We start from the raw sequence: 72,089 nt of genomic DNA, 5'->3' as shown, positions 1-72,089 counted from the left end.
CCATCAGTGCCGCCTATCAGTGCCGCCTATCAGTGCCACTTCATTGGTGCCCATCAGTGCCGCCTTATCAGTGCCCATCAGTGTAGCCCCATCAGTGCCCATCAGTGAAGAGAAAACGTACTTATTTACAACGTTTTGAAACTGAAACAAAAAAAAACATTTTGTTTTTTCAAAATTTTCGGTATTTTTTTATTTGTAGCGCAAAAAATAAAAACCGTAGAGGTGATCAAATACCACCAAAAGAAAGCTCTATTTGTGGGAAAAAAATTATAAAAATTTCATTTGGGTACAGTGTAGCATGACCGCGCAATTGTCATTCAAAGTGAAAGCTGAAAGCTCAAAATTGGTCTGGGCAGGAAGGTGTTTAAGTGCCCTGTATTGAAGTGGCTAAGGAAGCTACTTAGATGAGTACCAAGGGATCTTCAACATTAGAATAAAAGTCTGGCTCAATTGAAACATCTTCAACATTATAGAAGAAGTCCAGTTGAATGTAATTGAATAGTTGAAAAGTTTAGCTGCTCATCTAAGCTTCCACTGGTCAAATGAATGTATGAAATTAAGGTTACCTGTGTGGTTATAAATACTGGGATATGTCCCTGACACTATAAAATGAGGAAACGACTTGGCTAAGTACCAACATGCTTTTGACCTTATAGAATAAGTCTGGCTCAATGTAAATAAATAGTTGAAGACATTTAGCTGCTCATCTAAGCTTCCTCAGGTCAAATGAGTATGAGAAATTAAGGTTACTTACCTGTATGATTATAAATTCTGGGGTATGCTCCCAGCATTAAGAACTGAAAAAGATGAGTGTTGAAATGTCTTCAACATTATAGCTAAAAAGTCCAACTGAATGTAGATAAAGAATAATAGCTATTGACCACAACCTGGACACCTAGGAACTAGCAAAGACAAAGTTGAAACTGATGAACACATATAACATATTACAGCTGGCTTCTTATTTAGGATAAAAACAAAAAAACAAAACACAGATAAAACAATACAAACAAAGACATAACAAAAAAACAAACAGAACAAAGTTAAGCTGTCATAGTACCATTTTTTAGTCTAAAGCCCCATACACAGTCACACTATGAGATTTTCTGCTGCGTTTTTCCTTCGGATTTACCAAAACCATGTAGTGCATACACATTAAAACTCCTAAGGTTTGACCTCATATTATATGGTTTTGGTAAATCTGAAGGAAAAACTCAGCAGAAAATCTCATAGTGTGTATGGGGCTTCAGAATTGCTTCCAGCATAGGAGGATAGATAGGACTCTGAGTAGAATAAATACAAATATTATCTATATGAATTTGGTCAGGGTTTCAGTAAAGTCTTTTAGCTCATCCATAGTGAATTCGTGTAAGTTGTACAATTTGAGTGACACACGAATGACTTCCACACTCAGCACCATGTGAGATTCAGAGCTGTGGCCTCAAAGAGTTGTGCACGTCCAGGGCTTAGGCAGGGCTCGTAAAATCTCTACAACACGTTGTATATCTTGGCGGGGGTGACCTAGCACTGCACCTGCTTGTCGGTGATTTGGGAGAGATCAGTGGGTGGGTGTAGGGAGCAGCCAGGAAATAGGGCATTAACAATAAAAATGCTGCAAAGGTGAAAGAAACGTTGTAAATATTTAGGGAACTAACTAGAAAGCAGCATGGTATCTTGTAGACGCATCTCACTAGGTTTAGGTGGGTTTTATGTCCTCCTAATCTGGTGTGGCTTAGAAGATGGTTATGAATGAGAGTGGATTTCTTATTAACACATTCTGAAATGCATCTAGGTAAATTCATCTGACAGATCTCTATGAATATATTAACAGCTCCAACCAGAGACAAGCTAAAAATACAGGTGACTGCTTCGGTTGTCATCAGGGCTGGACTGGGACAGAAATTCGGCCCTGGACTTCATCCAGAACGGCCCACTTACATTTTGAGTGTCCCATCACCAGCCACTTACAACAAAGTGTCCCATCAGCACCCCCGTACATCAGAGTGTCCCATCACCAGCCCCCTTACATCAGAGTGTCCCATCAGCACCCCCTTACATCAGAGTGTCCCATCAGCACCCCCTTACATCAGAGTGTCCCATCAGCACCCCCTTACATCAGCGTGTCCCATCAGCACCCCCTTACATCAGAGTGTTCCATCAGCACCCCCTTACATCAGAGTGTCCCATCACCAGCCCCTTTACATCAGAGTGTCCCATCACCAGCCCCCTTACATCAAAGTGTCCCATCACCAGCCCCTTACATCAAAGTGTCCCATCACCAGCTCCCTTACATCAGAGTGTCCCATCACCAGCCCCTTTACATCAGAGTGTCCCATCACCAGCCCCCTTACATCAGAGTGTCCCATCAGCACCCCCTTACATCAGAGTGTCCCATCACCAGCCCCTTACATCAGAGTGTCCCATCACCACCCCCTTACATCAGAGTGTCCCATCACCAGCCCCCTTACATCAAAGTGTCCCATCACCAGCCCCTTACATCAGAGTGTCCCATCACCAGCCCCTTACATCAGAGTGGCCCACTGAGCCATCGGCCCACCGGGAAACTCCCTGTAGTCCCTATGGCCAGTACATGCCTGGTTGTCATTAGCATGTGACAAGAGAGCAGAGCAGTTAGATTGCTATCACATGGGGCTCTACAGTGATCATAAATCTTGGCTGGATCGTTATCCATATGTATGGATCCTAACTGCAGTGACATTGCTGGCCATGGTCCTTCAGGCTCTGCCAGTAGTCCTTACAGTACAGTTATCATGGTTACCTAGCTAAAAGGCTCAGTTCACAAAGCCTTGAAATAAAATAAATATATTTATTTTCAGGCATCTGCCATTTTTCATTTCTGTGGACTCAGCTGTCATTTAAAAGGGATCCTTGTCCTTTGTGAATTGCACCCAAAGGTGATCATGCTTTACAAAGAGAGTGGGGTTACTAAAACTGAACTTGCAGCCACTATGCAGAGTAACCAATCTGCAGCTAAATGAAAGTTTTAAAATTAAATCTAGAAGCTGAATGGTTGTCATGCACAGCTTTTCCAGTCTTAGTAAATCCCCCCCTATATAGTCTCCCTTAGATCTAGCATCAACTATGTACAGAAAGTGACTGTCTGATCTTATGCTAACTTAATGGACTGTTAGGTTTGACCTGGTGTTACATAGTTTTGTTAATTCTAAATAAGATTGTAGAGAGATTGGACAAACAAAGATTGTAAAGTGTATGGCTAGCTCAATACTCACAATAATTTAGATTTTGCTGAAACTTTTTGAACCTGTTACAGTCTCAGTGCTTTTAAAATAAAACTGTACAATGTTTTATATGTAAATTTATACCTGGTATATTAGAAGTGGATTTCTTTAAAGTCTTGGTTACTAAACCCTTAAAGTATTATCAAACCCCCCAAAAAATGCTACTTTAAAGCCTAACTTCAGGAAACCTGACATTTATGCCTTGCAGTGTGGCTCACTGCAAAGGTCTATTTCTGGTTTGGTCTAGGGCATGGGTGCTCAACCTTTGGCCCTCCAGCTGTTGAGGAACTACAAGTCACATCATGCCTTTGCATTTGGGAGTCTTGCTTGTAACTGTCAGCATTGCAATGCCTCATGGGACTTGTAGTTCTGGAGTAGCTGGAGGGCCACAGGTTGAGCACCCATGGTCTAGGGGAACATAAAAGTGCTTTTACTTACCTGATCCTCCACTCCCCACCAGGCTGTGCTCCTCCTTGCTCTGGCAGAGGACTGTCCCTTAGTTTCCCCACCTCCAAAGTATGGCTATGGAGCCTGCATTAGTCTTGATGATCTCAGGACTTTAGACTGCTAGAAGGGGGGGGGGGGGGTCTAGCAGTCTAAAGTCCTGAGGTTATCAAGACTAATGCAGGGTCCATAACCATACCTTGGAGGTGGGCAAACCAAGGATCAGTCCACTGCCAGAGCAAGGGGGATCACAGCCTGGTGAGGAATGGAGGATCAGGTAAGTAAAAACACTTTTATGTCTAGCAGCACTATGGGGCAGAGGGTTGTGTAAGTAAATCTACTTGAATTTGTCCCTTAGACCTACACCAGCTACTAACCCTTGCAGTACAGGGATAGTTAGGGATGATTTTCAAGTTTCCCTGAGTTGGGCTTAATCTGGCCACACACTATACCACCTGATTGTACAATTTCTGTACAATCTTACCAAAGCTATGTAATATGAGAGCAAACCTAAACAATCCATTGCAATTCTTTTTTTATAAAATCAGTTATGCCCTTGCAGGACACAGTTCATGGTAGATCTAAAGAAGGTTGTACAACTAGATTGCATAGAGTATGGTCACCTTGCTTCATTGGGATGTCATCTATTGAATTAAATATATGTTCATTTATGAAGAATAGAAATGCAAAAAAAGCATATATCTGAACATGTTTAGGGTGTGGTAAAGGTTTCTGCACACCCAGTGACCCTTTGCAGCTTCCAGCAGCCAGACTTGATGCTGGTTGGATCCTGAGCTTCAAACAGCTCCATTAATATACAGTGCAGCAGATAACTCATGATTAATCCTTATAAGAGCACATCCGCTCTCTGCAGACAATGCCAACATTTATCTCCTATAATACACCATTTCTCTGTGTCAAATAACGAATCATCGATTATTGGGCAAATCAAATGTACACTTTGTTTAAGGACAGCTGTGTTGATGTAGTGTCTGCTCTGCAATTTTATCTTGGCAGCTTACATCCTTATTCATCTATATACATTAAAGGGTGTGTATTAACATGTATAGACATTTCCATGGAAGAAGCAGAAGAGTGGGGGAGTGACAGCTTCTTGTGTTTCTATCCAATAACGCAAAGTAGCTAGATCTTATAGGAAGCCCTTGGTTTAGAATCAGTTGGTTTAGATTTTTTTATTTAAAAAAAAAAAAAAAAGAAGGATTTTCTGGAGCAGATCCATTGTATAGGTGCTGTACGATTGTATGCTGTGTGTGATTGGTATTGTCAGGCATCTAGCCAGTCCAGGGCTGGGAGCTTTCTTCTTTTTGTCAGTGGTGCTGGGGAAGGCTGCTTCTGCTATAGTTGATATTCCAGGTTCAGCCTTTTTCTCCGCTCCCATTCTATAAGCTCAGCCAGGGGGAGTGTCGCCTAAGGCCAAACATATGCTTCTTTCCATTGCACTAATCCACCTTCAGCGCCGAGGAATAATTGCTCGAGTGTCCATAGATTCACAGCGCATTGTCCCTTGCTGGCTCCCATCAGCCAGGCACACGCCATTTCAATCAAGTCTATTCAGGATACTGTCTCTTTTTATCAAAGCCCAGACCCTGCAAATGATGTGAACGTTTAACAAACTGCACCATGTTGTACCAGCATCGCTTGGCACAAGGAAAAGCCCTTCTAATATTACAGAGGATGGCACTGTACACTGTTATATCAGACATGGGGTGGGGGAGAGAAGAATGGCATTGCTGTGGACTAATGATGGGCAATAATTGCTGGAATAATAAGCTAAAGGGCAGGGGATGTCATTATTAAGGGGCATGCTATGAAAATAAACGAAAACTTTACCTTTAGACTAACTTTGGACTGCTGTAAGCTTCTGTTTGCTTAGGACATTGCTAAGCAGCATTTCGGTGAATATTGTAGATGCTTACATGTCTGTATTTTCTTTTCCTTTCTTTCTCCCTACTTTCACTTATTCCTTTTCTCTTTCTTTCCTCCCACCTTGCTTCTTTTCTTTCTTCCCTCTTGCATTTCTTCTTTCCTTCCCTCTTTTCTTTTTACTTATTTTCTCCCTTCCTTTCTTCCTTCTTTCTTTCATGTCCCTCCTTCATTCCTCACCATTTCGCCCTTCCTTCTTTGCCTCCTTTCTTTCCCTTTCCCCATTTTCCTTCTTTTTTCCTTGCCTCCTTCACTGCTCCCCCTTTCCTCCTTCATTATTTTCTTCCTTCCCCCTTTATTCATTCTTTCCTCCTTTGGTCCTGTTTTTCCTCCCTATTTTCTTTTTTATTTTCCCCATTTTTTCCCTGTTTTTCTCCCTCTTTCCTTTTTTCTTTCTTCCCTCCTTCATTCCTTCTTCCCTACGTCTTTCCTCCCTCAATCCTCCCCCCCATCCTCTCTTCCCCTTCCTTCGTCCTCTCTGCTTTCTTCCTTCTTTTCCCATCTTTCGATATGCATTCAACTTTCCTATATGCATTTCCTGCCTTCCTTCCTATCCCATATGCATTTCTCCTTCCTTCCTTCCTTCCTTCCCTCTTTTCCTTTTACTTTCTTCTCTCCTCCATTCTTGCTTTCCTCCCTCTATCCTTCTTTCTTTCTCCCCTCCTCATTTCTCCCCCCCCCTCTTTTCTTTTTCCTTTCTTCTCTACTTCATTCTTGTTTTTCTCCCTCTTTCCTTTTTTCTTTCTTCCCTCCTTCATTCCTTCTTTCCTGCCTCTGTCCTCCCTCAATCCTTCTTTCCTCCCCCATACTTTCTTCACCCTCCTTCATTCTCTCTGCTTTCTTCCTTCTTTCCCCATCTTTCGATATGCATTCAATTTTCCTATATGCATTTCCTGCCTTCCTGCCTTCCTCCTTCCTATTTCATAAGCATTTGTCATTCCTTCCTTCCTTCCTTCCCTCTCCCCCCCTCTTTTCTTTTTCCTTTCTTCTCTCCTTCATTCTTGTTTTTCTCCCTCTTTCCTTTTTTCTTTCTTCCCTCCCTTCTTTCTTCCCTCCTTCATCCCTCCTTCATTCATTCTTTCCTCCTTCTTTCCTTTTTTTTCTTTCTTCCCTCTTTTATGTATTACCCCTTTCCTTCCCAAATCTTTCTTTCCTCCCCTGTCCTTTCCCCCTCCCTTCCTTCTCTCTGCTTTCTTTCTTCTTTCCCCATTTCCTTCATTTTTTCTTTCTTCTCTCTTTTCTTTTCTTTTTTTTCCTTCCCTCTTATTTCTTTATTAATTTCCCTTTCATCCTTCAATCCTTCCTTCCTTTCATGTGCGCCCTCATAACATCTCAAATCACCATGTTTCATTCGATGCTGAGTCTGGAAAGAAAATAAATTCTCCCCTTTTCTATTGAGTTATCCTGCAAATCCATCTGAGAGTGTGCACATCACGATGACATATGTATATTATTGTATGTGTGTCCGTGTATGTTGGGTATAATCCAGTTTTCTGCCTTTTCCTCTAGTAGTTTAATGCAGCACTAGACATATTAAGTGGAAGCCAGTAAATACATAAAATATGTCTTATGCAATCAGGAAAGAAAAATGCTCTTTTGGCAGCAATGTCCCTTCTTCTTCTAACAATGATTCGCAGTGTAGGCTGAATGAAGAATGCTCATTTTATTCCAGAACAGAAATCTCTGATGAAATCTGGACATTGTATGCAAATCGGTGGCATCATCAGGTGGGACAACACAGCGGCAATCTATGGGAAATCGATGGACTCCTAAGCTTCATTTATGGGTCATGTTTTGAAATAGAATATGGATTTATTTTACAATCCTAATTATACCCAGAAGGGGGGCACTAATTCTAACAAAACGTGCTTGTCTTTATTTTCTCAGAGTAGATCATAAGTTACAAATATTTTTGCTTTAGATCGGATTCATTTATTTTCCTAGCAAGAAATATCTGCTTATATGTTTGCAGTTTCTTGTAATTAACATTGATACGATCATGGGTCTTTCTGAACGTATGTTCTATATTAAAACACACAAGAAAGTAATACATACAATGACATAATTAACCTTCTCTAGCATGAAGAAGCATAACATTGATACCGAAATAATAAAGCTGGCCATACACTTTACAATCTGGTTCCGTTAGATTTTCCAAAACTAAGTACATATAAGGACACCATGAGGTTCTTGCACTACATACTTGATGATAAATCTAAAAAAGATCGTACAACCAGATTGTATAGTGTAGTTTTGTACACTACAAGAGTATTTCGATCTGCCTTATTCATGAAACCTGGAGAAAAAAGTAGAACAGTTTCTCCCAGAAACCAATCAAGTTCAATTTTTCATCTAAAAAGCTATGGGCATTATTTCCCTTCTGTCTTTGCTTTGGCTTTTGTAGTAAATCAGCCCCAGAGTTGATCTGCTAAAGGAGTCATTTTCCCCTCTAGGCTTTTCACATCAAATGCCCAATCCGGTTCAATAGAAATGTCCTGTCTTTACAATTCCCAGTACTGGATTGGGTGTATCAGCATGAACACACAGCATAAGACAGAAATGGCTTAGTTAACCCCTTTAATCCTTAACCCTTTCATGAAAAGGAAATGCAATTAGGGATTGATAGATCTGTTGTCTGTGACCTGGTTTTGTTGATAGAACTGTTCTGTAAGCTCATGACACTTTCCTATATACATGTGAAAATTCAGTGCTTGTGATTTGTATTGCGATCACACTGCCATTTGTGACGTCATCAGTTAGACAGGAATGGGTTATGCCTTATAATAATCAGAGAGTAAGAGTGTAATGCATGTACCTCTGCAGTAAGTGATGTTATATACACGGAAACAATCATCACTTTTATTTGCAACAATTGTGGATTTTCAGGCTGTAACAACCAATCAAAAATTCGTTTTTTTATCCTATATATAAAACAGCTGCTGACAGCTGATTCTAGTGTTACAGCAAACCAATGATCTTTACCTGCTTACATAAATGGCTTGAAAAGGGTTACTACTATCTATGCATGTTAAAGTATCTACTGTTACTATTGTTTCACCTTATAGTTATCACTGCAGGCACATATAAGCAATACAATCACAATGTTTAGTTCCATATATTCTGTATATCTTTAATAAAGCACTTTGGAAATATGTCATTTGTGTTTTAGAAACTGCTGCCCCTATTAATATTATATTTATTATTATACAGGATTTATAAAGCATTTTTACAAAATAAAAGGGGATAGCACAGTTACAATAAAACCCAATGTAAGAAGGTACAGAGGGCCCTGCTCCTGGGAGCTTACACTCTAAAGGAAGGGTCGAGTAATTCAAAAGGGTAATAATGGTAAGTTGATGGAAAAAGTAAAATACATTTTACTAGGTGGAAGAGGGATAGGCAGGTAATTTCCCTACAATTTAAATATTTTCTATTTTGATATTATACAAAAACAGCAATAAAAAACATATAATTAAATAAACCCCATTGTCTCTTCCAAGACTCTTGGGCCATTTTAAACTATACATTTGAAGCAAGAGTAAAAACATTAAAAGAAAGTACCCTTCTGTTTCACTAACTTTAATAAAAAACATTATAGCAACTTTACAAAGAATAATGGGGGGGGGGGGGGGGGGGATTGGGACTTTAAATGAAGCACACAGTCTGTGCCTCATCATTATATATATATATATATATATATATATATATATATATAAAAACATTTAAGACATGTTTTTTTTTTTCTGCAAAGCTGTTTAATGCTGCATGACATTGTGTCAGCTCAATTTACAATGATGAGTTTCCTGCACTGTTCTATTTCCTCCTCTGTTATCCAGACAAAACCTGGACACAGAGGGCTCACGAGAAGACAAAAAAAAAGTCATCCCTCAATCCATGGATGTTATTCATAAACTCAGTGATTGCTCAATAAGCAGGACATTAGTTTGTGGGCTGGCAATCCTATGATGTGCAGGGGTCATACCGCAGCTGTGGCTAGCTCACTTCTCTAATGAAGGCTGTTGATAGACTCCTACTTGCCATCAGAGTTTAGCTGTAGGCAAGCAATAGCCACAGGCAATGGCACTGCCACCCAATGATAAAGGACTTACCCAATATGTTAGAAAACACAGCAGCTTGTAGATCAGAGCTAATCATTGTTCAGCCACAACATTGCATTCACCACCTCCTTCCCTTTAATCTGGAACGTTTAAAGTCAATCTCTGCTTTTAAATCCAATTTCTCACATTATTTTTGCTCTCTAGTAGAAAAATGGAAAAAAAAATCTAAAAGTCCCAGACAAACCAAGACAATAATACAAAATCTATAAAATAAGACAGAAGAGACACATTAATACATATAGACGTAAATAATAATGTGAGTTAACAATGATGAATGGTGAATTTCTAATGTCAGGGATGGGGTGCAAGGGCTGAGGGAATTTCATTAATATGTCCTTTTAAATCACATTATACTTTAAAGTAAATCTGTCACACATGAGGCAAGATCATGATATAGTAGAGCAGGCTTGAATATTGTAGAAATTGCTTTTACTTCCCAAACTGTAAATTGCCAAGTAAGCAGCAGTAGAAAATATTTGGCTTAAATTAATTTTTAAGTAAAAATTTTAAACTTTTAAAGAGGGCGGTGACTATACATACTTGAATGTCTTCTCAAAGAACCTGAGGGCCCAAGGGCTGTTATAATAAGTAAGATATATGTAAATTATGACACTTCTTTATAGTGCTGGGAACTGGCCAGTCCCCTCCCACTTTCCATGAATATTTTTTATTCTTTATTTAAATGGAGTAGAGCTCCCAGGCACATACAACCACCAACACCAACATTGTTCATAGATTTCAGGATTACCCATCATTTTCTATTGACTCATCACTATGATGCCTAGAAAGATTCAAGAGTTGGAAGGGGCAAGCTAGTGTTGGTAAGTGTTGGAATTTGCACATTTGCATGCCCTGTAATTTGCTGTACAGTAGGTGATTAATAGATGTTTAAAAATACCAGCATGTCTCTGAATACCAGTTTTGTAATCAATTTGTATTTTTTTTATTTATTATTGACTGATGTACTTAAAGCTGAACTCCAGGTATGATTGTCATTGCATATTTACAGTGGTCAAGCTTGGACCAAGGTAAGTATGCATATAGCCCCATACACACTATCAGATTATCTGCTGAGTTTTTCCTTCAGATTTACCAAAACCATATAATATGAGGACAAACTTTAGGAGTTTTAATGTGTATGCAATCAGGCAGGCCCTTCTACTACATGGTTTTGGTAAATCTGAAGGAAAAACTCAGCAGATAATCTGATAGTATGTATGGGGCTTAACTCATACCTGTGGAAGCTGACAATCACTGAAGTGGTCATTGTTTCCATAGTGATTGATTTAAATGAATACAAGGCAATCTCTGATTGGAAGAGGTAAAGCTCATGGGTAGTGACATCATGATCTCCACCTTATCCAATCATAGATTGCAGCAATCACTGTGGAAACAATGACCACTTCAGTGATTGTCAGCTTCCACAGGTATGAGTTAAGCCCCATACACACTATCAGATTATCTGCTGAGTTTTTCCTTCAGATTTACCAAAACCATGTAGTAGAAGGGCCTGCCTGATTGCATACACATTAAAACTCCTAAGGTTTGTCCTCATATTATATGGTTTTGGTCAATCTGAAGGAAAAACTCAGCAGATAATCTGATAGTGTGTATGGGGCTTAACTCATACCTGTGGAAGCTGACAATCACTGAAGTGGTCATTGTTTCCACAGTGATTGCTGCAATCTATGATTGGATAAGGTGGAGATCATGATGTCACTACCCATGAGCTTTACCTCTTCCAATCAGAGATTGCCTTGTATTCATTTAAATCAGAGTCCCCAGAGTTTTCCCTTACATCAGAGTCTACAGTCCCCACTTACAGTGTAATAGAACTTCAAGTTCAGATGCAAAGGGGAACTGTGTGGATTCAGATTTTAAGGCAAACTCTGCAGATTCAGATTTAAAGTGGAACTCCAAAGGTTCAGATGTAAAGGGCGAACGCTGCGGATTCAGATGTAAAGGGGAAACTCTGTGTATTCAAATGTAAAGGGGGAACTCTGTGGACTCTGATGTAAGGAGAAACTCTTGTAAATGAATCCATATGATTATAAATGCTATTTAACCACATAAATTATATATAGTGTATACTACAAAAAAAAGAAAGTGTCTGAGTTTGGCTTAAAGAAAAGGTGGCAACCCTACCCAAGATGGCAAGAAGGGGGCCTGCAGCAAAACATGTGAAAAGGGTCCCACTGTGTGGCCATAATAAAGGGCCCCACAACGGAAGTAAAGGACCCCAGGATCAATGGGTATGACCCCAGGATCTGCAGAAAGGACCCCAGGACCAGAGGTCAGGGGGGCCTTCATGATTTCTTGCAACGGGGCCCTGAAGGTTCTAGTTACACCTCTGCTCAGGATCACTACATGCTGTACAGTGTGATACAAGGTAAATACTCTAACTTGTCTTTGCCAAGACCATGTCACTTTACCCCGAATAGGAAAGATGGCAGCATCCTTTTTAAAGCAAAATTTCTGCTAAATTACAAAATGATATTGGTTCAGCTTAGAACAATGTAATATATCTCATCCCTGGGGGGCCACTATGGAAGCTGACAATTACAGTAGCTTTAGGTGTTACTACAGTGAACACCCCAATCTTTCGGATCCTGAGCTGAGCAGCTGTCCCACTGCACACTGACCGCACAGAGGCACTCTCCTGGCACTGCCACCATTCACAGTACATCCTGTATTTTTTTAACCACTTCAATACCTTAGAGGATATGACGTCCTTGAGTTTGTGAGGGGATATCTGAATATGTCAGGGCCGGACTGGCCTACCGGGATACCGGGAGATTTCCCGGTAGGCCGCCTGCCCTGGGGCCGCTTTTAGTTGCGGCTGCATCCTCGCTCTCTCCTGCGGATCACAGAGATGGCTGGCTCTGTGTTTGGCGGGCGCTCTGTAACATGGCCCCGCCCCCTCAGACCGGCTTGTGTGATAGTAGATAGAATCAACTTTCCGCCTATCACACGAGCAGGTCTGAGGGGGCGGGGCCATGTTACAGAGCGGCCGCCAAACACAGAGTCAGCGCTGTGATCAAGAGGAGGAGATGCTGCAGGTACAGCCCGCCCTGTGTGCCACAGTGCCTGGATAGGAGGATCGGCGGGGTGGGGGCTGCAGGGGGCCCCCCTGCCGATTCTCCTATCCAACTTATTTTACTGCCCCCAGTTCACCTTGTGCTCCGTGCCCCCCCAGTGCTCTCCTCCACCACCACACTCTCCTGCTCCCTCCCCACAGTTCTCTCCTCCCCTGTTCTTGCTGCCCCCCCGCTCTCCAGCTCTCCCCATCCTTCTATAGCCACCATCCCAGTGCTCTCCACTCCCCCCAGTGCTCTCCCCCCTGTTCCTCCCCAGTGCTCTCCCCCATTTCTCTCCACTCCTCCCAGTGCTCTCCCCTCCCACCAGTGCTCTCCCCCCCTGTTCCCCCAGTGCTCACCCCCTGTTCTTCCCCCCAGTGAACTCCCCCCTGTTCCCCCCCAGTGCTCTCCCCGCCTGTTCTCCCCCCAGTGCTCCCCCCTGTTCTTCCCCCCCAGTGCTCACCCCCCTGTTCCCCTCCAGTGCTCTCCCCCCGTTGCTCTCCACTCCTCAAAGTGCTCTTCCCCCAGTGCTCTCCCCCCTGTTCCCCCCAGTGCTCTCCCCCCCCAGTGCTCTCCCCCCTGTTCCCCCCCAGTGCTCTCCCCCATTTCTCTCCACTCCTCCCAGTGCTCTCCCCCCCAGTGCTCTCCCCTCCCACCAGTGCTCTCCCCCCCTGTTCCCCCAGTGCTCTCTCCCCTGTTCTTCCCCCCCAGTGCTCTCCCCCCTGTTCCCCCCCAGTGCTCTCCCCACCCCCAAAGCTCTCCCCCCCTGTTCTCCCCCGTGCTCTCCCCCCTGTTCTTCCCCCCAGTGATCTCCCCCCCGTTCCCCCGCCAGTGCTCCCCCCTGTTCTCCCCCCAAGTGCTCTCCACTCCCCCCAGTGCTCTCCCCCCCATTCTACCCCCCCAGTGCTCTCCCCCCTGTTCTCCCCCCAGTGATCTCCCCCCTGTTAACTCCCAGTGCTCTCCCCCCTGTTCCCCCAGTGCTCTCCCCTCCAGTGCTCTCCCCCTGTTCTCCCCCCCAGTGATCTCCCTCCTGTTCCCCCCCAGTGCTCTGCCTCCTATTCTCCCCCCCAGTGCTCTCCACTCCCCCCAGTGTTCTCCCCGTGCTCTCCCCCCTGCCCCCCCAGTGCTCTTCCCTCCCCCAATGCTCTCCCACCTGTTCTCCCCCCAGTGCTCTCCCCCCTGTTCCCCCTTGTTCTCCCCCCAAGTGCTCTCCACTCCCCCCTGTTCTACCTCCCAGTGCTCTCCCCCCTGTTCTACCCCCCAGTGCTCTCCACTCCCCCAGTGCCCTCCCCCCTGTTCTCCCCCCCAGCGCTCTGCACTCCCCCCAGTGCTCTTCCCCCCAGTGCTCTCCCCTTGGTCTTCCCCCCAGTGCTCTCCTACCTGTTCTTCCCCCCCAAGTGCTCTTCCCCCTGTTCTTTCCCCCCAGTGTTCTCCCCCATGCTCCCCCCGTCCCCCCCAGTGCTCTCCCCTATCCCCAATGCTCTCCCACCTGTTCTCCCCCCCAGTGCTCTCCTCCCTGTTCTCCCCCCAGTGATCTCCCCCCTATTCCCCCCCAGTGCTCTCCCCCCTGTTCTCCCCCCAAGTGCTCTCCACTCCCCCCTGTTCTACCTCCCAGTGCTCTCCCCCCTGTTCTACCCCCCCAGTGCTCTCCACTCCCCCAGTGCCCCCCCCCTGTTCTCCCCCCAGCGCTCTGCACTCCCCCCAGTGCTCTTCCCCCCAGTGCTCTCCCCCTGTTCTCCCCCCCCAGTGCTCTCCTACCTGTTCTTCCCCCCCAAGTGCTCTCCCCCTGTTCTTTCCCCTCAGTGCTCTCCACTCCCCCCAGTGCTCTCCCACCTGTTCCCCCCAGTGCTCTCCCCCCTGTTCCCCCCAGTGCCCTACCCCCTGTTCTCCCCCCAAGTGCTCTCCACTCCCCCCTGTTCTACCTCCCAGTGCTCTCCCCCCTGTTCTACCCCCCAGTGCTCTCCACTCCCCCAGTGCCCTCCCCCCCTGTTCTCCCCCCCAGCGCTCTGCACTTCCCCCAGTGCTCTTCCCCCCAGTGCTCTCGCCCTGTTCTTCCCCCCAGTGCTCTCCTACCTGTTCTTCCCCCCCCCCAAGTGCTCTCCCCCCTGTTCTTTCCCCCCAGTGTTCTCCCCCATGCTCCCCCCGTCCCCCCCAGTGCTCTCCCCTATCCCCAATGCTCTCCCACCTGTTCTCCCCCCCAGTGCTCTCCTCCCTGTTCTCCCCCCAGTGATCTCCCCCCTATTCCCCCCCAGTGCTCTCCACTCCCCCCGGTTCTACCTCCCAGTGCTCTCCCCCCTGTTCTACCCCCCCAGTGCTCTCCACTCCCCCAGTGCCCTCCCCCCCCTGTTCTCCCCCCCAGCGCTCTGCACTCCCCCCAGTGCTCTTCCCCCCAGTGCTCTCCCCCTGTTCTTCCCCCCCCCCAGTGCTCTCCTACCTGTTCTTCCCCCCCAAGTGCTCTCCTACCTGTTCTTCCCCCCAAGTGCTCTCCCCCTGTTCTTTCCCCTCAGTGCTCTCCACTCCCCCCAGTGCTCCCCCCCTGTTCTCCCCCGTGCTCTCCCCCCTGTTCCCCCCCAGTGCTCCCCCCCTGTTCTCCCCCAGTGCTCTCCCCCCGTTCCCCGCCAGTGCTCCCCCCCTGTTCGCCCCTAAGTGCTCTCCACTCCCCCCAGTGCTCTCCCCCCTGTTCTACCCCCCAGTGCTCTCCCCCTGTTCTCACCCCAGTGCTCTCCACTCCCCCAGTGCCCTCCCCCCTGTTCCCCCCCAGTGCTCTGCACTCTCTCCCTGTTCTTCCCCCCCAGTTGTCTCCCCTCTGTTCTCCCCCCCAGTGCTCTCCCCCGCCAAGTGCTCTCCCCCCTGTTCTTCCCCCTAAGTGCTCTCCCCCCTGTTCTTTCCCCCCGTGCTCTCCACTCGCACCAGTGCTCTTCCCCCCCTGTTCTTCCCCCCCCCCTGTGCTCTCCACTCCCCCAGTGCTCTCCCCACTGTTCTTTTCCCCCAGTGCTCTCCCCCCGTTCTCTCCCCCAGTGCTCTCCTCTCCCCCCAGTGCTCTCCACTCCCCCCAGTACTCTCTCCTCTGTTCTTCCCCCCCAGTGCTCTCCACTCCCTCCAGTGCTCCCCCCCAGTGCTCTCCACCCCCCAGTGCTCTCCACCCCCCAGTGCTCTTCCCCTTGTTCTTCCCCCCCAGTGCTCTCCACTCCCCCCAGTGCTCTCCCCCCTGTTCTTTCGCCCCCCTCAGTGCTCTCCAGCTCTCCCCATCACTCTCCAGCCCCCACCCCAGTGCTCTTCAGACCCCCATTCTCCCCACCCCTGTTCTTTCTAGCCCCCTGGTGCTCTCCAACCCCCCCCAGTGCTCTCTACCCCCATGCTCTCCACCCCTGTTCTTTTTGGCTCCCCCAGGCACTCTCCACTCCCCACCCCTGTACTCTCCACTCCCCCTGCATTTTGCTCCCACCCATGTGCTCTCCAACCCTACCAGTGCTCTCCACCCCCCATAGTGCTCTCCAGTCCCCCCGTTCTTTCCACCTCTGTTCTTTCTGGCCCCCACTGGTGCTCTCAAGCTCCCCCCCATTGCTCTGCACTCCCCCCTGCTCTTTGTACCCCCCAGTACTCTCCAGCCCCCGTGCTCTCTGCCCTTGTTTTTCTGCCCCCCCGGTGCTCTTCACCACCCCACACTCTTAGCCTACCGTGCTCTTCATCCCTGTTCTTTTTGGACCACCCCCAGTGCTCTCAAGTTACCCCCAGCGATCTGCGCTCCCCACCCCTGTGATCTCCACTCCCCCCTGTCCTGCGAGGATGGCTGAAGGTGCAGGTGGCCAGGGACCACTCCATCTCACAGCAAACAGATCCTCTGGAAGGAGCACCGTGAGGCACAGTGAGGCCACATTTGTGGGCACAGTGAGGCCGCATTGGTGGGCACAGTGAGGCCACATTGATGGGGACAGTGAGGCCGCATTTGATGGGCACTGCTGAGGCTGCATTGAGCTCTTGTATCATGTCTGCAGTCTCTGACCATTTCCTGTATCATGTCTGCAGTCTCTGAGGGAGTCTGGAATTTGAATATATATATATATATATATATATATATATATTTATATATATATAAAGCCCTATGTGTTTTCATATCTATATATAATACTCTCTTCATCAAATGTGCTTTAAAATGTATGGTTTTCCCTTTCATGAACAAGAAAATAATGACGTTATGCTATTGGGCTGGTATAATAATGCTATGGGGCTGGTATGAAATTTTTTCCAGGGCTGGTTTTTATTCCCAGTCCGGCCCTGGCTACAGGCATCATTCAGATATCATTCTTTCCAGCCGGCAATTCTGTGCATGATAAGAATGATCATAGCGGCAGTTTTGCCGCTTGATCATTCTTATAGGCGACGGGAGAGGACGTCCCCCCTCCAGCCAACCATCTAGTGCTTCTCCGGGCTCTCCTGTGCCATTGGGGGCCCAGAGAAAGAATCGGCCGGTGCCGGATGATGACAATAGAGATTTCCGGTGACCAGATGGTCACCAGTTATCTCTATGACTGTCGGAGTTATGACGTCACGCCCGGGTTCCCAGAAGTAAACAAATGAGATTTCACAATCTCATGCTTTCCAGCCTGGAGGAGAGATGTGGGGTCTTATTGACCCTGCATCTCTCCATAAAGAGGACCTGTCACAATAGATTCCTATTACAAGGAATGTTTACATTCCTTGTAATAGGAATAAAAGTGATTAAAAAAATGTAAAAAAGTGTAAAAATAAAAAAATTAAGTAAAAATAAAATAAAAAATTAAAACGCCCCTGTCCCTGGTAGTTTGCGTTCAGAAGCGAACGCACATGTAAGTCCCGCCCACATATGTAAAAAACATTCAAACCACACCTGTGAGGTATCGCTGCGTGCGTTAGAGCGTGTGCAACAATTCTAGGACTAGATCTCCTCTGTCACTCTAAACTGGTAACCTGTAAAAATGTTCAAAGCGTCGCCAATGGAGATTTTTATGTACCTAAGTTTGGCACCATTCCATGAGTGTGCGCATTTTTAAAGCGTGACATGTTAGGTATATATTTACTCGGCGTAACATCATCTTTCACATTATACAACAAAAATTGGTATAACTTTACTGTTTTGTTATTTTTTAATTCATGAAACAGTTTTTTTCAAAAAAAAGGCGTTTGAAAAATTATTGCGCATATACCGTGCAAGATATAAAGTTGCAATGGCCGACATTTTATTCCCTAGGGTGTCTGCTAAAAAAACCTATATAATGTTTGGGAGGTCTAAGTAAGTTTCTACCAAAGAAATTAGGATTTTTACATGTAGGAGAGGAGTGCCAGAATAGGCCCAGTATTGAAGTGGTTAAGGAAAAACACTGAGAACTCTGATGTAAGGGGGAACACTGCAGACTCTGGTGTAAAGGGTACCTCTAATATAAGGTGGTCCTCACTTACATAATAGTTCCCTACACCATGGATGGTGAGCTCACTCACCCCAGGAAGGAGGCTCAGGCAGTCTGCACCTTTCCTCCACAATCTAGTTGCAGGCTGCTGAGTGGATCCATGGGCACACACAGGAGGAGAGGGCGGGAGGAGGAGCTCATTCAAATCTCAATCAAAGGATTTCAGCTAGGATGGGTAAACAGCAAATAGGAACTGGATTGTTTTTGAGGGGAGTTTTTGCTGAAAGGTTAAAGTGGGAAAAGTTTTGCTTGTGGGGGGAATTTTGCACTCCCCTGACCCCTGCACTGTACATTACACACCCTTCACTCCTGCACTCTATTCCATTTGCACTCCTGATACTCACTGTGCATTACACACTGCTTTCCCCTGCATTCTGTGCATTATATGGTTTGTCTAGGAGTTTGTGCCATGCTGACTCTAGACCTGCTCTGGTTCTTCTTGGATGGAAGAGTCACCTACCTCAGCCACATTGTGTTTCACTTCTCCTGGCCTCCTTCATATTGACTTACTCTGGCCATTGGCTGCTGTCAGTCACAGCCAGTGAGCCAATCAGATGGGCCAAACTGCGGATTCGCGTGCGAATGGACACACAGAAGCGTGGGTCAGGAGCGCACCTGCACCAGTGCCAGCAGCCCAATTTTTCAGCCCCTGTTTAACAGGGGATTTTAATTACAATTTTTGATGCAATGGTTTGCAGCCGGGCTCATTCCTGCACTACAACTAGAGTATATGGGAGAGGTTGCAGTGTCGTGGCACCAGCACCAGTGCCTAAGGCCCAATTTTTCAGCCCCTGTTTAACAGGGGCGTTTAATTACAATTTTTTATGCAATGCTTTGCAGCAGGGCTAATTCCTGCACCACAACTAGAGTATATGGGAGAGGTTGCAGTGTCGTGGCACCAGCACCAGTGCCTAAGGCCCAATTTTTCAGCCCCTGTTTAACAGGGGCGTTTAATTACAATTTTTTATGCAATGCTTTGCAGCAGGGCTCATTCCTGCACCACAACTAGAGTATATGGGAGAGGTTGCAGTGTCGTGGCACCAGCACCAGTGCCTAAGGCCCAATTTTTCAGCCCCTGTTTAACAGGGGCGTGTAATTACAATTTTTGATGCAATGCTTTGCAGCAGGGCTCATTCCTGCACTACAACTAGAGTATATGAGAGGTTGCAGTGTCGTGGCACCAGCACCAGTGCCTAAGGCCCAATTTTTCAGCCCCTGTTTGACAGTGGCATGTAATTACAATTCTTGATATAATATTTCACAGCAGGGCCCGTTTCTGTGCCCACCCAGAGTAACTGTGAGGACTTATAGTGTTGTGGCACCAACACCAGCACCACAACCACCAAAGGCCCAATTGTTCTACCACTGTTCAACAATGGCATGTAATTACAATTCTTGATATAATCTTTCACAGCAGGGCGCTCCAGCGCCCACCAAGAGTCACTTTGAGGGCTTACAATGTTTTGGCAACACCAACACCTTGTTCCGCCATTTCTGCAGAGCATATAGGGCAGGCCCCTACTTTCAAACATCCAACTTACAAACGTCTCCTACTTGCAAACGGAAGGAGATAACAGGAAGTGAGATGAAAAAAGACGGACGGCAAAACAAATTATACAGGGGTGATAACCCTTCCCTATGTTTTCCAAAAAGCTTAAAAATAGATTTTTTGACTGGAGCTAAACTTTAAAAATGTACCAGTTGAAAATTACAAACAGATTCTACTTAACACAACAAATCTACACAGTCCCTGTCTTGTTTGCACCGCCTGTATACTGCTGTTCTGAGTATATAGGGCCTGGGGGCCCCACATCTTTCCTTTTTTTTAATATGGGTACGGGGTTCCACTTAATATCCGTACAAGACCCAAAGGGGCTGGTAATGGGCAGGGGGGGCTACCCATGCCATTTTTCTCAATGATTTTCATATTGCCGGAACCAGATATTACATTAAAAACGCAAGCAGTTTGAAATGACTTTTTTTCCGTTAAATGTCATTTTGTGCAGGGACAGGCATACTATAGACACCCCCCAGGCACGATATTTAAAGGAATATTTCACTTTTTTTCCACTTTAATCGTCATTAAAATCAGTGCTCCCGCCAAAACGACCATTTTTAAAAACATTTTAGGCATTGAACAATGTCCCCTGGGGCAGGAGCCAGGTCCCCAAACCCTTTTTAGGACAGTATCTTGCATATTAGCCATTAAAATGAGCACTTTTTATTTTGAACGTTCGAGTCCCATAGACTTCAATGGGGTTCTAAAGTTCATACAAATTTTCGGTCCGTTCGAAAGTTCTGGTGCGAACCGAACCGGGGGGTGTTCGGCTCATCCCTACTCCTCTACATCAAAAATATTCCAGGATTGATTATTTCTTTCTCTCACAAACAGACCTATCATTCCTTACATAGGTCACCATAGAGCCGATGTTTCTATCAGATCACCATCCCATCACTGTGACCCTCACCTTTCCCGGAATTGAACAAAACAACAAAAACCTGGAGACTAAACCCATCTTTACTGAACCCATCTTAACTGAAAGACCCCAAAATCATTAGACAAATTCACGCCCAAATCCAAAGGTACTTTAAGGAAATTTCCACCCCAGAAGTAACACCCGCTACGCATTGGGAAGCACATAAATGTGTCTTAAGAGGGAAATTAATATCGTTAGTAACAATAGCTAAAAAAAGACATCAAGAGCAGATCCAAACACTGATTGCAACAATTAACCATCTAGAATTAGCCCATAAACGTTTGTCCCTACAAGCTACCTTGCAGGACCTCCTACATGCCCGCTCAACCTTGTTGGATGAGCTAGGGAAGCGCACCAGAAGACGATATGTTCTCAAACAGAAGGTGTTCGAACATGGAAACAAAAGCGGGAGGTTGTTAGCTCGCACAATACAGGCAGCTAAGACCTCATCTGTGATTCACCATATTCAGGATAGCTAAGGCATACTGCTTTCTAAGAATGAGGACATAGCTAATCGTTTTGAACAATTTTACTCGAAGCTCTACAACTTAACACATGAGGAGGGTGCATTGACCAACTCACCGAACCACCCCTCTCAAATTAGGGATTTCCTAGCACAATACTGCTCCAAACCTATCTCCTCAAAACAGGCGGAAACCCTGGAGAGCCCACTCTCTATGGAAGAACTAAATCTAGCAATAAAACAAGTGAAAGTTGGCAAAAGCCCGGGCCCTGATGGCTTTTCCTTATCTTATTACAAGTGCTTTCTGGAGGATCTTGCACCCAAGATTTTACAAACATTTAACTCCTTATCAAATCCCCATGCTTACTTAGGTAGAATGTTAGAAGCCCATATAGCGGTCATCCCGAAAGATGGCAAAGATCCCTCCCAAGTGTCCAGCTATAGACCAATTTCCCTACTTAACCATGAAATAAAGTTATATGCAAAGATGTTAGCAAATAGGTTACTCCCCCTGATCTCTGGCCTCAAATCGCCGAACCAGGTGGGATTCATCCCAGGGAGGGAGGCCAGGGACAATAGTATCCACAATACTTTCCACACTTTAAATTTACACCATCATCTTACTTCGATGGGGACTAGGTGGTTTCTCCTTTCCCTTGATGATGAGAAGGTGTTTGAGAGGTTGGCATGGGACTATATGCGGGAGGTTCTGAGGGGAATAGGCCTTCTGCCCCGCATGTTCGTGCACATGAACGCCCTATACAGTAATCCCTCTGCTAGGGTGAGGGCCAACGGCCTCCTGTCGAACGCTTTCTCTATAAGCAATGGTAAAAAAAGGGAAAGACTGCGCTTATCAAATCAAAAAAAGATAATTAAAAAGGCAAGCAGCAAACCCAAATGTTATACTACATTCGACAAAAAAAAAAAAAAAGGGGTGGGTTGCGCTAAAACAAATAACAAAAATTAAACAATAAAAAATATGAAAAAAATGAATGAATATGTAACTATACCAATGAAGTGTCACCAAAAATACATACCGTATATACTCGAGTATAGGCCGACCCGAATATAAGCCGAGGCCCCCAATTTACCCCCAAAAAACTGGAAAACTTATTGACTCGTGTATAAGCCGAGGGTGAGACATGGCTGTCCATCCCTGTGTGTGTGTCCGTCCATCCCTGTGTGTCCATCCATCCCTGTGTGTGTGTCCGTCCATCCATCCCTGTGTGTGTATCCATCCATCCATCCCTGTGTGTGTGTGTGTGTGTGTGTGTATTCATCCATCCATCCATCCCTGTGTGTGTGTGTGTGTGTGTGTGTGTGTGTATCCATCCATCCATCCATCCCTGTGTGTGTGTGTGTGTATCCATCCATTCATCCATCCCTGTGTGTGTGTGTGTGTGTGTGTGTGTGTGTGTGTGTCCGTGCAGCCTTGTGTGTGTGTGTGTGTGTGTGTGTGTGTGTGTGTGTGTGTGTCCGTGCAGCCTTGTGTGTGTGTCCAGCCTACCTGTGTCCCAAGCCTCCGTCCCGAGCCGCCGTCGTCCCGAGCCTCCTCCGACCCGTGCCGTGCCTCCTCCGTCCCGTGCCTCCTCCGTCCCGTGCCGTGCCTCCTCCTTCCCGTGCCTCCTCCGTTCCGTGCCGTGCCTCCTCCGTCCCGTGCCTCCTCCGTCCCGTGCCGTGCCGATGGATCGCCGCTCTTCTCGGCGGCCATTCTACAATTCAAAATTCCGCCTCCGCCTGTGATAGGCGGAACACTCAATTTCCCAGCAGCCTGTGTTCCGCCTATCACGGACATCCTCTCATACTCGTCCGTAGTATGAGAATGAGCGGATGTCCGTGATAGGTGGAACACTGACTGCTGGGAAATTCAGTGTTCCGCCTATCACAGGCGGAGGCGGAGAAGGAGGCGCGGCTTTTAAATTTTAATGTCCGCCGTCTGTCTGCTCGATACGCTGATCGAGCAGTCAGACAGCGGTGACTCGAGTATAAGCCGAGGGGGCACTTTCAGCCTCAAAAAAGAGGCTGAAAATCTCGGCTTATACTCGAGTATATACGGTAAGTGAATATATATATCAATCCTATGCTGAAAAAAAGGGGGTGTGAAAAATATACAAAAATATTTCAGTGAGAGTAGCAAGTACAAATCACCATTACTAATAAAAGCAACGTAGATAGTAATTGACTAATCATATAACCACAAAACAGCTAGCCAAACTGTGTGGATATAAAAAAAAATGCACAATAAAATTCATTTATCTTAATAAATCAAACCAGTGAAACATAATTATAAACAGTGAAGAAAACTTATTGACAAAAAAAGTCCATGTAAAGTCCTTGGTTGAAGGAAGGGGAAAGATTTCTTACAGTAACTCCATAGTGGTAAGGTGATGACAAAAACATCCAAAGTTATGTGAATAATGCACGCCTCCACCACAGATAACACTGCCGCTTACCAAAGGTATATGGTTCTTTGTTATAGAGAACCATACAGCGCAAGTGACTGATTCCCCCAGTCCAGGGTGTTCACAGATGGATATAGGAACAAAATACTTCTCCCAGCCTCCAAACACTTCCTCTCGTCAGTGACCGTAAAGGAAATAAAACTCGCAATAGTGTAAAACCCAGATATTTTAATGAAGTTAAAAAAACAAATTGCACACTTACAAGAAGTCAGTATACAGATCGCATAACAGATTCGAGCCAGCCGGTCTCGAATCTGTTATGCGATCTGTATACTGACTTCTTGTAAGTGTGCAATTTGTTTTTTTAACTTCATTAAAATATCTGGGTTTTACACTATTGCGAGTTTTATTTCCTTTACGGTCACTGACGAGAGGAAGTGTTTGGAGGCTGGGAGAAGTATTTTGTTCCTATATCCATCTGTGAACACCCTGGACTGGGGGAATCAGTCACTTGCGCTGTATGGTTCTCTATAACAAAGAACCATATACTTTTGGTAAGCGGCAGTGTTATCTGTGGTGGAGGCGTGCATTATTCACATAACTTTGGATGTTTTTGTCATCACCTTACCACTGTGGAGTTACTATAAGAAATCTTTCCCCTTCCTTCAACCAAGGACTTTACATGGACTTTTTTTGTCAATAAGTTTTCTTCACTGTTTATAATTATGTTTTACTGGTTTGATTTATTAAGCTAAATGAATTCTATAAGCAATGGTACCCGTCAGGGCTGCCCGCTATCCCCCTTGATTTTTGTTTTGTCATTAGTACCCCTCTTGAACAGGCTACAAAGCAATATGGACATCAAAGGAACCTTCTCTGATCATAGGGAGTTTAAGGTGGTGGCGTTTGCCGACGATATACTGCTATCCCTGCAATCGGCCCATCTCTCATTACCTAACCTGCTGAAAGACATAAAGCATTTCGGAGAGCTATCAAACCTTAAAATTAATTATTCTAAATCTCATACCCTAAACATAACATTGACCCCACAAGATGTCGCTCACTGCCAAGACTCCTTCCCCTTCCATTGGAAGACAGAAGCCATTACCTATCTCGGTATCCAAATCACCAGAAAACTTCCAGACCTGTTCAGTCAAAATTTCTTACTCTCCCTCTCTAAAATCCAAGCGGACCTAAAGGAATGGGCTAATTTAAACGTTTCCTGGTTTGGGCGTGCAGCTCTCATCAAGATGGTTTTCCTCCCCCACCTTCTGTACCTAATACAGATGATTCCAATTCACCTTCCCCCCTCCCTTTTTGCGACTTATAAGAAAGCTTTCACATATGGAGGAACACTGCCCCATGCATTAAATACTCAGGTTTGACATGCACCAAAACTACTGGTGGAATTGACCTACCTGATTTATATATGTATTATCTAGCATGCCATTTGACTAGAATAGCAGACTGGAAAATTCACAAACTGGGGAAACTGTGGGTTTACTTGGAGAACTCCTATGCACGAACCCCGACCCACACTCTCTCTTGGCTAGCACCCCGACTCTGGCCCCAGGCCATAAAACTACACCTACTCACTCTCCCCTCACTATTGGCCTTTAGGAAGGCTGTCTCACTCTTTAACATATCCTCACAACCAGGACCACTGACCTCCTTAAGGGGAAACCCTGAATCCCCCCCGGGAGACTCTAACACGTTCCTTCAACAGGAATGGCCTCAAGAAGAGGTTATGGCTTGACATTTCTTTCACAAAGGCCGGTGACGCTCATACGAAGACCTGAAAACTGAATCATGCACCAACACATTTCCTTTCTGGACTTATAGACAGCTGACACACTTTCTTACCTCTTCGGACTCAAACAACACATGGAACAGACAACTCACACCATTTGAAACACTGTGCTCCCGCAATGTAACTCAACGACACCTCATTTCATACATTTATGCCCTACTGCAAAATGATACGGGCTCCCCCCTGACACAAGCAGCACGTACTTCTTGGGAAACAGATTTACATTTGATGCTCAAAGACGACGATTGGGAATTCATTCATACACCCGCGCACAAGGTATCGATGAATGTAGCGATCCAGGAAAACGTACAAAATCATAACCAAATGGTATAGGACTCCAGCCCGCTTACACAAATTTTCACCCTCAATTTCAAACACCTGTTGGAGATGCAAAGGAGCAATAGGTTCTATGATCCACATTTGGTCCACTCCATAATATCGCGGGTCACCACCTACACTCTAGACTATAATCTTGCTCAATACCTCCTACATCATACAACCCTACCCAAACATACCTACCAGAAATCGTTAGCCATGCACATGGTCAATGCGGCCAGACTCTGCATTCCCACACACTGGAAGTCAACAGATACCCCAACCATTAGAAAATGGCTAACTAGAGTGCCCAAAATAGAGGAAATTGAAGAATTAATCCACATCGCCCAAGATCGCATCCAGAAATTCAAGATGATCTGGTCTTGCTGGACACATTTTAAGAAATCTGATTATTATAGATCCTTCCTTCCATCATAGCTTCCTTTAGCCTGAAATACCCGCTAAAGTCTCCTCCATGGTTTTGATGGGGTTGTAGACCCGGGGACGAGGAGTGACGCCAGCTATCCTATACCTCCCACCTCTCCCCTTTCCTCTCTCCCCCTACTTCCCCCCCCCCCAAGCCTTGTTTTCCTCTCCTATTTCACTCCCCTTCCCCTTATACCTGTTTCATACCTCTATGGCAACATGACCAACCAAACTTATCTAGGTTCCACACCTTAAGCTTCTGTAACTTTGCCTACCTTGGGAACATCAATATTAAGGTATCAATTACGACCGTGGTTAGACCTGTTGATAGTGGTCTACGGGGTCTTGCCATCATACACGTTACTTGTACCCATTTAGGAACCCTTTTTTAAGGCACATAGATGTTGATTATCTTATCAATAAAGTACCCATAGGCTCAAAAACTTACCTGGTTATATATACAGAACCATGCTGTTCTAATTCTCATGTTGATTTGTGTCTTAACAATTCACTCTAATGCCGCGTACACACGAGCGGACTTTTCAACATCCAAAGTCCAACGGACTGATTCCGTCAGACTATTCGATCGTGTGTGGGCTGCAACGGACTTTTGATTTACCAAAGTCTGACGGACTTTAGAATACGGAACATGCTTCAAATTTTCCCGACGGAACTCCGCCGGACCCGGTCCCTTCGAAAAATTCGCTCGTGTGTAGGCTATTCCGACGGACTAAAACCGACGCTAGGGCAGCTATTGGCTACTGGCTATGAACTTCCTTATTCGAGTCCAGTCGTACGTCATCACGTTCGAATCCGTCGGAGTTTAGTGTGATTGTGTGTGGCCAAGTCCGCTCAGTCGAAAAGTCCGTCAGAACTCTGTCGGAACTCCGGCAGAACTCCGGCAGAACTCCTTCGGAAGTCTGTTGGACATAGGTCCTCTCGTGTGTACGGGGCTTAATTGTTTATGTTACTCTGTTGTGACTATATATACAGATGATATGTCAAAAACGATGTACTTGTAATGCAATTTTCTTTTCTCAATAAAAAGTTTTTGTGGAAAAAATAAAATAAAATTAGCAATAAAAATGCCATAAAACTATCCCCTATTTTGTAGACGCTATATCTTTTGCGCAAACCAATCAATAAACGCTTATTGCAATTTTTTTTACAAAAATATGCAGAAGAATATGTATCAGCCTAAACTGAGGAAAAAAATATTTTTTGGGGATATTTATTATAGCAAAAAGTAAAAAATAATGTGTTTTTTTTCAAATTTGTCAAAATTTTTATGTTTATAGCGCAAAAAATAAAAACCGCGGAGGTGATCAAATGCCACCAAAAGAAAGCTCTATTTGTGGGGAAAAAAGGATGTAAATTTTGTTTGGGAGCCATGTCGCATGACCGTGCAATTGTCAGTTAAATTGACGCAGTGCCGAATCGCAAAAAGTGCTCTGGTCAGGAAGGGGGTAAATTCTTCCATAGCTGAAGGGGTTAAAATAGGCCCAGACAAAGTGTTAGCTCTCTGTCCATTTTCAGTGTTTAGGTTTATACAGTTTGTGTCTGTGAGACTCTTACTTGTGGCACAGCAATCAAAGCATATTTTATAGGTAAAAATAAGCCCCTTCCACTGTTAACATCTTGACCACATGGATAGCTGGTTGCCATGAAGTCCCAAACTATTTTAAACTGTTTGTAAACCTCTGAAAAGCAAAATGAACAAAACATCAACTAATATAAAGTGTACTTGCTTCAATCCACAGTGCCTTATGTGGATCCAGCCTTCTCTCTCCATCCCTGCAGTCTGCATCTACAACTTCTGACAGTTTTTTCTGACACAAGGCAATCCAAGGTGACAACCCGCCCCTTCCTCTAGCACACAGCAAGTGATTGACAGCCTCAAATGTGCATGTTTCACTATGAGACTGTGTAGAGGACAGTGTGAACATTTCCTCCACTCAAGTGTCAGATTACACTCAGTTCTATGCTGAGTAGGGTGTGACATCAGATCTCCGCCCCCTGTAGCCTGAATGCTGAGAAATGCCATCTGATCTGTATACTTTGGAAGGCTTTGGAGGAGAGAGCTGCAGATAAAAAGGTACAGCTTAACTTATGTGTGAGAATTTTATTTATTACTGTGTATCACCGGAGCTTAAACAGGCTTATGTAAGGGTGTATCATCACTTTAATGAAGTTCTTTTTTAAATCTGAGCTCTAGGTATATTTTTTATTGCACAATTACATTGATCCAGCTTGAACCATTGTAAGTATACATATCTCATATATGAATGATCGGTATAGAAGCTGCATATCACTCTAGTAGTTGCTGCTACTACAGTGAATGCTACAATTTTCTGGGTCTTGTGTGGAGCAGCTTCCCTTTTGCATAATGACCACAAGCAGTTGTAGGTCACCACCCAAACCTCTCCACCACAATGAACAGGCAGGGCAGTAACATCATGATTTTCAACTTGTCTAATCAGAAAATGCCTTGTATTAAAAAAATATATAAGAAATTATGTGCATGGTGGCAGTACCAAGCAAGCAACCCTCTGTGGGTTATATTCAGAAAGCACATGCACCAGGTTTTTCACAACCTTGTCAATAGTCCTGTCCAGGGCAGGACTTAGGGTGGTGAGGGCCCCTGGGCTTCAGTCACTTTCAGGCCCTACCTTTCCTTCTATACATTACCGTATTTCATCGGCATATAACACGCACCCCAAGTTTAGGAGGGAATTTTAAGGAAAAAACTTTTGGAGGGAAGTTTAAGGAAAAAACTTACATTTAAATGCCCATCAATGCAGCCTTATCAGTGTCCATCTGCAGCCTTGCCCATCCATCTGCAGCCTTGTCCAGTGTCATTGCAGCCTTGTCAGTGTAGCCTTGTAATTTGCAGCCTTGCCCCAGTGTCATTTGCAGCGTTGTCATTGCAGTCTTGAAGTTTAAAAATGGCGGCTCTTGGGTCTTCTCGGTAACTCTCGGGTCATCTCGCAGTCCTGAGCAGAGCCAAGAGTAGCCGAGTGTAGTTGGCTCGGCTCACAGTCACGCACAGTCCCTGTGTTATGTTCATCATAGGGCGGGATTGGGCGTGACTGTGAGCTGAGCTGAGACGAGTACACTCGGCTATGTATCTCGGCGGTGCCCCTTATTGGGTGGGGCTCATGGGCTTGAGCCCAGTCAAGCCCAATGGTAAGTCCAACCCCGCTCCTGTCCCATGTTATGACTGCACACTCAATTCTGGGTCCACATGAAGCCTAATTGACAGACACAGAGTTGCACAGTAATGCTAAGGCTGGGCACTGACAGTTTTTCTTACTTGTTCAGCCAGTGGTCTTGTCCTGGCACTGCATAGGACTCAAGGAAAATTGCCTTGTTTATGCACTAGGATTGTGTTGGGCAAGGCTGATACTGAATAACAGTGTGTGCATAACCAAAACTATCTTTTTTAGTTTTGGATAGAGCAGAGAAGGATTACAACTTAATCTATTTATTTTGTTGCTTTCTGTATAGTGTTGGGGAGATTTACCTTTACTTTCTGATGTGAAGATACAACAGGAAGTTAGAGCAAGTCCCTCTAAAGTAAGGATAAATTCCTTCTTAGACAGTTGTCACACAAACAGGATAGACATGTATCAGTCTAGGAAGGGTTTTAAAGCCATTTTTAAGGCCTTGGAACTCCAGTGAACCATGGGGAGAGCCATTAGCCATAAATGGAGATAACTTGGAACCCTGGTGTACCTTTCCAGGGGTGGCCTGCCTACAAAAACCCCTCCAAGAGCATGACGACGACTCCAGGAGGTCATAAAATAACCCAGAACAACATCTAAAGAACTGCAGGCCTCACTTGCCTCTGGTAAGATCAGTGTTCATAATTCAACAATGAGAAAGAGACTGGGCAAAAATGGCATCCATGGGAGAGTTCCAAGGCTAAAGCAACAGGTGACCAAAAAGAACACAAAGGCTCATCTCACATTTACCAAAAATCATCTTGATTATCCACAAGACTTTCAAGAAAATATTCTGTGGACTGATGAGACAAAAATTTTACTTTTTGGAAGGTGTACATCCCATTACATCTGGCATAAAACAAATACAGCATTTCATAACAAGAAAATCATACCAACAGTCAGACATGATGGTGGTAGCGTGATGGTCTGGGGATGGGGCTACTATTCAGCTTCAAGACCTGGACGACTTACTATAATTGATGGAACCATGAATTCTGAGTTCTACCAGAAAATCCTAGGAGGAGAATGTTGGGCCATCAGTTTGTCACCTCAAGCTCAAGTGCACTTGGGTTATGAAGGAGGACAATGATCTGAAACGCAACAGCAAATTCACCTCCAAATGGTTCAAACAAAGCAAAATGTAGCTTTTTGGAGTGGCCTAGTCATTGGACTTAAATCCAATTGAGATGCTGTATCATGACCTTACACAGGCCGTTCATGCTGGAAAAACCTCCGATGGGGCTGAATTAAAACAATTCTGCAGTGGGCCAAAATTGCTCCACAGCAATGTGAAAGACTCATTGCCAGTTATCGCAAACGCTTGATTGAAGTTGTTGCAGATGTAATAATAAAATTTGTTTAATGATCTAAGTAATTTAAGTGTGACAAATATGCCAAAAAAATCAGGGAGGGGGTAAATACTTTTTCACAGTATTGTAGGTTTGAATTAAGAATGATCTACTACTGTAGTTTGTTTAACAGCTTTCATTGCACTGCAATGTATATATTGATAGGTTCAATGCTATGTACTATACCTAAAAATACATTTGTTTTTCCCTTTAGATGAATGTTCTCTAATGTCTGTTTGCACCTTTAACAATGGCTACAGACATTAGAAGGTGGTTGGTCATGCATATACAATCCAGCAGCCCTTGAGGCAGGAAGTCTGAAAAGAGCAGAAGAATGTTTCACAAATTTGTCAGTAATGCTCTGCTGAGCTAACAAGTTATTTTGAATTGAGAAATGAGGTATGGGACAAAATGATATAGAGACAGTTGGCTTTGGCTTATTGTTGGGGCCACAGTGGGGTTTGGGACAGAAGTTATAGCATATCCAACCACTAGTTCCTTTTAATAGGACTTGTGCATTAGTACCTGTGACCATACATAGGTATGAAATTGTGACCGGGTCCACCAAAAACATCTAAACGTCTTTATTGGTGGTCTTATCTGCACAGTCAGTCCTCATAAACCTGTAGTGGGTCATTTTATAAAAAATCTCCAGTCTTTGAATACGACCGTATAGAAGTCAATCGGGGCTCATTGTGCGGGCCCAGTCATCAGTAGAAGATATTAGTTGGAAAGGTAAGTAAGCAGCAGGGGTAGGGGATTTATACAATTCAGAAAGGCTAAGTAAGTAGGTTAGTATAGCTTTTAGTAGCATTCCAACTGTGCTGTAACTTAAAAAATGAAAACTTATTTTTAATAACTTATTTTTAATTACTTTTAATATATTTTTTTAAAATGTCACAGAAGGAGATACATTTATTTATTTATTTAATTTTTTTCAAATTATACATCATACATTAAAACAAGTCATAATTCCATCAAACGGGTAAACAAGGCACACAAACAAGGCACACAAAATGCATATGACACATTATACAGTTGGTCTCTGTGGGGTGTGTCTTACCACATTAACTTATTGGGATGCCAGACAATAACTAACCTGTATGGTTAACCATATTCCTGAACAGAATACTTGTAGGGGGAAAGAGTAGAAATGAGAAAGTGTGAACATAAGTAGAAGAAAGAAAAGGAGGGGGAAAAAATCCTACAACGAAAAGAGGAGAAATTAAGTTGTCCAAAGAGTGACGCCATCAGTTCCCCGCTTGTGCACGGGACTACGTCAATAGACGCAGTCCCGGCAAAGGAGATCCGCGCTGTAGCCGTCATTCGGCTATAGCGCGGGTCTCAAGTGGTTAACCATATTCCTGAACAGAATACTTGTAGGGGGAAAGAGTAGAAATGAGAAAGTGGGAACATAAGTAGAAGAAAGAAAAGGAGGGGGAAAAAATCCTACAACGAAAAGAGGAGAAATTAAGTTGTCCAAAGAGTGACGCCATCAGTTCCCCCTGTACCACTACATTTTATCTTCATGCTGAAGCAAGTTTCAGATAACCCCATGTGTATTTAAAATAATTTAACTAGAACTATGTTTTACAGAATTTTCCCTGCATTACTGTGCTTCTAATCTTCCATGAATTGCATTTAATTCACAATTCATTGTTCAGTGGTTTGTGGAGCCACAGTTTTCTACTTACGGTATACATGTTCTGGCTGCCGTTAAAAAAATGAATAGGTAACAAGTTTTTGTAGCATCAATTACGTTATGTTTTGAACGTAGTAGGGGATAGCATTGTTCCTTTGGTCATATAATATTCTAATACAGTCTAGTTAGTTCAATCAGGTATTTTCCAGTCGGCTACAGTCCAGTCCACTACAAAACATTCTACTACAGTCCAGTCTGCTACCAGAGCAGTCTGCCTTCAGTCCAGTCTGCTATTGTCTAGTCTGCTACAGTCCATTCTGTTACAGTCCAATCAGCCTGCAGTCCAGTGCTGTCTGCTACCAGTCTACTGACACCTCTAAATGGCATATTCTTGACAGCTTCTGTTTCAATTCGTAAACAAGCCAGCAGGGAAGTGGTAAAGCCTCATCCCCAAGTTCCTCATCACTACACCATGTCCCCCAAAAGGGATGTGGGGGTCTGTGGGGAGGGAGATTGTTAAAATCTGGAATTCCCCTTTAGAGTAGCAGGGCCCCCAGATATCTGTCATCTCTTTGTTACACATTCACAAAAAATATAAATAATTAATAAAAACACAGACAATATGAAAAAAAGACCTTTATTAACCCTCCAAAAAATAATGTCCCATTATGTATGTTGTAAATCCAGCATCAATCACATTTCCCAGCTTCAATCTTAAAGAGCGATGCCCAATGACCAGCTAACATAATTACTCGTCGTGACAATTCTCCCGCATTGCTAATTCTGTTGCAAAGAACAGGACCCCTATGCTGCTAGAGTCTAAACAACATTGCTTGGGAATGTCTGTGATATCATTTACCACATTTGGCCATGAGAAACAGAATAAAACTGGCACGCAACTGTCATTTAACCAATTCAGCTCCGGAAGGTTTCACCCAAATCCTGGCCAGAACACTTTTTGCAATTTGGCACTGTGCTGTTTTAACTGATAATTGTGTGGTCATGCAACGCTGTATCAAAATATTTTTTTTTATTTATGTCCGTGTTTTTCCCACAAATAGAGATTTTTTTTGGGGGTATTTGATCACCACTGACATTTTTTTTTGCAATATAAATGAAAAAAAGACCGGAAAATGAGAAAAAAAATATTTTCTAATTTTTGTTATAAAGAATATCCAATAAACTCTATTTTTGTCATACATTTTGGCCAAAATGGATTCAGCTATGTCTTTGGTAAAAACAATTTTAATAAGCGTATATATATTGGTTTGCACAAAAGTTATAGCATCTCGAAACTATGGTATGTTTACTGGAATTTATGCAGCTTTTACTTTCTCATTTCTTAAGGTGCTAAAATTGTAGGGCAGTACAAACCCCCCCCCCCCCCTCCCAAATGAACCCTTCTTGGAAAGTAGATACCCCAATACATTTTCTGAGAGGCATGTTCAGCCCATTGAATATTTCATGTTTTTGTCACAAGTGATTGAAAAATTACAAAAAAAATGTTTTACACAAAGTTGTCACTGAAATTATATATTGCTTACACATGCCATGGGTATATGTGGAATTGCACAAAATTAATTCTGCAGCTTCTCCTGATTACGGGGATGCCACATGTGTATAACTTTTTGGGAGCCTAGTTGTGCACGGGTGCAGAAAACCAATCACAGCCTTCAAAGGGCAGAAATTGCTCATCTCACTTCCACACTACTTATCACAGTTTCAGAGGCGCTGAAATGCCAACATAGCAAACCCCCCCCCCCCCCAAATGTCCCTTTTTCAGAAAGTAGACACCCCAAGCTATTTGATGGGGTGTCTATGGACTTTTTTGAGTCCATCGAATATTTCATGTTTTGCCACAAGTTTTGGGAAAATTACAAAAAGTTGTCACTTAAATGATATATTGCTCAAATATGCCATGGGTATATGTGAAATTACACCCAAAACACATTCTGATTCTTCTCCTGGGTATGGGGATACCATATGTGTGAGACTCTTTGTCAGTCTAGCTGCATAAAGATCCCCAAAACCAAACACTGCCTTCACGCTTTCTAAGGGAGTAAATTGCTCATTTCACTTTTTTCACTTTCTCACTACTTATCACAGTTTAGGAGACCATGAAATACCAAGATAGCCCCCCCATGACCCCTTTTCACAAAGTAAACACCCCAAGCTATTTGCTGAGAGGCATGTAGATCTCTCTTTTTGTCACAAAGTATTTAAAATTTAAATAAGAAAATACTTTTTTTCCCCTTTCTTTCTTTATTTTCCAAAAAATTGTGGCAACAATTGAGATCTACAAAATACTCACCATGCCTCTTAGCAAATATCTTGGGGTGTTTTAAATCAGAGGCCCCACAAAATAAAAGGGTGGGTGTTGCAATTTTTTGGGAAAAAAACACTTTTTTGAATTCTAATGCACAAAAACACATTATATTGCCCAACTGCTTGGTAAAATATAAAAGATGATCTTATGCCAAGTACATAGATACCATGCAGGGGCGACAATACTATACCTATTTACAGAGGTGGTCTAGTGCTAGAATGACTGCCCTCGATCTGAAGATTGCAGTGATACCTCACATACATGGTCCAATTGCTGTTTACATATGACATGAGACTGATGCTTGCATTCGCCTTTGTATGTGAGCATGGGGAAGGGGGACAGTGGCGCTTTCATTTATTTTTATTATTATTATTTATTTTGCTTTTTTATTTTTACACTGTCCCTTTAATTTTTATTTTTTTATCACTTTTATTGTTATCACAGGGAATGTAAATATCCCTTATAATAGCAATAGGTAGTAACAGATACTCTTTTTTAAAAAAAAATTGGGGTCTCTTAGACTCTAGATCTCTCCTCTGCCCTTAAAGCATCTGACCACACCAAGATCGGTGTGATAAGATGCTTTCCCAATTTAAAAATGGTGCTGTTTATATGTGGCAAAACCAAAGTGATGAAATGCTTGTATGGTTTCTTATGCCATAGAGATGATTTGAGCCATTCTGGTCTTCAATCAGCTCTATGATCAGCTGGTGGAACCATCGGCTGCAACTGTGGAAGGCAGCAGGATGGGGGGGTGTCCCCTCCCCCTGCTTGTAAGAGCAGTCTAACGGCTAGTTAGCCACTAGGATTGCTTTTACATGAAAGCCGACTGAAAAAAATTATACCAAGATGATTCCCTAACCTGCAGGCATCATTCCGGTATAACCACTCAAAGTCCACCGACAGACCAGTACATTGCTGGTCCTTGTTGGGCATATATTGTAATGTTATTTTTTTTTCATGCAGCCTGTGGGTTGAACGAAAAAAGAGAACCTAACAGATTCCTCCATTCAAATCGATCGAGAGCACACCCTGTTGCTGTCAGAATAAACAGATCAGTGTTGCAGCTGAATGGCGTACCTGCAAACAAACAATGGTTAACAATAAAACACAGTAACAAAAAAACATTATAATATAGCAGTATAATATACAGTACAGTAAAACAGTAAGAACAATAAAATAAAATGACAACAATTTTTGGCTTGTTTATTTATTTATTTTATTTTTTTACACTTTTTTTGTAACTATAATAAACTTTAAACATTCCAGGCTAGGATCTCTTAAAATTTGATAGCCATCCAACATTTATTGAGACCCTGTGTGAATGTTTGCCCTAGATTATGACGTACTGTACCCTAAACTAGTAATCCACTAGCGTGTGGTAGCGATGGAAACAGTCTTGGACACAGAGACCAGGTTGGCTAGGACAGGACGAAAACAGAGGATTTCACGCCTATATCAGCGTTTGCTACAGACACAACATATTTTTTGGGGTGCTCTTTGGCTAGGGGTACCAGGGAGGACATGAAATTGGGCCACAGCACCTTCTGGAAACAAAATGGCTTTCATGATTTCTTCCTGGAATTTTAGGAAGAATCCACTTCTTCCTGAGGCTTTGTTAGTACATAAGCGTTGAACAGAGCCCATTGGAATAAATATACAGACTCTTTTTTGTACCAGCGTCTGGCCCCATCATCTGGTTGTTGAAGTCCACCCCTCCCATTTTAAGGTTGTAGTCGTGGACACAGAGGGGCTTCTCAACAACACCGGTTGCCGTCACTGTTTGAACTGCCGTGTCTGCGTGAATGGAAGACACAGTAATGGAGGTGTATAGTGTCTGTGTGTGTGTGTGTTAATGTTACTGGCAATCAAGAGGTTAAAAGTGAATATGTGGTGGGCAATCTGACGCTGTCTGGGATTGATGCTAACTGACGCCTATGCTAACTGGCGTCACCCGTGACACTAATACAGGAATCAGAAAAAAAGATCTGTACGCTGTACTAATTACACTGTGACAGGGAGCGAAAGGGGTTTGAAAGGGTTTAGCTAGTACCCGAAAAGCACAGCAAAAAATGCAGCTGAAGCTGAAGAAAAAGAGATGTTGCTTTAGCGCTGTTTTAACAGCACTGCAGTGTGAAAGGGGTCTTAGGAAATATATTTAATAAAATATATTAATTATATTATTATATTAATATTTATATTAATAAAAATATTTTATATATATTTTTAAATGCCACTTTCAGAATGAGCATTTTATTGGTTGCAACTTCACTTGAAGGTTTAAAACGCCCCCTAAGCATGTTATTTAACCACTTCAGCCCCGGACCAATTGTCAGCCTAAGGACCAGAGGTCTTTTTACAATTTCGCACTGCACTGCTTTAACTGGTAATTGCGCGGTCATGCGATGTTGTACCCAAACGAAATTTGCGTCCTTTTCTTCCCACAAATAGAGCTTTCTTTTGATGGTATTTGATTGCCTCTGCGATATTTATTTTTTACGATATAAAAGGAAAAAGACTGAAAATTAAAAAAATAAAAAGATATTTTCTACTTTTTCTTATAAGAAAAATCGAATGAACTAAATTTTAGTCATACATTTAGGCCAAAATTTATTCAGCCACATGTCTTTAGTAAAAAAAATGTCAATAAGCGTATATTTATTGGTTTGCGCAAAAGTTATAGCGTCTACAAACTAGAGTACATTTTCTGGAATTTACACAGCTTTTAATTTATGACTGCTTATCTCATTTCTTGAGGTGCTAAAATGGCAGGGCAGTACAAACCCCCCCTAAAAGTAGACACCCCAAGGAAATTGCTGAGGGGCATGTTGAGCCCATTGAATATTTTTATTTTTTTGTCCCAAGTGATTGAATAATGACAAAAAAAAAAAAGTTTACAAAAAGTTGTCACTAAATGATATATTGCTCACACATACCATAGTTATATGTGGAATTGCACCCCAAAATATATTCTGCTGCTTTTCCTGAGTACGGGGATACCACATATGTGGGACTTTTTGTGAGTTTAGCCGCGTACAGGACCCCGAAAACCACCGTACTACCTATCACAGTTTCGAAGGCCATAAAATGCCAAAATAACACAAAACCCCCCCAAATGACCCCATTTTGGAAAGTAGACACCCCAAGGAAATTGCTGAGGGGCATGTTGAGCCCATTGAATATTTTTTTTATGTCTCAATTGATTGAATAATGACACAAAAAAAAAAGTTTACAAAAAGTTGTCACTAAATGATATATTGCACACACATGCCATAGTTATATGTGGAATTGCACCCCAAAATATATTCTGCTGCTTCTCCTGAGTACGGGAATACCACATATGTGGGACTTTTTGGGAGTCTAGCTGCGTACGGCACCCCAAAAACAAATCACTGCCTTCAGGATTTCTAAGGGTGCAAATGTTTGATTTCCCTCCTCACTACCTATCACAGTTTCGAAGGCCATAAAATGCAAAAATAGCACAAAACCCCCCCAAATGACCCCATTTTGGAAAGTAGACACCCCAAGCTATTTACTGAGAGGCATGTTGAGTCCATGAAATATTTTATATTTTGCCACAAGTTGCAGGAATATTACAATTTTTTTTTTTTTTTGCACAAAGTTGTCACTAAATGATATATTGCTCACACATGCTATGGGCATAAGTGAAATTACACCCCAAAATAAATTCTGCTGCTTCTCCCGAGTACGGGGATACCACACGTGGGGAACTTTTTGGGAGCCTAGCCACGTACAGGACCCCGAAAACCAAGCACTGCCTTCAGGATTTAAATATAAAACGCTACCAAAAAAAACTGTTAGCGATCGCAGGGATCAGGCCTGACTCTGCGAACGCTGCAGTTATGTGTTTAGTGTTTTGTAAGTGACAGTGATCGATCGATACTGCACTTGGGTGGGCTGCGCGGAGGGGCAAAACGCAGGTGCTAGCAGGTATCTGGGCTGATCCCGCTAACAATGCGTTTTTTTGGAACCCTAAACTGCTGGGGACGCTAGTATAGATCTGATCAGATCAGATATTGATCTGTTCAGATACTATACCACTACGGGAGGTGTATGCTTTGTGCGTGGGTGTTAGCGGTGCTGGCACTAACCTAGCGCTGCCTGGGGCGATGCTGACCCTGACCCTAAAATCTAATTGATATCACCCGCCGGGTGATCAGGGGGTTAAACCTTTATTGGGTAATAAATGGGGGGTGCCCTGATGCTATAAAAAGCAAACTAACTAACCAGAGTCACCCGTAACACTTATACGATGATCACTGGTGAAAGGGTTAGTATATGGGGGTCCCTGACGCTATATAAAAACCTAAATAACTAACTGGCTAACCAGCATCACCAGTGGCACTTATACAGTGTTCGCTGGTGAAAGGGTTAACTAGGAGCAATCAGGGGGTTAAAACCATTATTGGGTAGTATATGGGGGTACCTAGCGCTATAAAAACCTGGCGGTGAACCTAAAAAAATAACTAGCTACCTAGTGGCACCAGTGACACTAATGCAGCGATTGGAAAAACGATTGCTTAGTGACACTGGCAAAAGGGGTGATAGGGTTAACTCTAGGGGCAATCAGGGGGTTAAACCTTTATTGGGGGGTAGGGGGCTACCCTGGACCTAACACTAACTGCCCTGATAGTTTTTACTGTCACAACTGACACTAAATGCAGTGATCAGTAAATAAATGATCACTGCAATCAGTGACACTGTGACTGGGAGGGGGGGGCAGGGGGGCGATCGGGGGGGGGGGTGATCGGGGAGGATTTGTGTGCCTATGTGTACCTACATGTCAGTGTAGTGTTGGTGCACTTACTATTGTGTTCTCCTCGCAGTCCGGTCAAAAAGACCGCCCCGAGGAGAATGACATCACTTCCTCCCTGCCTGTGTTTACACTACATAGGCGGGGGAAGCTTCTCATTCGCCAGGAGCGATCGAGAGGGGATGGCCAGAAACCAACGGCCATCCCCTCATCCTGGATCACTCCTGAAGCGAAACGGGCTGCCGCAGCCAGCGGGAGGGGGTCCAATCGGACCCCCCACCCACTGGAAGGCAAGCATGTACATGTACGTGCTTGTGCCTGTCGATGCCCTTCTGACGACGTACATTTACATGCGGTGGTCCTTAAGTGGTTAAAGGATTTGTGTATTGGTAATGTTGCCAATTTATCTGCATTGAAAGACCCTCCCCCCTTCAAACTATATCCTTTTTAAAACAGAAAAAGCCTGCAAAACCTTACAAAAATGCCAACCCCCTTTCCCGCCAAGATTTGGCCCCTGTATACAGTACTTCAGTGGGGTGTGGCGCTATGTTTGTGTTTAGCAGTTTTCATTGGTTTGCCAAACCTCTTGCAAATAGAATAATTAACAGCTGTTTGCAAATATTCTATAGAGATTTTTACTGTATAGTTATAATAGATAGATAGATAGATAGATAGATAGATAGATAGATAGATAGATAGATAGATGGTCACACACAAAAAAAGTCATAGAGTCGACAGAGACAGCTGTAATTTTACCTTCTTCTGGTGGGAAATTAATATCAAATGTGAGGTCAATATATAGTATTATATAGGACCACGCCTTTCATTATCTTGTGCCACACCATTTCCAATAAGCCCTGCAAGCCCCTGCCTGTTACTGAATTTCCACATCACAAAGGTTCTCTTAGTGAAAGTATGAATCCTTTATTGTTTTCTGGATCTCAGCCTTTTGTTGTTAGATTTGGAAGAGGTTTAGCAGGCAAGGTAAATAATCGGATCTGGTGCGTCTTGAAAAGCAAGATGTACTGTACATTTACTTGACTGTCCCAAAAATGTCATGTAGATAAGAAACTGAGAAAAAGAGAACAATCAAGGTAGTTTGAGAAAAATATTATAAACAAAAAGGGAAAAAAGAGAAAAAAAAAAGGGAATAAAAAAATATACTTACTCACCAGCCATCTACTGTATATAGCATCTTTTACTTTCAAATTTCTTACACACAGTGGACTGTTCCCATGAAACTAATTATACTTTTGATGCACTTAGGGCAGTAACACAACAATTTGAAAAATAATGGAGCGTTCATTTTTTTTTTGTTTTAGAAAGTGCTCTTGCCAATTGCTTGGTGCTGTTGTACTAATATGGTGCAGTCTGCTTTATGTAGTTGTAAATTCCTCTTACTTGCTTTGTTTGTGTTTGCTCTTAAAAAGGTTCTCTATCAAACTCCCAAAAAAGGTCTGAAATTGTCACAAGAGGGTTCTGCAATGTAAAAGTAAGTCAGGGCTACAAAGAAGTGTAAAGACAGACCTAACCTGTAGAATAAAGTGTGGTTTAAAATGTCCAGGAAAAGTCTCCCCTAAAAGTAACACTCCATTATGTTGCACTTTATTACATTTGATGTAGCCTTGGAAAATGGTTAATTAGAAAGGACAAAAGATATCTTATTTAAAAGTGCATTAGAACAGTTTAAAAGGTGAAAAGCAGAGTAATTTAGTAAAAAGGGAACTAGAAAGACTGGTGGTATTAGCTTGACAGATTGAGAGACTTGCAGAGTGACCTGATGACATTTATAGTGCCCTGTCATGACAGTTATACTGTGCTGTAAAGAAATCAGTAAGTATTGAACAAGAGCTGTGTCTTTAACCTCATACAAAATCATACCTGTGGGTGTGGACACCATATGGTTTTAAGCTAAAAAAAACGTGGTGGCATCCCCCAGCTTCTGTGAAATATACCCTCTGAGCCAGTTCAGAGCTTAGCCAAATTTACGAGGTTGATTGGAAACAATAGGCAGTAGTCAATGTAAACTTTTACCCTGGAGGAAGTCGCAGGACCAGAGGTGCCTGAAGTGCCACAATTATTTGGGTTTGAGTGTTACTATATGTTTAAAATTTCTCCTACAGTTGTTGAGGCTTCACTAGAATATGGATGATGCAAATTTTGAAAAACTGTGGAAGTTTCACCCAAAGGTTTGGATACTGAAGGCACATGTCATTCTACATTACATACATATGGTATATGCTTGCCAAACCCTAACACAGTCATGTTTAACTTGGTTTCCAATTCATAGAATTCCTGATGTATACACACCTTTATGGCAAGATTCTAAATGAAAGTTTTTACTTCAATGAAAAAGTCACTTTTACTATGGCTAGACTTATACAATGGAATCATTTATTTTAGGAAGTGAAATATCACTAATGATAATGAAATGAACTCAGTGCAAATTAATGGTTCATGAACATTTGGCCAAGAAGCACATTACCTCAGTAATGTTACTGGCTACTGGTAAGTTCTCCTCATTTTCCTTCAATATTCATTCAGTCCACAGATGGCTGCCTTCAATTGATTACTCATGTGAATTAATTAAAATCTACTTATCATTCAAAAAATATTGCTTAACTTTATGGTTCACATATCTTTTTTGTTAACATAGGACTCATTTGCAAACTGGTCATAGCACCCCTTCTCAACTTTCTTTTACTTGAGTAAATTACTTTCCAATTCCCTAAGGCCATGTCGTGTGTGCTAGTTTCTGTAAAAGTGATGTAAAAAAATAGTAAAATTCAAGTAGCACATAATAAATAGAAATTAGTTTTAGGTGAATCATGCTAAATCACCAATCTCTGTATACTATTTTTTAGTAACACCAGAGAACATAAACAATAGATTGTCAATTTGGAAATTGCGAGGGCAATTGTAATGTATCTTTCAGCCATGATGAATCTGAAAACAAACACAACCTGTTTTGGTCAGGAAGTCCCTATAAGAGGACTATACTAAGATCTTAAATGAGTCAAAATGCCATTATCTCTAAAAGAGGATGCCAGAGGCTTGTGTTCTTTTTGGCCTGATTTAATTGAAGATCTGTAATACAAAAGTATAATGCATTCCCAGATGAACTGCTGGAGCATTTCATGCTAGTCAAAGAGAGAAAAAGCAGCTAATCCGAAAATTGCCACCTTAATGCACTCCAAAGGGATGCAATACAATCCCTTGACAACTGTGGAAGCTAAACCTGAAGAGGTGTTGGGGCGTTCCCAAGAATGACCTCTGTCAAATGTAAGAGTAGCAGAAAGCACAAGATCTCCATACCTATAGTGCTGAAAGATAACTCACATTTGACAACTTACAATTACTGATGAATGCTGAAAGTATCAACAAAAATAATCCAAGAAAGAATTAAGATGATCACCATGACTAAGAGCTTATACACAATAAAATAATATGGCTTCACAGGTAATGTAGGCAATAATAATAAAAATAATAATAATAATAAAAGTCTTAACATCTCTTTTAATAAACAGGTGTATGCAATGCTAGCCACAGAACCCAATTTAGTTTGTAAAATGCCAGTACATTTTCCTTAAATACAGATTGAGAGCTTTTTCTAATGATTGATGGATCAAAGGCAAAGACAGAATGCATGCTTGGCGCCAGCGAGGGCATGATTATACAGTTTGTTACCCATGGGCCCCAATCGTGTGTCTTTTCCCTGGCTCAGTCTTACTCCACTTTTTTTCCTAACCTGTTCTTCAGTCTGTCTAATACCCCATTATAAATCAGGTAATAGGTGGTCAAATAACTCTAACATTTTGACAGAAAAGTAATCTTACATGATTACATAGTAGAAGAGAGAAGAGAAGAACATTGGTCTCAAATAGGATGCTCAGAATCACTCAAACCTTCTAGAAGTTTGATAATCTTGTTTCATTTTCAAATAAGGTTTTACAGAAGAAAATATGACAATACAAAAATTCCTGAGATATTGCAGGGTCTGGACTGCCTGGCATGATATCATATACTACAAAAAAGGTAATTGAGTGAGAACTTACATCACATACAAATACAATTTTTAAAATTTTTTTCAACCTTATTACTGTTTATATTTCTGTATTTTTTTATATGACTATTTATTAAAACAAATAAAGAATAAGTTGGTAAAATAAACAAAATATTTAAAGTTATTTTAAAATGTAAATGTGAATAGAGCCCTAGCTGTATCACACTTTAATAAATGTTATCCTTTGCTATGTATTATATATTTAACTATAAAGATGGAATCTCATGGCCTCTCTCTTCTTACCGTACTCATGTTCAGTTATTATTGTTTGTCTGTGCTATTTATCCAGTAAATTAAGAAACACTAATTTATACCTAGTATAAACAGGCAATAAAATTGTTAACTAGACTGTACCTCTAGTTAGTGGATCCAGGGGGACAATTAACCCGCCGTCCTTGGCTCAGTATGTACCGTCACTCCAATTAATCCACAAACGGAAGGGGAGTGTGTTCCTCTAGAAATCTAACAGCATATATGTAAATGGACAAGTGGTCCGCAAGAATTCGTCAATGAGGAACAACCGGTATTACAAAAATACAAAGAGCTTTATTGAAAACACACCATTTATTATTAATACAAAAAATACACCCCCACCATATATTCAAGTAAAATATGACAACAGGCACAGTTAGCTACAACAGACACTCATCTATCCACATGCACACTGATGTATAATAGAATATGTATGAAAAAAAAACTCACTATGAGGAAGGTAGTCACACCCAAGGAAGCAGGAATTGCTCAGTAAGGCTGGATTCACACTGGAGAACACAATGGCTCACAGCAGGAGTCCGGTGCATCTCCATTCACAATTTCAGCCCAAATCTTTGGCTGAATTCAGACCTGAAATGGACCAAAAGACACACAGGACTCCTGTACAATTTGCACCTGAGCCGCTACAGAGATGTGTGAACTGGCTCCATAGTGAGCCAGTCAAAATCTCCTGCTATGCGGATTGGATGCGGATTTCGCAATAGTGTGAACACAGTCTTAAGGTATCAATGTGATGTTCCACAGGTCAAATAGTGCAGTTCAAAAATGAAAATAGTATGCATAAGTGGATTAAGTCTGTTGTAATCCCAGGATTTGCCATAGATCACTCGCCCTTAGTCATACTGCAAAGATATGGGGTATAATGGTATAGGGGAAAAGGATCAGCGCAGCCATTTTTTCTTTTTTCACTATGATGGTATAGCACTGTCCTGAAAAAGGGATAGGCCACTGGGGTTGGAGCTCATGCATGTAGTGAAGCTGAGATTGGTGATATTATGCCATTTGGGGCAAAGACAGTGGGGAAAAATCCTGCTCCATGCACATTGAGCACAGCACGCTACAGCCCTCATAAACACAGTCCTGCAATAGCAGCGGCTCGTGTACAGCGGGACATACTGGGTAAGACAAGGACAGCAGAGGAATAGATGGCCCCAGCAAGGGGACTTGCAGAAACACCACAGATTTCACATAAAAGAAACAATACAAAGAGAACAGGATACTTTCTCATACAAGTACATGGAACAACAGGCACATAACAGGACTATGAAGGGTTGGTGTAACAAACGCTTTAAGCTTTTTTCCTTTATTTTCTCTCTTTTGATCTGGCTAGTAAATCGTTTTTTTTTTTGTCACTTTCCTTTAACACACCAAGCTGTCCAGTCAAAGTGATAGTTAGAGGGTTGGGACAAACCATTTAACAATGACTGGTGTGATTACTGTGACCCATAGGCGTAACTAGAAACTTCATGGCCCCAGTGCAAGAAATCATGAAAGCCCCCCCCCCGCAAAAGCATGATTTTGATACTATATTCCAGCATTTGGCATCCATAACCACCGAATGTATGACTCGGCCCCGCCTCCCGGTCCCCCACGTCATTAGATTTGATTGACAGTAGCAGGAGCCAATGGCTCAATCTATCCAATCAAGAGCCGAAAACCCCGGACAGAGGGACAGTGTGTCCCCACCGGGTGAAATTCCAGGGCTCAGGTGAGTAAAATAGGGGGCTGGGGGCCGGTCACTGTGAGAAGTTTTTTCATCTTAATGAATAGGAAGCATTAAGGTGAAAAATCATGAGGGTTTACAACCCCTTTAACTGTTAGTCAAGTCCAACTAAAGCCAGGTACACACTATGAGCTTTTCTTCGTTCAACCCAGCAGGTTGAATGAAAAAACCATCAACCCTGGTCTGAGCCGCTGTACTAACCATCCGACATTGATACAGCAATCTCCCCCACTGAGCTATTGTGTTCTGACAGGGGGACTCAACCCCCCCGCCAGAACACTCTGATCAGCGCTCTCAGCCATTGACCAATGGTCGGCTTCTATCAGACCGGCTGCCTTACACGTCAAAGTGACCTGACATTCAGCACAATAGTATGGGGCTCTAGGGCTGGTTCACACAGATGCAAAATCGCATGTGATTTAGACAGGAATTGCAATGCATTCCTGTTCAAATCACATGCAATTCTTTACAGTGTGATTAGAGCCTATTCATTTTGTGTGGTTAAAATTGCACTGCACCTGCACGAAAAAGGTGCATGCACCTTTTTTTTCCCACACTGGAATTGGATTGCATGGGTGTTCACTATCGCACTGCATTTTTCCACTTGCTTTTGGGGTGTCATTAGTTCAACATTACATCCGCAGTGAATGAACGGAATGCAATCGTTATGCGGTGCTAGAAATGCACAGGAATTGCTACAAATCACGCACCGCATCAATGTGAACTGAGACTAAATCTGCTAAATCTGCTAGTGCATCTAATAGACCCTCTCCCCATATTGACAATGCTGCTGTCCAAAGGTGCCTCCCTTGCGCCTCCAGTAGGGACAATAGTAAGCTGGAAATACACTGATTGGTTCAGCAGGGCACATTTCATTCAGTGAGTGGCAGTACCATACCAACTCTTCAGAAGTTGATCAGTTGTTTGATCTTAAAAAATCACAAGAAAAATCCAATAAAACATAACAAATGCAGCTACCACCATTTAAGAATTGGTAAGCAGCTTTTTTAAAATTGCTTTTGGATGTAATACTGCTTTAAGCATTTCAGAAAGAGACACATCATTTAGCATGTAATCTATATATCTTTTGAATCAAGAACTCAACAGTGATCTAGGAATACAACTAATAGGATGCAAACTGCTGTGATTGTAGCTCACTCATCCATAGATATCATGCAGCCACTGATCTTATTGCACACAGTGAAGTCTTCCAATTTGTGCTACAACTTATGCCGTGTACACACGAGCGGAATGTCCAACAGAAAAAGTCAGACGGGAGCTTTTTATCGTATATTCCGATCGTGTGTATGCCCCCTCTAAAATTCTGACAAACCTACAAATAGAATATGTTCTAAATTTTTCCGATGGAACCAATTCCTATCAGGAAAACCGCTCATCTGTATGCTGTTCCGATGTACCAAAAACAACGCATGCTCTGAAGCAACTACAAGACGGAAGCTATTGGCTACTGGCTATTGAACTTTATTTTTCTAGTCCCGTCATACATGCTGTACATGACCGCGTTCTTGATGGTCGGAATTTGGTGAGATTGTGTGTACGCAAGACAGTTTCACCGGAATTCCTTCAGAGTTTATTCTGACAGGAAAGCCGGTCGTGTGTATATGACATAAGTTCCTTAAAGTTATGGAAAGGCTCTTTTTTTTTTTTTATTACAAACATGTTTACTTACCTGCTATGTGCAATGGTTTTGCACAGAGTGGCCCAAGAACAGAATCCGGGAACAGCTCTGTATCAATTTGATCTGAGCATGCGTGGCACTTTGTCAGTCGGAGTAGGCTACACATGATCGGAGCATTTTGTTGGAAAATTTTACCGGCAAGTTGGAAAACTTGGTCCGTCGGATATTCCGATGGAAACAGTCCGATGCAGACCACACACAGTCGGAATATCCGACAAAACGGCCCGATAGGACTCATTCCATCGGAATCTCCGACCGTGTGTACAAGGGCTTAGGGTGGAATCACACCTACGCATTTTTAATGCTTTATGCATTTTGCAGATTTGTACTACAGTCCATTTACCATGGTTTCCTATGGAACACGTTCTGTTGAGCAAATCTGAAAATGCAAAAAGCACTAAAACTGCATTGGTGTGAATCCAGCCTGAGCGAGGGAGGCTGGGGGCATTGGTATTGGAAGGTTTCTATTTCAATGCAGAGAATGCATTAAAGCCTGGTTCACACCTATGCATTTTTTAGTGCATTTTCAGTTTTGCAGAAACACACTACAGTCCATTTAACATGGTTTTCTGGGGGTCACGTTCACATTTATGCAGTTTATGAAAAGGGCCAGGACCCTTTTCTATTTTTTGGTTCCATGGACTTCAAAGGATCAAAAACGTGTATTGAAAAACGGAAAATGCAAATGAAACCTGCATAGGTGTGAACCAGGCCTTAGGCAAACATTTTGCCTTTACGACCACTTTAATTAGCTTCACAATATTATCTACCACTCTTTTACTCTTCATAGTAATTTAAAAGTTGGTTTATTTTGGTCTGATTTGTATTTAGGGGATGCCTAAATATTTTGGAATTCACTGTGTAAAGTATTTAAAGGAGAACTAATTTAATATGATTCATTGGAATGAGATAAAACAAATAATACATTGCATCACACATACTTTTATTTCTTCCCAAAAAATAAATAGGTATTTTATTCAATTAACCTAACAGCAGGAGTTTTGCTTGTCTTTTGTGTTGTCATTGCAGAAAAATGTCTCACTTTTTATTCGTATGTCCTTAAGCAGGGTCAGCTATGTAATGTAGAGAAGCCTGCAAATAATACTGCAACACGAGTAAAATCTGTAACTCATTGTATTATCACTGATCTCATCATACATTTTGTTTGCTGTTTCACATGCATTTCACATGCATTTAACTGCACAGTACATTTTTGAATCAATTAACTGCTCAGAAATAATACTAGCGTGGACAATAGGCAGTATGCAGCAGTCAAACATGCTGGCAGGGCAAAAAACATGCGCTTGCTTTCCCAAAGTAGTCTGTGAGGCCTGACTGTCAGATGGACAACCAAGTCCATCTCTGTAAATCATGAGTGCTGACAAAGGATGTGCTATGGCATGCTCCAGGGGTGTATCATAAAATTAGTGGGCCCATGTGCAAAATCAACGGTGGGTCCTAGGCACTGAATAAAATAAAAATGTGGTGCGCAAAGCATGCTGCTGTGGAAATTGGTTGTGGTTTAAATTGTGATACATATTGGGTGTGGCTTAAAGGGGTGTGGTTAAATAGAGTCTGAGAAGACTTAGATGACAGTGCAGAAGGTGGTAATGTTAAATAGGAATGTACAGTGCAGAACGAGGGGACAAGGATGCCAATCCTACCATATAAATATACCATCCTGTACATCCATATACCTCTCTTATATACCATTCCATTCATGCATATATTTCTCTTATATACCATCATGTACATTCATATGCCATCCTGTACATCCATATTCCTCTCTTACATACCATCCTGTACATCAATATACCTCTCCTACTGTATATACAGTTCTGTTCATCCATTACTCACCTATATTCATCCATATACCTCTGTAGTTAGTGCAGGGAGAGGAGTGCAGAGTAGATGTATACCATGATGTACATTCATATACCATCCTGCACATATATCTCTCTTATATACCATCCTGTACATCCATATATCTCTCTTATATACCATCCAGTACATTCATATAACTCTCTTAGATACCATCCTGTACATCCATACACCTCTCCTATATACCATTCCGTAATCCATGACCTCTCCTCTATTCATTCATGTATCTCTGTAGTTAGTGCAGGGAGAGGAGTGCAGAGTAGATGCCAGTGGCTACCTAGTAGAGATGGGAAAATGGTTTGTTCCGAGCAGGAGTTCGGGCCAAACATTCGACCAACACCTGAGTTATCGGGGCATTTGATCGTTTGTTCAGCCCACCACATGACCATAATGCACTGAGCCACCACACAGTGCATTGGAATCCCTGACTGGCTGAAGCAATGAAAGTTTTGCCCAATCAGGGCACAGAGCACTGTCAGAGCCATGATTGGACGCTGTCATGATGACTCTATCCAATCAAGGCTCATTGCTCTAAGTCCCGCCCAACACTATAAAAGTATTCTTTCAATAGCGGCCATTTGTAGTGTGATATCGGCATGGAGAGAGATAGAACAGGTCTCTGTTCAGTGCTGCTAGAGTGTTATGCCCCGTACACATGATCGCACATTCCGACAACAAAATCCATGTTTTTTTTCAGACGGATGTTGGCTCAAACTTGTCTTGCATACACACGGTCACACAAAGTTGGTCGGAAATTCAGAATGTAAAGGACGCGGTGACGTACAACACATATGACGGGACTAGAAAAGGGAAGTTCAATAGCCAGTGCGCCACCCTTTGGGCTTCTTCTGCTAATCTCGTGTTAGTAGAAATTTGGTGACAGAGGATTCACGCTTTTCAGACTTGTGCTTTTCTGATCATTACTGCTCTTCAGTTTGTGCTTGTGGGTTCATATCTGTTCTTTAGTGTAGTCGTATAGTCAATTCACATTTGTTTGTCAGTGCGTATTATTATAGTACATATTTGATTTGCAGTGCGTTCTTGTCCACTCGTTTCTGATTTTCAGCTCACTCTTCTCAGGCCTTGCTGTTTTTCAGTGCTTTCAGTTAGTTCGTTCTTACCAGCTGACCGTTTTGAAGCCATGTTGTGGGTACATCCTTGTCGTAAAGTTTGTGCTGTGCAGGGGCTTGGTGTTGGGGTTCTTGCTTTGACCCAGGTCCAGTCCATGAACAGGGCGAGGAGGAGTTCATGGACCAAGAATTGGTTACTGCAGCGTGACCAATTCTCTCATATGCCTTTGTTGTGGGAGATCCAGGAGAATAATCCTGATGATTTCAGGAATTATCTCTGGATGTCGGACCCTGCTTTTCACTGTCTGTTGGCTTTGCTGTCCCTTTATATTACCAAGAAGGACACCTGCATGTGGCAAGCCATCACTCCCGAGCAGAGGCTAATCACCACGTTGCGGTACTTGGTGACTGGGAGGAGGCTGCAGGACATCAAGTTCTCGACAGGCATCTCCCCAGGCTCTGGGGATCGTTATTCCAGAGACCTGTTCTGCCATCATTCAGGTTCTGCAGAAGGAATATATTAGGGTAAGTTTTATCCTTTAACATCACATTCTATGTATCTAATGTTTGCTAATGTATTGTATTTATTTCATCATTCCCTAATTACCATGATTGGAATATTCTGTGAATGTCCTCTTTGTCCTCATGCATGCTGGAAGCTTTTAATGCTCCTTTTTTGTCCTTCATGCATATTTACCTTCACTAACCTCCCCAGCATGCTATTCTGGGCCTATACACACCTAGCCTAGTCACTCAGGAATCTGATAAGTGGATACTTCTGGCATTAAATACTCCTTCAAATAAATGTTATACTGATGTTGGCCAAGAATGTTTGTGTCTAATCTGCTTGCAAAGTTTTTATGTGCAAAATGACTAATTTATTTATTCTTGTTTGACTCCACAGTTTCCTTCAACGCCACAGGAATGGCAGACTGTGGCATCCCACTTTGCTGATCGTTGGGACCTTCCCCACTGTGAAGGGGCAACTGATGGGAAACATGTCCACATAGTCCCACTTCCCAACTCGGGTCATACTATTCCAACTATAAGGGGTTTAATAGCATTGTGATGTTGGCAGTGGTGTCGGTGACATATGAGTTCCTCTATGTGGAAGTAGGGAAGAATGGCCAGATATCGGATGGTGGAGTCATCACCAAGACCGAGAGTTCTACAGGCATCTATAGAGTGGTGGCTTGGGATTGCCACCTCTGGAAGAGAACGTGGAAGGACTACCATTTGTGTTTGTTGCTGATGAAGAATTTGGGCTGGGTGAACACCTGATGCGGCCGTTCCTGATGAGGACCCTCACCCAGTAGCAGAAGATTTTTAATTACCGGCTGGCCTGAGCCAGAAGAGTGGTGGAGAACGCTTTTGGGATAATGGCCAGCCACTTCTGCCACTTCTTCACTGCAATTAATATGGCGGAATATAAACGTAATCACATAATTCTTGCTTGTGGCATTTTACATAACTTTCTGCACACAAATGGAGCAAATTATGTGGTCTCAGTTGGGCTTGAGGCCGGATTATTACTGGATCCAACAATGATTGGCTCTTGAAGCTGGCCGTCCTGGCTTGCCCCCCCAAAGTGCCAGTGAAGTTCGCCAAAAGTATCTAGAGTACTTTGCGGGTAGGCGGCCATTGATATGCCACCAAATGTCCGAGACATTTTTTAAATAAATATATTGTTGAAACAGAACTAATATTTCATTTGAGGTACTGCTTGGGTTTCTTTTAGCTGTCACCTAGGTTCTCCAATTGGCTTTTTTTTGGTCTTTTTCTTCAAAGGTGCAAACATAATTTATTTGATACATGAGGTGACAATCTCTTCTTCAGTGAAATATTATGTTGTGGGTCTGCTACACACACACCTTGTTTTTGTTGTTAATGTCTATAATGCTTTAATGATAAAAATATTCATAATTTTCAGCACAATGAATGAGATTTGTGGATTCATGAAAATGGGCTGATCGTGGCAAATTATAAACCACTGTGGGTATTATTTACTAAAGGCAAATCCACTTTGCAATACAAGTGCACTGCAAAAGTGCACTTGAAACTGCACTGAAAGTGCACTTGTATTGCAAAGTGGATTTGCCTTTAGTAAATAACCCCCATTGTCACTGTAAACACCAACTTATTCCAAAAACTGATATTGAGCATTGTTGAGTAGAAAACATTTTACTCAAAGCGCATCCACATGTGCGTTTAGAAAAGGGTTTTTGAACAAACCAACATCTTTGGTGTTTACATTTTTTTTGGTCACATTAGAAATAGCCTTTTTATGGTTAAACAGGCATGTTTCCAAACATAACCTACACAACTCAGGAACTTACAAAGTTCAACTTTGATAAATTGAAGGCAATATGAGACATTAGTATGTCCAAATGGTGCTGATGTTGCCTTCATTAGATGGGGTGATGTCACCCCTGTAAAAGACAAATTTGGAAGATGCACACAAATTGGGATTCAAAATGGGGAATTCCCTCCTGATTCCATGCCTAATGTCAACATGTGCTAGCTCCCATCATGGGGGATCAATGGACGTGTTTTGGGGGTACAACCCCTTGCTCTCAGCTACTTCAGTTGCAAGGAAAGGGTTGCACTCACAAATGCATATATTCATATCTTGTGATGGCAGATAGCATATGTTGACACACTGTGTGCATCTTCAAAATTTGGCTTTTAAAATACATTCAAACTTGTTTATTAAAAGCAAAAATATACAATAAAACTGTATATTTTTGTGTGTTTTAGATTCTCCCTAAAACATCAATGAAGTTCGTAATTTTTTTTAACATCATTGATGTTATTTTTTATATTTTCTAAATCACGATTGCACCTTATTATCTCCCGGATGAGGATCTGGGCACTTTCACTTGTGAAATTAGATTCTTCTTCCACAACATCAACATCACCTAAAATAAAAAAACACACCATGTATTATAAATATGCAGGCATACATCTATTACCTGAAGCTGTAGTCTCAGACACTCACCTGTTGTGGTGACAATTTTGCCCACTTTATCTCCCTCCTTATCCTCTGCCTGTGTTTTGATGACTTCCCCTTCTTTAGGAGGTGGAGGGTCCCTGGTGTCCTCAGATGTCCAGAGTCTTTTCTCCCCTATGTGAATAAAAAAAAAGGTATACTTAGCACACAAATATTTGAGGCCATAAATAGGAATATGAAACATTGCTTGGAAGTGTCGTATAATTGTCTGTTTTGGGAGAGTTCCAAGCTGAAGCCATTTTTAGTTCCTTTCTAAAGCTGGAATACTTACCTTTTTTGTACAAGTTTCACACATGGAGACACCCCTAATATCCACTGGAATACCTGTGTGGGACACCCTAAAAAGTTTGTTCTCCTGTGTCCAGATGTGTAAACAGCTGCTGAGTGTTCTCTCCTTACATTGAATCAAGTTTGCATTTCATTCTTGTTACAAACCCATCTAGGCAACAATGTCATAAACTTCTTTGAATACAAATAGGCACGCCCAAATGTAGTTAACCTGCATCTGCCAAAAACATTGTATTAGTGGGTGAACAAACTATGTTTACTACGAACGATTACTGTGCTCACGAACGTGAAAGTTGCCATTTTAAACTGTATAACAGTAAAGAAAAGCACATGGAGCAGCATGCAAGTAATAATAATAATAGGAACACACAACAAATACTTACTTTTTAGAATCAGTTTCCGGGTCTTCCTGTACTGATCGTGCTCCCTCAATTTGAGGTCTGACCATCGTTTCCTCAGTTGATCCTTGGATTGCCATACGCTAAAATTCTTCTGCAGGATTTTCACAACTTTAGTCATGATTTTGGCCTTTCTCACATTTGGGTTTGGGTAAGGTCCATGCTTCCCATCATAGTCGGCTTCTTCAAGATGTCCACCATCTCCACCATTTCTATAAAGGACATATTTAAGGCCTTAAATCTCCTCTGGGATCGTGACATTTGTGGCTCCGGGCTTTCCTCATTGCTGCTCTCCTTTGCATGCATCTGATGTGTCTCCGCCATGTTCTCTACCCACTGCGCTGAAAGAGAAGGGGTGGGGAATACACTAAAACAAAGGTCAGGGGTGGGCGGAGTTTCACGCATGTGCAGTGTATATAAAGCGTAATACACATATGTTGTACGTATGATCTGTGAGCAGAGGATGGAGTATCGGAAGTGTAAGGGATCTTCCCGGGGTAGGGTGTGTTTGGACACAGTTCACAGCAGACTTGGAATTTATAAAGCAGATCTTGGCGTTTATTCGTGGTACAAACAGTCCAGCAAACAAAATATACAGCAACACCGTGCTTTCTAAGTACAACAAAAATAAAAGTCCTAGCCCGGCTGGGCGCTTACTAACAGGTTCTGCTCACCTATCTGACACTTACAAACACAGCGTCTTTCGCCTGGATATCGCAGGGTGAGTTTTAGCTCCAGCAGTGGCTGTGCTTGCAGCTTCCTTCAACACACAGATTGTTCATTCCCTGGCTGAGAGCAATCACCTGCAGACCCTGCAGAGCCTTTAGCTTCCCAGGCTAATTAGGATCAAAGCTCACCTGATCCCAAACCCAGAACTGGATCGGGGGATGTGGAATGACAGGTCCCTCTACCAAACCTACCTGCCATTCCATATAAACCCAGGCCCGGCAAAATTAAATAACAACTCAGCAGCATATCGCTGCTGAGAAACTGATCCATCCTGGATTTACCATCTCACACTGTGTAGCAACCTAGGTGAGATGTACACCCCCTCGATCACTTCTCCAGTGACATGTCTACATATCCCCCCCCTCTTTTTCAGACCGGAGGGCTGAGCCTTTTGTCCCCACAGACAACTTACCCTTGACAATGCGTCAGCATTTGCCTGTAATTTCCCTGGCCTGTGTTCCACAGTGAAATAAAAGTTTTGTAGGGAGAGAAACCATCTAGTCACTCTTGCATTTCTCTCCTTGTTTAACTTCATCCATGTTAGGGGGGCATGGTCTGTCACCAACTTGAATTTCCTGCCTAGCAAGTAATACTTTAACGATTCTAGGGCCCACTTTACTGCCAAACATTCTCGCTCCACAATGGCATAATTTTTCTCGGCCGGGGTTAGTTTTCTACTCAAGTACGTCACTGGATGCTCCTCACCATTCACTACTTGTGAGAGTACTGCACCTAAGCCTGTGTTAGAGGCATCTGTCTGGACCAGAAATTCTCGCCTGAAATCGGGGGTAACTAAGACAGGTGGTTGGCACAAGGCAGACTTAAGGCTTTGGAAAGCCTTCTCGGCCTCTGGGGTCCACGTGACCATTGCTGTCTTTCCGCCCTTTGTCAAGTCAGTTAGTGGAGCAGCAACTGAGGCAAAGTTCGGCACAAATCTACGGTAATACCCCGTAATACCCAGGAAAGCTCTAACCTGTTTCCTTGTCAGGGGTCTAGGCCAATTCTGTATTGCCTCAATTTTATTTAGCTGTGGCTTAATCAACCCTCTCCCAATAATGTAGCCTAGATATTTGGCCTCTTCTAGGGCTAGAGCACACTTCTCGGCATTTATGGTCAACCCCGCATCACTTATGGCATCCAACACGGCCTGTACCTTACAGAGGTGACTTTCCCAATCAGGGCTAAAAATGACCACATCATCGAGGTAGGCAGCTGAGTAATCACGATGTGGTCGCAGAATCAAGTCCATCAACCTCTGGAAAGTTGCAGGCGCTCCATGTAACCCGAATGGCATCACTACATACTGGAATAGCCCATCAGGGGTGGAGAATGCAGTTTTCTCTTTAGCCTCACCAGAAAGTGGAATCTGCCAGTAGCCCTTTGTGAGATCGAGGGTGGTTATGTACCTGGCGTTACCCAACTTCTCAATCAACTCATCTACCCTGGGCATAGGATACGCATCGAACTTGGAGATCTCATTCAACTTTCTGAAATCGTTACAGAACCTCCAAGTTCCATTGGGCTTTGGGATTAGCACAATTGGGCTGGACCATTCACTCTGTGACACCTCAATTACCCCCAGAGCAAGCATACGTTTTACCTCGGCAGATACGGCTTCCCTACGTGCCTCGGGTATCCTATAGGGCTTAAGGTTTACTCTGCTTCTAGGCTCAGTTTCAATGTGATGATGGATGAGGTGTGTACGCCCTGGGAGGTCAGAGAACTTGTTTTTGTTTTTCTGTAAAAATTCCTGAGCCTCCTGTTTCTGTGACACTGATAGAGTATCACCTACCTTGACTGGAGGGATTGGTGGTGACAAATTATTAACATTATTTGTCGCCACCAAGGATTCCCTGTCTTTCCAGGGCTTGATCAAGTTTATGTGATAAACTTGGAAAGGCTTCCTTCTACCTGGTTGGTGCACCTTGTAGTTCACCTCACTGACCTTTTCAACAATTTCATAGGGACCTTGCCACTTTGCCAAGAATTTACTCTCAACAGTGGGGACTAGTATAAGGACCCTATCGCCTGGGTTGAATGTCCTGATTCTTGCGGACCGGTTGTAAATTCTACTTTGGGCCTCTTGAGCCCTCTGGAGGTGTTCCCTTACCAGGGGCATTACAGTGGCTATACGGTCCTGCATTTGTGCTACATGCTCAATAACACTCTTGTATGGGGTGGACTCATTCTCCCATGTCTCTTTTGCAATGTCCAGTAGACCCCTAGGGTGATGACCATAGACCAACTCGAATGGTGAGAACCCTGTGGACGCTTGGGGCACCTCCCTAATAGCAAACATGAGGTAGGGTAATAAATGATCCCAGTCACGACCATCTTTTGCCACCACTTTCTTCAACATATGTTTCAAAGTTTTATTAAATCTCTCCACCAATCCGTCCGTCTGGGGGTGGTATACAGAGGTACGGATGTGTGAGATTTTAAATAGTCTGCATAATTCCTTCATTATTTTCGACATAAATGGCGTACCTTGGTCAGTTAGGATTTCTTTGGGGATCCCAGTCCTAGAGAACATATAAAACAACTCACGTGCAATTGTTTTAGATGCAGTGTTTCTTAAGGGTACAGCCTCAGGATAGCGGGTCGCATAATCCAGGACTACCAAAATATACTGGTGTCCTCTAGCTGACTTTACAACGGGACCCACTAAATCCATGGCAATACGCTCAAAAGGCACCTCTATAATAGGGAGCGAAACCAAAGGACTGCGAAAATGTGACACTGGGGCACTAACCTGACATGTGGGGCACGACTCACAGTATTTTTTAATGTCATCATATATGGCCGGCCAAAAAAACCTCTGGAGAACCCTCTCTCGCGTTTTGTCAGTCCCCAAGTGTCCCCCAAGAACATGGTTATGTGCCATGTCAAGCACCTGACGCCGGTACGGCTTAGGTACCAGAAGCTGTTCCACAATCTCATCCTTAACCTTATTGACTCTATAGAAAAGATCATTAGTCACCGAAAAATGTGGAAATCTTTTTTCAGCATCTGGTTCCTGAGGTACCCCGTTCATAACAGCAACCTGCTCTCTCGCATTTTTGAGAGTGGGGTCCTGTAATTGTGCAGCCCCAAAATTATCGCTAGACACCTCTAAGTCTAGTATATTTTGCTCAGTGGGAGGAGCCTCCTCCTCCCCAGCCAGGACCTGCAAAGGAAAACAATCATTTTCATCCTGTACACTTTTATCATTCACAGTGGACAAGGCAACCACCTTAGAGGTATCCTCACTCCTTTTGGGGATTTTTCTTTTTTCCCAGAGAGCCCAGAATAAAGGAAAATCGCGCCCCAATATTACATTATGCATGAGGTTTTTAACCACACCCACTTCATATTGTACTGTGCCTTGTTCAGTCCCGACTTTAGCCAGCACTATAGGGTACACTTTTGTATCACCATGTATACACACAACGCTCATATGCTTTTTAGACTCTAAGTCCCCAGTCACCAGGCTAGCATGCACCAAGGTTACAAGGCTTCCTGAGTCCATTAACGCTTTAACAGGAAAGTCATTGATTGTGATGTTGCAGATTTGCGGTTCAGTCTCTAGTCCAGGAACTGCAGCACAAGATGGTTCCGCAAATAGCGACTGACGCCGGCTAGCGTCACACTCCATGGGTTCAGTGGTAAGGGGGCAATGGGCAGACACGTGTCCCGCGTGTCCCGCCTCATGGCATCTCCAACACTGGATAGGGCCTGGTCCCCTTGGCAAGGAGTCCTTTTTAGAGCCCCTTAGCCACCCGGGACCATCACCAGCCTTTTGTCCCTGAGACACCACTTGAGCCCTTTTCCCCCCATCAGCACCCCTCCACACTCCCCCAATAGATGGAAGTCTCTTACCAGCTGACGGCACAGATCTGGCGCTCCGGGGAGGTGAAGATGCTGCAGGAACATCACGGAGGTAGTCCTCAGTCGCCTGGAACCTCTCCACAAGGTTGACAAGTTCGTTTGCATTCTTAGGATCACCTTGTCCCACCCAGCGTTGCAGGTCAGTAGGAAGCGATCCATCACGATCTTCTCTAGGATTTTTGCAGGAGTAGAAGTGTCTGGCTCCAACCACTTTCTTGCCAAATGGATTAGGTCATACATCTGGGACCTCGCTGATTTGTCCAGACTGTAGCTCCAGTTGCGTACCCTCCGGGCACGGACTGCAGTAGTAACTCCTAGTCGGGCAAGTATCTCCTCTTTTAGCCGAGTATAGTCCTTAACCTCTTGCTCACTGAGGTCATAGTAGGCCTTTTGAGGTTCACCTGTTAAATAGGGCGCAATTACCTCTGCCCACTCAGCGGCTGGTAACTTCTCTCGCTCAGCCACGCGCTCAAATACTGTTAGATAGGCTTCAACATCGTCCTCAGCAGTCATCTTTTGCAGCGCTTTCTGCACAGTCCTTCTCCCAAAAAAAATCTCTGGAGCGGCTCCCATCACTGTGGGTGGATTAGCAACCACAGGCGCCTCTCGAATTGCTATCAGGTGCTCGATAAGTTGTTGTTGTGCAGCCATGGACTGTTCATGTCGTCTATTGGCCTCTGTCTGAGCCTGCTGTTGTTGCAAACTCACTTGCATAAACTGCTTCAGCATCTCCTCCATGTTGCTGGACTGTTCTTGGAGTGTAGTTGCAGCTTTCACCCAGGACATCAGCAGCTGTAGCCAAGTCTGTCCACACCGTTGCCCCTAGCAACCGTGTTGCCCGCTACCTCCACCAATTGTAAGGGATCTTCCCGGGGTAGGGTGTGTTTGGACACAGTTCACAGCAGACTTGGAATTTATAAAGCAGATCTTGGCGTTTATTCGTGGTACAAACAGTCCAGCAAACAAAATATACAGCAACACCGTGCTTTCTAAGTACAACAAAAATAAAAGTCCTAGCCCGGCTGGGCGCTTACTAACAGGTTCTGCTCACCTATCTGACACTTACAAACACAGCGTCTTTCGCCTGGATATCGCAGGGTGAGTTTTAGCTCCAGCAGTGGCTGTGCTTGCAGCTTCCTTCAACACACAGATTGTTCATTCCCTGGCTGAGAGCAATCACCTGCAGACCCTGCAGAGCCTTTAGCTTCCCAGGCTAATTAGGATCAAAGCTCACCTGATCCCAAACCCAGAACTGGATCGGGGGATGTGGAATGACAGGTCCCTCTACCAAACCTACCTGCCATTCCATATAAACCCAGGCCCGGCAAAATTAAATAACAACTCAGCAGCATATCGCTGCTGAGAAACTGATCCATCCTGGATTTACCATCTCACACTGTGTAGCAACCTAGGTGAGATGTACACCCCCTCGATCACTTCTCCAGTGACATGTCTACAGAAGCGACGATCGTTATAACGAAGGTACAATTTTAACTTGGTGCATCAGTGGCCTATCCTGCTTATAGACTGAGGCCTATATTGGCTCAAGATTAGGAGAGTTTCGCCTGACATTAGGGTTTGTCTTTTTGTTTGTCTCCTTCTGCACATATAATCGTGAGCATACTAAGGTCCATAAATCCATGAGATCAGGAACAGCAGCAGATGACATTTATGTCTCCAGGCTGTGGTACTATGACAGACTTAATTTTCTGGCCGACCAGACTGAAGTCAGGGAATTCCTCTCAACACTTCCTTCCATGCTTTCTTCCCCCCCGTTGAGGCTTCCAACACCCACCCTGGGCCTTCCAGCCAGGAAGAAGTGGAGGAACCCAGCTTGAGCCAGATATAGCATAATTCAACATATTTCTTGTTGAAAAAATGATAATGAAATAGATGTTATTATTGATCACTAATTGCTGATTTAATAAAGTGTTTCACATATCAATAGACAGTAGTAGCCAAAAGTTTTGGGACAAGAATGAAAAATGCTGGGGTCAGAATGATAGTCTTTTCTATTTGCTGACATTCAATTTGCAATGGTCATGAGCTGAAAATTGTGTGCGAATGATGATAATAATTGATGTGTGCCCTGGGGTACAAAGGCTTTGCCAATTTCAGCAGTTTCTCCAGCGTTTCTGTCCTCTTTATTTTGTTATGGATATTTTTTTTACACAAATACTTGCCTATGTGTTTTACTTCAAAAAGGACAGTTTGTTTGTGAATAGGCAGGTACATTTCCAAAATACACACAAAACGAGAAAAAATATTAGGGAAATCACTAAACAAAAAAGCAAAAACAAAAAAACAACAGGAGATCTTGATTGAACCCCTCTCCACAGAAAAAAATATCACTATAAACACAAAAACAAATAATTATTCTGGAGATCTGACGAAAAAAATATATATATTATTCATGAGATCACGAGAAATAATAAAGAAATCAGTGTGTGAAGAGAATGCACTGCATTAAATTATTTAAAATTGCAGCGTGACGAATGTGCTATCTCCATTATGAAGGGTAGATTTGTGTGTTGGAATTGTGTATACACAATTGGAATTCACGCGAACGGATTTTGTTGTGGGAAAATTTGAGAACCAGATCTCAAATTTTGTGCGACGGAAATTCCGATGGAAACTGTCCGATGGAGCCTACACATGGTCGGAATTTCCAACAAAAGGCTCACATCGAATATTTTCCGTCAGAAAATCCTACCATATGTACGAGGCATAAGTGTGCTATTGTGATTCTATTGTCAGTGTAGAATATCTGTTTAGTGCGAATCCAGTGATAGTCCAGTCAGTGTGATTGTAGTGTAACCATCATTCATCTTCACATTAGTGTGAATCTAGTGATAGTTTAGTCAGTGTGAGTGTAGTGACCTTTCATCTTTGCATTCATTTGAATCTAGTGATAGTACAGTCATTGTGAGCATAGTGAGTGACCATTCATCTTAACACTAGTGCCAGTTTATTTTGTCAGGGTTACTGCAGTATAGTTCAGTGCGTTAGTGCACGTTTAACGCGCTATATTTCTGTGCGATGCGTGCCGTTTAACACAGTATATAACAGTGTGTTCCTGCAAGTTTAGCGCTGTATATTTCAGTGCATTACGTGCTGTTTAATGCAGTTTATTTCAGCGTGTTACTGCAAGTTTAATGTCATATATTTCAGTGCATGTTACTTGTGGTTTAACATGGTATATTTCAGTGCATTACTGCAAGTTTAACGCTTTACAGTATATTTCAATGCGTTACGTGCCATTTAATGAAGTATATTTCTGTGCATTAGTGCACGTTTAACACAGTATATTTCAGTGCGTTAATGCAAGTTTAACGCCATATATTTCAGTGCGTTACGTACCATTTAACGCAGTATATTTCAGTGTGTTACTGCAGGTTGAATGCCATTAAAAAGGAAATTTGTAAGTTCTGTATATAATTGTATTCTATTTTGTATGTATTACACTCTGCCCTCACTGTGCACACGGCACTAATAATGTTTTAATTACATGTTTGTATTATTTTGAGTCCTGATTAGAATCAGTCTGCCTATGTTACGCCCCTTGTTACCAAAAATGTACAATTGTAATATTAATGTGATACCTACGTAATATGTATAAAAACCTTCAATTGTGTCATAATAAAGCAGAACAGTTATTTGGAAAGATGCGGAGTGTATCTTTTGTGTCTGTTCCCTACTGCAGCAGTTATTGTTAATTTGGAACCACTAATCAATATGAGGATAGGAGTTGCCTATCTATAAATTTCCATGTCACTGTATATTTCAGTGCATTATGTGCCAGTTAACGCAGTATATTTCAGTGCGTTACTGCAAGTTTAACACTGTATATTTCAGTGCGTTATGTGGCATTTAGCACAGTATATTTTAGTGTGTTACTGCAAGTTTAACATTGTATATTTCAGTGCATTACATGGCATTTAATGCAGTATATTTCAATGCGTTATTGCAAGTTTAACGCTGTATATTTCTGTGCCTTAGTGCACGTTTAATGCAGTATATTTCAGTGCGTTACTGCAAGTTTAATGCTGTACATTACAATGCATTATGTGCAATTTAACGCAGTATATTTCAGTGCATTACTGCAAGTTTAACGCCGTATATTTCAGTGTGTTACCTTATGTTTAACGCAGTATTTTCAGTGTGTTACTGCATGTTTAATGCCATATATTTCAGGGCGGTAGTGCACGTTTAATGCAGTATATTTCTTTGTGTTATTGCATGTTTGATGCAGTATATTGCAGTGCATCAGTGCAGTTTTACTGCAGTATATTACAGTGTATCAGTGGAGTGTGTCTGTGTAGTGAGTGCACCAAACACCACTTTCCATTGATTAAAGTGCATCCACGTACACATTTCCACATCTTTATTACATTTTGTCTGGAAGGACAACAAGGAGAGTCAGACGTTCCCATTGCACTGTGAGGGGGCCAGCAGCATATGTGTCTACAGGCAAAGTTATACGTGGTCAGTCCTCAGGCAGAGCAATGTTTCTTCTGTTCAGTGATATTGCCCATGCTATCTAGCCACAGCATTCAGAGGAGGTGGTGGACTGGCTTACTAAACCATCCTCATCCTTCTCATCCTGTGTCACCCAAGCAAAGACTAGTGGGCAGTCCACTGCAGCTGCCAGAGTGGCTAAACCTGCCTCCTTGTCCACAGCTATTCCTGCCATAGCCCCAGCATCAGGCATGGAGGATTCAGCTGAGTTTTTTGAACACAGATTCAACCACTTGCTGCTTGACGATGCACAGCTATTACTATTCAGATGTTGGTTCTATTTGAGGTTGAGGAAGGCAGGAACGTGAGCCTACACTGGTAGACAAATGGGCAGTCATGTTCTCCCAGCCGCAGCGTATTGCCAAGTTGTCTCCAGTGGTAATGAGGATGGAGGAGATTGGGTGCCGGATAGAGCAGAGGAGGAAAGTGAGGGTGAGGCACAACTCCACCGAGGAAGTCATCATGGAAGAGTAGAGAGCAGCCACCCTTTTACATTACATTGTGGAGCTGTTATCTCCCGGCCCACTTTTCACAGCTCAGCTGCCTGGGTCTTTTTAGCACATGTGCAGCCAATCTCACTGTTGCTATTTGCAAACTTTGTCTCAAGCACATCAAGCGTGGCAAAAACACCAGCCATTTGGGTACCACATGCTTGACATGGCATTTAACCTCCCACCACCGCCCATTGGCAAGAGCACCTAAAAGCCACACAAAAAAGGCACAATTTTGTTCCTCCTCCTTACTTACCTCAGTCTGCCCCCCTCTATACCTCATGACCTCTAGGTCCTTGAAGCACATCTGCCAGTAGCACACCAACAGCTGTAGATTATAGCTGGCAAATTTCTCTGACCCATATGCTGAGGCAGGAAAAAAATACAGTCACTGCCACCCACATACCCAGCATCTAAATACAAGCTTGTCAAAGTTGCTGGCTCTACAACTTCTGCCTTTCCCTCTGGTGGATTCTGCTCTCTTTCATGAATTTGCAGAATGTGCTGTACCACAATGGCAGGTTCCCAGTCACTATTTCTTTTCACGTAAGGTCATTCCAGCTCTGTACCATCATGTGGAAAGCAATATTGTGGCATCGTTGGGCAAGGCAGTCAGCTGCAAAGTCCACATTACTGTTGATACGTGGTCCAGCAAACATGGACAATATATTTTGTTCACAGCACACTGGGTAACTCTGCTTGCAACTCTGAAGGATGCAAGACAGTGCTCAGTGCTGCATCTTGTTGTGCCGCCACATCTTCATACAAATAGTGGTGAGGATTTGAGATTTGTCAGCTTTACCCACTCCTCCACCATGCCCTTTGCTGAATTCTTCTATGAACCGCAAGAACCCCCTAAGCGTCAAATGACTATTCAACGAGTCAGGCTAAAAGGTGCTATGCAGTGCTTCAGCTGGTGTGCCTTGAGGACAGGAAGCACACCGAAGCAGAGATTCTTGCAGCTCTGTGGGGAGAGGCATAGAGCCAGGAATGGTGGTGCGCGATAATGGCACAAACCTCCTGTCCACTCTTAGACAGGGAAAGTTGACACATGCCATGCCTGGCACATGTTCTCAATTTGTCCTCAATTTGGTGGTGCAGCATTTCTTAAATAGCATGATGAGTACCATCAACGAGTACCTGTGTGAGTATGACACAACGACGGGCTCAGGCCGGCTCTGCTTTTTTCCCCCACGCCAATGGCTGCTCATAAAGTATACCTGCACTGTACTGTCACCATTTGAGGAAGCCACAAGGAGGGTGAGCCGTGACAATGCATGCATCAGGGACACAATCCCTGTTGTATTCCTGCTGGAGCAGACTCTGTGAGGCATTATGGACAGGGCACTCAAGGCAGAACATCGGGAGGAAGAAGAGGACTTCCTTTCTTCTCAAGGTCCACTTTATGCAGACACCATTGTTCCTAGGCCACAGAACAAACAAGAGTAGAGGGAGGAGGAAGAGGATTCTGGCAGTTTTGGAGGCACTGAAGACATTTGTCAAACAGTAAGAGATAATTTTCCATCCCCAGAACCATTGGGAGTAGTATGTGGCTGGAAGGAGGCAGATACTATAATCTTCAGTGACCCCAAGGAGTCTGCTTCTCATGCCTCTGCAAATTTGCCATGCATGGGCTCCCTCATGCCTCAAAGCCTGCAAAAAGACCCAAGAATATGTGGCATAAAGGAGAAGGATCACTATTGATTGGTAACTCTCCTTGACCACTGTAACAAGGAGAAAATCTCAGAACTCACCCCATCCCCACAGGGAGTGCAGAAGAGGAAATCTCTTGAGGACACCCTAAAGAGGATTGCCTGAACACAAATGGTTGCTCTGAGCTCCTTTGGTACTTAGCCTAGGTATAGGGGCATTGGAGGTTTTCTGGAAGTAAAATCATTAGGTCTTAGGAAACTTATAGAGTCACTTCAACAAACAGGATTTTGATCAATCTGTTAGGCGAGTTTCACCATAATTGCACATTACTACATGTGAGTTCTATTATTGCCACTAATTAGGATGTTATATGCCCTATATATTATGTATCATGTAATTATTTATTTTTTATTGAAATTCATTTGTATATCCTAAATTGTATTAAAAATGTTTTTGCTGTTTGATATCTTATATTTTGACTTTTGTATTCCCCTGTAGCAAATATGTTGCCTTACAGCTCCTGAAGAAGCAATATGCGAAATGTGTTGAGCCTACAGGCAATTATATAGCTTCATTGGCTTTACAAGTACTATATTTGTTATTATGTTGTGATATTTTTATATGTTTTTCTGCATATGACTGTCAACATTTGTTTACTCCCTTTTATACTTTTCTATTAATAAATTATAGGTGGATAGAGGAATCCTCCTCTACTGCGGGGACTCCCCTGCTGTTAAGATACACTGATCAGTGCTGCAACCAATTGGCTGCATGTGCTGGTTGATTACAAATTTTCCAATATTTCTGTTCGGGAGAAGCTGATCAACTTCTCTTGAGCAGGAATAGCCATAGATGGATCAAAATCTTCTTCTTGTTGAACCAGCTGATTTCTGATCCTTCTATGGTCAGCTTTGGTCAAGTGCTTCAGGTAACAAAGGTTTTACTCTTGTTTCGCCTTTATCATTGGTCAGCAAAATAAACATTTATCTTTTGCCCAAAACAATCTCTAACCCAGACTTTTAAAAATGTTATAAAACAGAGGAACTCTTGAAATTACTTTTTGTCCTCAGGGGAATCCTGCTATGAATTACTATATCTACAGCTCATAATACTGTATGTTAATGTAGCACTTACCCCTGAAGGAACTGCTGATAATTTATTGGGCCTGCACTCTGCTATTTCCACCCCCAATGGTTTGGCTCAACCCACTTGACACAGCTGCATAACAGTGTTGGTGCAAAACCCAATAACAAAAGACAGTTGAATAGTCACAGATTATATTCACTTTACCTGTGTTGTCATCTGGGTATACACTGCTACACCTGTTTGGAGAATGAACAAGCCTCACAACAGATTGTATTAAACCAAAATATAAGTTTACTAGAACAGGTTCAAACATCAAAAACAAGAACCGTGATTGGTATACAATACTGAAGCAAATAGCTGTGAATGGCTATCACATGAGAGCTACCTGGCGTGTCTCCAAGTGGGTCTAATGCTCAGGCAACAACCTCAGAACTGGGCACCTTCCCACTTCCAGCACACTGTGCAGACACTGTAAGTTCTGTAATATGCTACACAGTATTATAACAGAATGATAAGACAGTATAATTACTCAATATTCCCCCTACAGTCTCTAGTAGGTAATAGCAACACTGTAAGCCCTTACAGTAAGGAATATAGTTTCTTGTCTTCTTTTCTTCAGCTAGCCATTTATACTGCAGTACTTATAGTCCGCAGGATTTTCCACCAGTAAAGCAGTGTAGAATAATATAAAGCAGTAACTTCAATGGTAAAAAGTATTTGTGAACTCCTTCCCTGGGAATGTACTTCCAGCGGCAGTCACTTGGCAATGAAATCAGGCTTGAGGCCTATGTACGTGTAACTCTATTATACTGAACTGTTACATGGGACTACAGGTCCCAGGAATGCTGTAAAGTTAGTCTAGTGTGTGAAGTGCAGTATTTATCTTCTGGGCAACAGCCCTCTCACCACACCAGGTCCAGACAGATGGATGCCTCCGCTCCTTGGGTTCCCAGTCCTGCCACAGTCAGCTCCGTCATGCTGCACCAATCCATACAATGACCGGGACCTCCATCTGGCTCTGTGAGATTCTTTGGATCTTCCCGATCCGACCACGCCGCTACTCCAGCAGGCTGTAGTGTAGTGAAGTCTCCGGTGGCTTCAAATGTTGCTCCGCACTGAGTAGGCCGCAGTGCTCTTCGGACGCACACCCACAGATCCCTGTGGACAGACCATGCATCTCAGCAAGAAGAGAAAGAAGATGGCAGCGCGGGGCCTTTTATTACCTACCCAGCATGCAGTTCAGCCACTCAGTGTTCATGGGTAAGTGAGTGGGCATTCTGGGTAGGTGAGTCCTTTTGCAAGAAAAAATGATTAAGTCACTTCCTGTTAGGCTTTCCCTATGCTCTTGAAATGAGAAATAAACAAAGTCCATTTTACGTTTATACCACTAGAGGGAGCCAAATATCAATTTATAGCATTGTCCATTGTTTAGCATTACATAGCACTAGAAGGCAAAAATAACAGCACTACATTAGCATGATGGTCTGTGGGAAGAATGCTCCTTACATTTTTGGTCAGTGTGTAGAATCCTCCCTAAAAGATAGCCTTATAAAATCCTAGAGCTCCACAAAACCCTACTTGAGAAATTCTGCTCTGACCTAATATGTTCTGTTTGCAAACATTAACAAATAAAAGTATGTGTTACTATTCAAAAAGCTATTTTAATCTAACTCTACTTACAATTGGTTATACTTGAATTCTAAGTAACTGTGGGGCTGATTTACAAAAGGTTTGCGCCATGAGTTGCGGCTCACGCCGACGTGCAACGGCCATTTTCGTATTCACAAAGCATTTATGCCTGTAACACAGCCCAATTCCCCATTTACTATTAGCATGCCGGTGCACGAGCGGCCGCGATCTTTGCGCCGCTATAGACCTGGTGCACGGCATCTTCAACTCAGAATTAAAAGAAGCTGGAAGTGCCAATATTATGGGGGTGATGTGGGTTGATGTGAGGAAGTATAGATATGACTAGGGATGAGCTTCGTGTTCGAGTCGAACGTACGTTCGACTCGAACATTGGCTTTTTCGGGCGTTCGGCGAATTCCGAACGTTTGGGCCGTTCGCGTCAAAATTCGAGTGACGCGCGCGCGGACCACAATGCACTGCGGTGGCCAATCATAGCTCAGGCTGTGTAGTGCACGCCCCACACTATATAAGGCTGCCTTTGAGGCGGCCTCGTGTAGTGTGTTACTTAGCATCTGAAGCAGTGGGTGTTCTGTGTACCTTCAACACAGTACACACCAATCGTTTTTGGCTGATTTCCTATCTTGCTGCTGTGTAGTGGTTGTTGTCTGTGCCCTGACTGCAGTATACACCACTATATTCACCTCACCTATATAGCTAGTGATCTAGCTTTAACCACTTAACAACTGCCCATTGCCGATTAACGGCTTCAGGGGGGTTGTTTAACTCTGAGAGGCCGTTAATTAACGGCCTCCCAGAATTCTGCTCTCGCGTGCCCCGAGGTGTGCGCACTCGAGAGCATCCGTGACCGCCGGGTCGCATCACGGATCACGGTACTATGAGCGGCCGTTTACCACGTGATTGCTCCGTCAAATGATGGAGTGATCACTTGGAAACAAACCGGCGTCATGTTATGACGCCTGTTCCTCCCTCCCCTCTCTGTACCGATCGGTACAGCGGAGGGGAAAGAGATCGGTGTCAGCAGCGATGTGGGCTGCATCTGCAGTGCCCACATCGCTGCTCACCGAATTTAACCCCTCAATTCCCTGCCAATACTCTGCAATACCAGTGCATACTCTGCAGTACCCTGCCATTACTCTGCAGTACCCCGCCATTACTCTGCAGTGCAGTACCCTGCCATTACTCTGCAGTGCAGTACCCTGCCATTACTCTGCAGTACCCCCCATTACTCTGCAGTAACCCCCATTACTCTGCAGTACCCCCCAATACTCTGCAGTACCCGCCATTACTCTGCAGTACCCGCCATTACTCTGCAGTACCCCCAATACTCTGCAGTACCCTGCCATTACTCTGCAGTGCAGTACCCTGCCATTACTCTGCAGTACCCCCCATTACTCTGCAGTAACCCCCATTACTCTGCAGTACCCCCCAATACTCTGCAGTACCCTGCCATTACTCTGCAGTACCCCCCATTACTCTGCAGTAACCCCCATTACTCTGCAGTACCCCCCAATACTCTGCAGTACCCGCCATTACCCTGCAGTACCCGCCATTACTCTGCAGTACCCCCAATACTCTGCAGTACCCTGCCATTACTCTGTAGTACCCCCCAATACTCTGCAGTACCCTGCTATTACTCTGTAGTACCCCGCCAATACCCCGCCAATACTTTGTAATACCCTGCCATAAATTGCCATACCCAGCCATACTCAGAGATACCCAGCCATACTCGGTGATACCCTGAAATACCCAGCCATAGACGCCCCCCATCCCTCACCGCCCTCCGGTGCTTCTACCAACTCGCCAGTACGATCAAAGCCAGAATCTTTTTTTAATTTTTTATTTCAGGCTTCCCAGCCTAGAGGTGAGATGTGGGGTCATATTGACCCCCCAGATTTCACTGTAAAGAGGACCTGTCACCCCATATTCCTATTACAAGGGATGTTTACATTTCTTGTAATAGGAATAAAAGTGATCAAAAATATATTTTTGGGGAAAAAAATGTCAAACTAAAATAAATAAAGTAAAATGAACAATAAAAAAATAAAATAAAAATTAAAGCGCCCATGTCCCCATGTGCTCGCATGTGCCACACATGTGAGGTATCGCCGAGAATGTTAGAGCGAGAGCAATAATTCTAGTCCTAGACCTCCTCTGCAACTCAAAACATGTAACCAGTAAAAAAAAAATTAAAGCGTCGCCTATGGGGATTTTTTAAGTAGCGACGTTTGGCGCCATTCCACGGGCATGTGCAATTTTGAAGAGTGACATGTTTGATATCTATTTACTCAGCATAACTTCATCTTTCACTTTATGCAAACATTGGGCTAACAAGTGGTTAATAATAGAGCTTGCAGTCAGTAGTGTTAGGAGATAGTGCGTGCTGTCTGCGTGCTCTGTACCCAGTACATACCGCTATAATATAGGGCAGGCCCCTACTTTCAAACATCCAACTTACAAACATCTCCTACTTGCAAACGCAAGGAGACAGCAGCAAGTGAGATGAAAAAAGATGGACGACAAAACAAATTATACAGGGGTGATAACCCTTCCCTATGTTTTCCAAAAAGCTTAAAGATAGTTTTTTTGACTGGAGCTACACTTTAAAAATGTACCGGTTGAAAATGACAAACAGATTCAACTTAACACAACAAACCTACACAGTCCCTGTCTTGTTTGCACCGCCTGTATACTGCTGTTCTGAGTATATAGGGCCTGGGGGCCACACGCATTTCCTTTTTTTAATATGGGTACGGGGTTCCCCTTAATATGCGTACAAGACCCAAATAGGCTGGTAATGGGCAGGGAGGGCTACCCATGCCATGTTTCTCAATGATTTTCAACCATATTGCAGGAACCAGATATAACATTAAAACCGCAAGCAGTTTTAAATGGTGTTATTTCCGTTTAATGTCATTTTGTGCAGGGACTGTTCTAAACACGGGAAACACGTGGCACTTCACAGGCATACTACAGACACCCCCCAGGCACCATATTTAAAGGAATATTTCACTTTTTTTTTTCACTTTAATCGTCATTAAAATCAGTGCTCCCGCCAAAACGGCAGTTTTTAAAACTTTTTTTTGCAGTGACCCATGTCCCCTGAGGCAGGAGGCAGGTCCCCAAACCCTTTTTAGGACACTATCTTGCATATTAGCCGTTAAAATTAGCACTTTCCAATTCGAACGTTCGAGTCCCATAGACTTCAATGGGGTTCTAACGTTCGTACCGAACGCGGGGGTCGTTCGCAAGTTCTGGTGCGAACCGAACCGGGGGGTGTTCGGCTCATCCCTAGATATGACTATCCAAGTAACAAATATGCCCAAAATAGAATGGAAAAGTAACTTTCTCTGAGCAAGCTTGCTGCGCCTGCAAATACACTTGGAACTGCGCTAGGTCAATTTATGCACTGCGCATGTGCAAGCAGCATTTGCGCCCGTTCAAGTGCTCTGGTTCACTGCGCCGGAAAAATCTTAGTAAATGTCAAGCCACGTAGATTCATTTGCATAAGTTGAACAGGCGCACCTCTCAACTTGACTTTTTTTTTTTTTGCGCTGGTTGACGTCTATGGGTTTTTTTAAGGCTATTTGCACACAGGTCATGTTAGCTTTAAGAAAAAAAAAATTAAGAAAAAAATGCATGAGGGTCCCCCAAAATTCCACACCAGGCCCTTCAGGTCTGGTACGGATATTAAGGGGAACCTCGTGCTTAAAAAAAAAAAAAAGGAGTGAGTGTCCCCTTCAAAATCCATACCAGACCCTTATCCGAGCACGCAAATTGGCAGGCCGCAGGAAAAGAGGGGGGATGAGAGAGCAGCCCCCCTCCTGAACCGTATCAGGCCACATGCCCTCAACATTGGGAGGATGCTTTGGAGTCCCCCCCAAAGCACCTTGTCCCCATGTTGATAAGGACAAGGTCCTCATCCCCACAACCCTGGCCGGTGGTTGTGGGGGTCTGTGGGCGGCGAGCTTATCGGAATCTTTCAGACAGATTTTGACAATTTGTCAAGAAGGATATCCCGGTAATTCGGCGGTATATGGAAGACCTGCCCACAGAATCCTTATGCTAAGAGCTAACCGGCGCAATATCGCTAATGGGTGCACACGGGTGCCCGGCATCACGAACGGGCGCAAGCGAGGGGTGAATGGGTGCGCAAGAGTGTGCGCGGGTGTGCGCGCAGACGCGCCGTGTGACTGTTTTT

This window comes from Lithobates pipiens, unplaced genomic scaffold (assembly GCF_037356315.1).
Source record: "Lithobates pipiens isolate NorthernLeopardFrog02 unplaced genomic scaffold, aLitPip1_a1.2 Scaffold_19, whole genome shotgun sequence".
Taxonomy (NCBI): Eukaryota; Metazoa; Chordata; class Amphibia; order Anura; family Ranidae; genus Lithobates; species Lithobates pipiens.
The sequence above is the reverse complement of the archived record's forward strand: the minus strand, read 5'-3'. Positions refer to the sequence as shown.